General features: G+C 40.1%; 1 protein-coding gene across 4 annotated transcripts; it reads left to right on the plus strand.

Moving 5' to 3' along the window:
* Positions 1 to 1,479: 1,479 nt before the first annotated feature.
* CAV1 (caveolin 1) lies at positions 1,480 to 36,951 on the plus strand. Of its 4 annotated transcripts, none has more exons than XM_028525875.2 (3): positions 1,480 to 1,675; positions 3,045 to 3,209; positions 34,746 to 36,951. In XM_028525875.2, exons 2-3 carry the CDS (start codon positions 3,108 to 3,110, stop codon positions 35,085 to 35,087), a joined length of 444 nt encoding a protein of 147 aa, XP_028381676.1. In that variant the 5' UTR covers positions 1,480 to 1,675; positions 3,045 to 3,107; the 3' UTR covers positions 35,088 to 36,951. The 4 variants fall into 4 exon arrangements, with proteins under 4 accessions (XP_028381676.1, XP_028381674.1, XP_035866722.1 ...); XM_028525873.2 differs by having other exon boundaries at positions 1,481 to 1,665; XM_036010829.1 differs by lacking the exon at positions 1,480 to 1,675 and adding an exon at positions 2,131 to 2,368.
* The last annotated feature ends 35,138 nt before the right edge of the window (positions 36,952 to 72,089 follow it).

A 72,089-nucleotide genomic window follows, 5' to 3' on the forward strand; every position in this document is an offset into this window, starting at 1 on the left:
ATAAACTTTCCCAGCCAGGCCGCTTTCCTTCCTTTCAGTACTAGTTAAGCATTCACTCACAGGCCTCCCCAGAAAGGCCATTCCTCGCTGGAATGCAGGACATGCTCTCTCCCTGTTCCTGTTGACTTTTTTCAGTCAAGATTACTCATCACAGCTGAAGATTGAATAACAATAGATGGGAACTGGCTTTCCACATTTTTCCATAGAACTTAACCCCAACTGCCCTGCAGTCAACATTTATGAAAGAAGACTTAGATGGACAGCGATCTTTTAACAATCATTAGAGGTATGCTGGGCACTACCCAACACAACCCTTTTCTAGCATATTTTATTTGTTAACACATAATTTGTTCAAAGAATTTAGAAATGCAATTTGGCAGAAATAAAATTTAAAATATAACTTTTGGAAGATCTTTAGTATTCCAGTGATGATTAGCCAGCATAATTAAAGTTATGTCAATGTTTGTGACATTTTCCTTTTTGTACTTCTCTCCCCCCATAGATTGTCACTGTCTCTTCTAGACTGTCAGTGTTTTTAATGTAATATGTGCCCCTTTGGGTATATTACCAGCTTTTTTATTCCAAGTCATAATTTGACTTTTGATTGCATGTGGAAACTGAGAGAAAAAAAATCCTTTCCATTTTTAGATAGTAAATTTCCTTATAGCCTCAAAGTAAAAATGATTGATTATTTTTGTTTAATTCATCTTGTGCTACTTTATAATAAGGTACTTTGTAGGACAAAGAGAGAAGCCCCAAATTCAGAAGAGGTAACATATTTTAATTACTAATAATTATAAATAGTTTATAACTATGGTATAACCTGTTGGCATAATTTTCCGTGTTCGAGAAAAGATCAGTAATAAAATTATAGAAAAGTTTCATATTTCATTTCTCATTTCTAATTATTTGGGAGATATTTCTGGAGCGGTTAGGAAACATTAAATTACTCTGCATGCCTGCTTCTCCAAGTTTCCATACACAGAGTAGAGGTAAACCAGTGTCACACGCATCCACACAGATTCCTTCCTCGTGTTTAGATGAGAAGTGCAACTAAAGGTTCCGATCCGTTTTTTAATTCCTTCCTCTGTGAAACAGGGAGATAGTTGTGTCTTAGGCAGGGATGAAACGTGGGCAACTGGAAGGCAACGGCTTAGAACAGGGCCCTGGAGTCTTTCTAGAGCTCGGGCGCCCTTACTGGGTCTCTATTTCTGCGGGAGCGTGGGATCACTCCACTCCCCACCCTTGCTGGGATGATGCACTGTGAAAACATTCGCTTTCCTCAGGACGCTTCTCAGTGGTTCCTTGTTGAGAAAATGTTGCCCCGGGTTTAAAATATCTGCCCAAGCAGCCCAGCGTGGGTGAAACGTCGTCTCACCGCTCTGTGCTCCCCGCGGGCGCTCCCCGCCCTCTGCTGCCAGAACTTTGGGGATGTGCCTAGACCCGGCACAGCGCACGTCCCGACCAACCCTGAGCAGAACAAACCCTTGGCAGGCGGCCAGGAGGCTCCCTCCCAGCCACCGCCTCCCGCCAGCGCCTTTCCCCCACTCCATACAATACAAGATCTTTCTTCTTCAGTTCCCTTAAATCACAGCCCAGGGAAATCTCAGAGCCTTCATCCAGCCACGCGCCAGCATGTCTGGGGGCAAATACGTAGACTCCGAGGTAGGCTTGGGTGAGTGCGCGCCGGCCTCCGGGGCGTGCAGGGAGTGCTACTTCTGCTATCTCCCACTCCAAATGTTCCAACTGCCTTCCTCGCCCCAGCCCTCTCTTAACTTCGGAGCACTCCTCTCCGGCTGGCACTGCTGAGGAATGGGCCGGGGCGGGGAGGTGAAGAGGATACACAAATATTTTTTTGTTGTTTTCCTATTGGGAAGGGACCCGGGAGGCCCAAAGCTAGAGCGACACAGAAAAGCTGGTCGGGGTTCTGGGTTAGGTCTCTCTGGCCGAGGACGCGGTTCTAGATGGGTCCACCAGGTCTTCCTTATTGCGGGACCCCCACAGTCCAGCCCATGCCAACTGGGAGGCGGGGAGCTGGAGGGCTGGGTGGGGGGTCGTTCACCCGCCGTCCAGAGGACCGTCCCAGTGACTCCCAGTCAGGCGCCTGGGCCGGCCGGACCGGGCGGCAGTGCGTGCCGTGTTTGCACTTTCCAGAGCTCTTAGCCCACCTCAAGAACCCTTCCTGCATCTCTGCGCCTGGCAGGGGTGTTTGTAGAGGGGCAGACCTCCCTCCCCCAACTACCACTACCCCTTCCAAACACCGTCCAGATCGAGTGAGGAGACCTCCTATTCCCCAACGCAGCCTCCTTCTGCCACAGGCCGGCAGTTGGGGAGTGACCTGAGGGTGGGTTGGGCAGTAGTTGTACAGGTGAGATATGCTAGGGAGTTAAGGGGATCAGACATAAGACTCCACCCAGAGATGGGGGCCTTCGAGACAGTAACCACTGTGGGGGGTGGGGAAGCTGTGGAAGAACAAAGAGGGCAGAGGGACGGTGGCAGGTGCCAGGGAAACGCGGCTGGGAAGCAACGAAATGGAGACATTACGTGAGTGGGAGGATTCAAGTTGAATCTTGAGGATGAACCTGGAAGGATTATGGAGAGAGGTGGGATAGGGGCGGGGGACGAGAAAATGGAGCAGGTGAAACACTCGGGGTGAGACAGGAGCTAGAGAAAAAAGTCAGAAGTCGGGTCCGCTAGCTGCCGGGGTTTCCACGGGGTACACGGAGCAAAGCGTGCGCAGGGCGGGGGCCGGGGCTGACCACACTGCGGGGTTTGCCCTGACCCCTGGCGGCTGGCTCTGGACACAGGCGCTCCCAGCCTGGTAAGGAGGGGTGTGGTGTCTTCTCCTCGATCCTCTTAAAAAGCTTGCCGCGCCAAGGAATTTACTGCGCTGGGAGACACTGCTGCTGAAGCGGTTAGTTCGATTTTGAGCTTGGAGGTTTACTCCGCCTCCAGACTGACTTTTGATCGTTTGTTTTTCTTTTTGAAAATTTCTTCTGACCTCTGGTGCCACTCTTCCTTTCCTGGCCATCCGCCCTCTGCAGGGACATCTCTATACAGTTCCCATCCGGGAACAGGGCAACATCTACAAGCCCAACAACAAGGCCATGGCAGACGAAATGAACGAGAAGCAAGTGTACGACGCGCATACCAAGGAGATTGATCTGGTCAACCGAGACCCCAAGCACCTCAACGACGACATAGTTAAGGTAAGGTAAGGCGGCCAACAAGGAAGGGATGTCCCGCAGAAGTGATGCTGTCAAGGCCAGGACAGCTCTCCTCTGGTGAAAAGCCTGTGCGTTTTTCTCTACCTTTGCCACACACACACACCATTTTCTGGGCTTGATGTGTGGGAACTCCCTGGGTCGTCAGAAATGTCTCAAATCTCCTCCCCACTTCTGCTGGTTAGTTCAGCTGGAATTTAGCTAACTTGAGTTATGTAGACATTCACATATCTGCACTCTTCTCCTAGCAAATGAACCTCCTGATCAGGCAACAGACAGACCCTCATTCCTTGGAAGGGTTATGCTACAGGTCACCCTCTCTCCATTCCCAGGTTGAACGTCTGGAGAAGGGTGGTGCCCACTGCCCAAAGAATTAAAGCAGTAAGGTTATTTTGTAAGGTCTGGTGCCAAAGATGAAACCTGAAATACAGAGTGGGCATGTTCCCCTCAGCTAAAATTAAGTGATTTCCCTAAAAATAATAGTGGGTAGAAATCCTTTCAACTAAAGACTAAGATTATACAAATATATATACATATATAATCATATATATTCATATATATGAACGGTATTTTAACTGGAAAAACATGGCACTCCTGCACAGCTAAACAAAATTACAAAATAAAAAATAATGTTCACCTCTTGGTTTCTCCCATAAACACCTCTAGTTTGATGTGGAAAGTTGCTTCTTTAGTGACTACCTGGGTCGGCTTTCCCTGAGCTAATGGGACATGCTGGTTGGAGTTCCTTTTTGTACTTTCAGGATGTACTTGGTGAGATTAAAAACAGGTTAATTGAACAAGTTATTGGCCAAAATTAGATCTGACTTGGTGGTCATATTTTTAATTTTATTATGTTTTTCAACTTCAACTAGTTTAGCAAATTATGTCAGAGGAATTTATTGTCTGAACTCACCTGGATTGTGAAGTCATAAATGTGAGTTATCCTTAGCAGAGGGTTTTCTTTGAGGGGCCAGGAGGGCCAAGTAAAGTACCTGGCCTGGAAGATAGAATGTGAAGGCCCAGTTCTGTACAATCCCAGAGCAGTCAATGGAGTGGATGAACAATTTCCACCCACCAGGCCTCCTATCCATGGATGGAAGGAGTTATAAATATTTAGAGACTGTTTACTTTTATAAATAATATATTCATAAGGAGAGCAATTTAATCTGTAACGAAGGAAAATGTAACTGTCAGGATTGACTCTCTTGGCTTGCTGGTGGAGGAAAAAGGAAAATTGGAGCATTAGCAGATTTTTTATTAGCCAGATTAAGGAATATTTAAAAACAGCAGCAATAACAAAAGTAGTTTATAAACTGAAAATCAGAATTGCTAAAAACTATTTACTAAAAACATTACCTTAAAAGGGGTAAGGGCATTTTTGTTTTTTTTTTTCCCTTCTGTAGCTTTGGCAAGAAGGAGAGGTGCCAGGAAAAGAGGCAGATTTCAGAAAGGGCTGGCTCTGCTGGAGCCTCCCTGTTGTTCCGCCAGTGTGAGTGGGGTTCCTGGAGCAGGCAAACCTCCCAGATGAGTCAGAGAGGCCTGTAGTGTGGATGTGGGTCTCCACACATAGCATGACTAAGTTGAGAAAGAAAGGCCCGCTGGGAAAAGAGACTCCAGCACAGATGGAAAAAAGGCATAATAGGCTTAGAGGAAATAGCAGTTTACAAAATAGAATTTCAAAGAGCAAGCGTGAGGATCCTCATATTAAAGAAATTAAAAGGAAGAATTAGTGCAATCTCCTGCTGGCCTAGAGAAAGCAAACCCCGCCCACTTGCTCGCAGAACCAGAAGCAAACCCCAGAGCCAGACAGAGAAATCCACCTTGAGAGGAATTTGGTAGGCCCACTTACTAACATGCCTCTCTCTGAGACTCAGAATTCCCTGCAGCAAGAAACCCAGAGTGCCCTCCGCCAGTAGGGTTGACAAAGGGAGTCTACACCCTACAGAGATTGCTAGTTTGTAAAAATCTTTTGAGACCAAACACAAACATAATGACAGAAACAATGATGATCCTGTCCATGTTACCAAGACAGTAAATAATGAACTTCCCTAAATTTTATTTTGACGTCATAGACTTCTTAAAATAATGAAAACATCCAAAGCATCGCAGTTAATGCATGGTAGCTTAAAACTTCACATGAATATAAAGAAGCAGCGATCAATTTAATCTACTATTAAAAGTACCAAATCAGGTAAGGAAATTTCTGTTCTAAAGCCAAATGGCTCTGTAAAAGTGGCTCTATCCAATTCTGTAGTCACTAGCCACTTTGAATTTAAAGTAAGTATGTAAAATAAAATGTAAAATTAGTTCCTTGGTCACATCAGCCACATTTAGAGTTCTCAGCACCTGCAGCTAGTGGGTACCATACTGGACAGCATAGATATGAAGTATTTCCACCATCAAGGAAATTGCTATTGGATAGCATCAGACTAGAGTGTTCCCTACATTTTACATGGACTCCTATACCAAGTTTAGAAAAATAACTCTAGATAGAGAAGAGATTAAACCTTGATACACAGTGTGAGGAACAGCATAGCATTATCTGCATAGTGTCCTTTCAGCTCCATAAAACAGCTATTTAGGGAAGGAAATAACTCAGAAACTGTTGTGCTATGAAAGAAAGGTGGAGTTTTATTACCCATTCCACTGGTGATAATGACATAAATTAGTCTATACCATTTAGTTCCACTGAATTTGTTTCCTATCTTACTAAAGGTTTGCTGCTCCATGTTATCAGATATCTGTATAGACATTTATCAAAAAATGGTGGGTTATGAATGCTTCTTAAAATTTCCTCTAATAAAATGCCCTCAACTTTAGATCCTTTTTTCTCCCTCCAAGATTTCTTCTTCTTACATTCATATTTTATTCATGTTTATTATGAATGTATTTAGAATTTCTAGATAAATAAAATGGCTTCAGATTTATGATTCTGATATCACATTAGCTATCAATCAATTCATTTATTAAATCCTTATCATATGCTAAACTAAAACCTTCGCTACATACTACAAAGGGTAATTCCTAAAATAAGTCCTAGAAATCACAATGATTAAAGTTATAAGACAAGAGGCATACAGATGAAAAGTTTAAAAAATACACAAACACACTATCATAAGAGTAAATCGTGGCCATAGGGGAATTAATAGTTTGTTGTTGTTTTTTCCAGGGTTTTGTTTTTTTTTTTTGCTTTGACTGCCAGGAAACATATAACTAGGTTTTAAGTTTCATTAATCTATGTTACTTATTCTCTTCCACATATGAATTTGAATTTTCACTTTCTTTTCCAACTGGCATGCTGTTTTATGTGGTTACTATCATAAGCCCTCTCATCATCATTTTGGAAATAGACCAAATATATACTATAAGAAATTATAAGTAAGAATATTGGATGTTGCATAATAAAAAGGTTTTATGAAAGTGAATAGTATTAATTATCTTGACCTTGGTAATCATTCTACACTGTAGCTATATACCAAATTATTACATGCTATACTTTAAATTTATATGATTATATTTGTCAGTTATTCCTCAATAAAGTTTTTAAGTGAATGGTATTGATATTAAGTTAGGGAGACCCCACTATGGATAGGATATTAGGGAGAAAGAGAGAGGATGCATTAGAAATAGCTTAATAAAGAAAAGCATGAAGAAGATGCAATCTGAGTGGGTCATAAAGGACAGATGGAACACAGATAGCTGAGAAAAGCACTGGAGGGCATTCTAACTGAGCAAAGCGTGGAAATGGGAATGTCCCCTTCAGGGCATGAGCCTGAAATGTCTAATAGCACATTTTGATTGGAATTAGAGTTCTTGTGACAGAGAGGTAGGTCATAAAAATGAAAAGACACATTGTGGCCACAAGGCAGACTCCTGAATCCAGTGCACATGATAAGTTTAGACTTCATCAGATCAGCAGTGAGAAACCAGGAAGACTTCAAGCTGAAGGTGGACATTTTGGAAGATGACTGGTTATGGTGCACAATGTAATAGAACGTAGCCAGTCTGGATGAGCTGAGAACAGTTACAACGTAATTGCATAAAATGAGGACAGTATATAGTGACATTGGGGATATAAAACAGCATAAGCACAAAATGACAAAATTTTAGAATTAGAAAGGCACATAATGATTATACCAGTCTAACTTCCAATTCCTCTCTTTTTTTAAGATTTTATTTATTTATTTTTAGAGAGGGAAGGGAGGGAGAAAGAGAGAGAGAGAGAAACATCAATGTGTGGTTGCTGAGGGCTGGGGCCTGCAACCCAGGTATGTGCCCTGACTGGGAATCGAACCTGTGACACTTTGGTTCACAGCCCGTGCTTAATCCACTGAGCTACACCAGCCAGGGCAATTCCTCTCTCTTAACATTAGAAGAAATGTAAGGGCTAAAGAAGTTTAAAAATTTTATCCATGCTTTCACATGTTACTGTTCAAAAAGATATTTTTAAATGTATCACAGTAGAAGAATAGACAAGACTGTGTGATTCTCATGGTTCAAAGTGGAGAAATGAGTTCAGGTGATTCTGATGTTAGCTCTGAGACAAATCAGACATCTGAGAGGAGAGCTTTGCTGGAAAATAAAAATATGCATTTGTAACAATATTTCCTAAAACTTGAAGATAACTATTCTTAAATATACACAAAATATTTCTGTGGTCAAGAAAAGGTAGCCAAATCTGTTTTGTTTTCAAATAACAGCCTCTGTGATCCTTTTCAACTGGAAAGCATTCTAGAGTGATTGATGATTAAAGTCAATATAATACTAATTTTTAAGTTTATTTGATATACCTATAATCAAAGCATAAGATTTAGAAGTTCAGATTGTCTCAAAGTACTCAGTGCCACGGGCCATGGTAATACTCTCTTCTTTTGGGACTGGTATTGGCTTTGCTTGTTTGTATAGTTAGGAGATAGCTTCTAAGATCATGCCTGGAATTTAGAATCCCCAGCTTATACAAGAGCATTACAGTCATCTTTGGAGGGAAATTATCCTCATGTCACTGAGCAAAGAAATATACTAAAAGATACTTTTCATTCTTAAGCATCTGAAACACTTTCAAGTTCAGTTATCAGTGATATACATTTTGAATGCTTACTGAAAGTCTTTTTTATGTCCTAGTTGTAGTAAAAAAATTGAAAAGTTAGCTCAATTTTGGTTCTGACAAGAATATTACATTAAGCCCTGGCTGGCGTAGCTCAGTGGATTGAGCGTGGGCTGGGAACCAAAGTGTCCCAGGTTCGATTCCCAGCCAGGGTACATTCCTGGGTTGCAGGCCATAACTCCCAGCAACCGAACATTGATCTCTCTCTCTCTCTCTCTCTCTCTCTCTCTCTCTCTCTCTCTCTCCCTCTCCTTCCCTTCCCTCCCTAAAAATAAATAAATAAAATCTTTAAAAAAAAAAAAGAATATTACATTATTTAAGACAAGATACACCACATATCCTTGAATTGTGAAAAAGTTCATGATGTGGGTAATTCTCCCAATTAACAGCAGCATTGGCTACATTTTAAAGGGGCTTAAAGTAAGAACAGCTGCAGTAGTAAGCAATGTCTCGAAGTCCAGTAATTTCAGAAACCACCTGCTTATGCATCCTGCCCACTGAATTCCATAAAAATAATAGACACTTTCATATTCCAAGTGAAACTGCCTTTTATTTATTTAATTTTATCATTATGATTTTTATTCTCACCTGAGGACATTTTTTATTGCTTTTAGAGAGAGAGGCAGGGAGAGAGAGAGAAACATTGATGCAAAAGGGAAGCATTGATTTGTTGGCACCCTGACCTGGAATCAAACCCAGACCTTTTCAGTTACAGGATGACCCTCCAACCAACTGAACCACACCGGCGAGGGCCCAAATGAAATTGTTTTTTAGTTTGCCCTAGTTTTGCTGGGATGAAATGGTCAAAGAGAACTGGTCTCTAGGAGAACATGGCTTTGGTTACCTGTGGGGCCCTAGACCCTTTCATGATTAGATCAGCTGGGTGTGCAGTGGGAAGAGGGCATGGCTGCTATCTTCATACAAAGATGGGTTATGCCAAGAAACACACTCTTTCTTCTTCCACAGTCTCAACCTTGTATATATTTTATTTTCATCACTGTACACAAATGTCCTGGAGAAAAATTTGCATACTTTACTTTTTTTTACAAAAAGAAAGTTTCTAAAAAATAAGCTCTCAGGCCCTAGAAATATCCCTAACACACAGGTACTCAGAGGCACCTTGATAGAGTGAAAAAAGTATTGTGCCCAGATAAGAAAAGATATTTTTGCGACCTTTGCAACTTTTTTCTCTAAAATTTGAATGTGATGATTCTTAAATATGTAGGCACAATTTGTTTTTATTTAACAGTCAAGAAAATGCGTGCATATAAGTAAACAGATCAGTTGGCTTCAACATAAGGGTCTAATGCTTTTGTGATCTCTTTCAACTAGAAAACTTGTAGTACATTCAGTGTGGGACTGAACACCAAAGAAGGAAGGGTAAAGGGTGTTAGGGCAATAGATTTCTTTTCTTTAGTAGTTCTAGAGAGTTTGGCATATAAACAGGAAGTAAACTTGTTTGGATAATAAAAGCTAATAAACACCAGCCCTAAAACTATTTTGGGCAAGCTATTTTATGTTTCTATGCTTCAATTTTTCCAACTATAAAGAAAAGAATGAGAGTCATCCTCATATTATAATGTTCTCCCCACCCCAAAGCCATTCACCTTTTAATAAATCATTATTATACATCTACTGTTACATGTCAGGGGCTTCAATAAGGAACAAGATAAATAGGAGCACTGGCCAGATATGTGTCTTTAGGAATATGTACTTACTCTGCCATGAAATGATGGCAATAAGAGACATCCTGTCAAGTTTCAGTAAAGAAAACCAGATATATTTTATATCTGAAACATCAACATGTTCCCGTGAGAGGAAGGAAATATGTACTTTGTGCAGGTGTAAACCGTTCTACCACTTAATTCCAGGGTTTATGGCTATCTTTTTGCCTCTCTTCATGCAGTTTCCTTTGTAAACTGTGCCAAAATTTCTTTACCAAATTTTGCTGTTTGTTAACACCTTATAATCTTCTGGGTTTAGTTTTTAAAAATGTTAAAAAAATCTCTAATTAGTTCAAAAAATCTCTAATGCCTTGAATTGTTCCTGAGCCAGTAAACACAGCTTGAGAAAAATAAGAAACATGTTTTTTAAATAATTTGCCCATGTTTTGGTTCTATAAAAATTTAAATTAAACTATGCAGAATATTTCAGTTCTCTAATATTCTCTCTTCCCATGTTGGTTTTCAAGATCTAATATTCTTATTGAAAATTTGACATTTTTAGCCTCTTTAAAACCTCATAGCCTCTTTACAAATCCAGGCTTGGCTGGGCATCAGAATCACCAGAAGGATTTTTTAACAGATACCTGGGCAGATTACAGGTCTATCAAATTAACAGTTCTAAGGATGGAGCCTATAGAGCTGCGTTTTTCAAAGCCCCCTAGATGATTACATTTGTGAAGTCAGGTTTAGAAGTAATTGTACCCAAGGTTGGCTTAAAGATATACATCCTGGATGGTTCCACCCAAAGATAACAGATGAGTCATGCTGTGTAGCTCCAGATGTTCTTCCTGCCAGAAGAATACTTGAGGGTCGGCCAGTTTAAACCATGCCAGAGTAGTTTGAAATGCCATAGAGATTCCCAAACTGACCATGCTCAATGATATTTCATCCCTTGAGGACAAATGGACTTACAGCCAACTGCAAAGTCATATGTCCTAAGTTGTCCAGTATAGACTGTATAGACCAGTTGACACTGACCTGCCTGAGTAACTATTAACAGTGCCTCCTTTTATGCTCAGAAATACCCCCATTTGTAAGAAAAGTTACATGGTCACAAATAGATCGGCAATAACTGTTATGCCTGGAATGCACTGGAAGTCCCTACATACACTATTTTTTAGCCAAATAGACATTTCCACATTCCAGACACATTGTACTTTACTTTCCTCTACACAGTTCAGTGTCACCTCTCTCTTGCCCTTCATCACAGCCATCAAGCTGCACTAAAACTTGGAAGAGGACCTCTTAACTGCCAGTCTGCTCCACCCCCAGAACCCAGTTTCATTCCCTGCAGCACAGGGTTAATAAAACTTACATCCTTCCATCACACCTTTTGTCAACCACTCAACCAAAGATTAAAATATGTAAACTGTTTTTCAATTAGTTCAGGAAATGGGAAAAAAATGGCATGCTTTCACATGAACCATTGTTTAGGGTGGAGGAAGTGTTTTTTAATTTTGTCTTAGAGGAAATCTGCATGATCCATGTACTGTGCAACTACCTAGGGAATTAACTGGTAGAACAGATTTACACCTGCACAAAATACATATTTCCTGACTCTCACAGGAACACGTTGATGTTTCAGATATGGAATACATCATGTTTTCTTTATTGAAACTTGACAAGATGTCTCTTATTGGTCATCATTTCATGGCAGAGGAAGTACATATTCCTAAAGACACAAACAAGCTTCCCCTTAGCCATTGTGAGCTGTTTAGGTAATTTAAAGCCAGGCACTTTTACTTTTGTGGAGGCAAAATACATTTTGATGGCGTATATATGTGCTTAATCTCATAGTAATTTAACAGTAAAGTTTACAAGAGGTGCATTGAATACATAAACCTTCCCTGAGCCCAGCAAGGACATTAAAGTACAAGTGGGTATTAATAGAAGCTATGTAAAAAGACAAATTGCATCTAGCAATTGCACTGAGTATGTTGCAAATTTCAAATACATTTTCTCATTTACAATGATTAACTGGACAAGGTGGTGATTTCTGAATGCAAGTCTTGAGAAAGTAGGAGATTGGGAGGAAAAGAAGCAAAGGTAAAGAAAAACTCACAAGGCTTCTTCTTCCCTGCCCTGTGACCTGCTCCGTGCTGAACTGGACTTGCACATGTGAACTCCAGGGTCCAACATCCATTGCTTTGCACAGTGCTGCCATGGTTAAGATGTGATCAGGCTCAGGCATTGATTGAGTATTAACTCACTGCTCCTTTCCCCCCAAAAGTTTATAGAGTTTATTGAGGAAGCACACATGTAAACACATCTGAGTGAGATTATGCAACTAAGGGATAGGCCAAAAATTGGGCACAAAGCAGAGGGTTCTCAGTGGTCTGCAATGCCAAACGCATGTTCAGCAGGCACTAGAGGCAGCAAAGGGATCTTTGTTTTGGTCCAGCAGAATGAACAGCAGGAGCAGAAAGGACCCGAGGCCTAAGGGTATTTGGCATGTTTTCCACACCCATGGCAGGTCAGTGAGGCCAGAACACGGGACATAAGCAGGAGCCAGATCATCAGGGCCTTTGTGTCCCACCAAGGCATTTGTCCCCTTGTAAACCAACAGCAACTCACAAAGGTCTTTTTAAACCAGGAGGGGACCTGATGAGACACAGCTTATACTAATTAAAAGCCCTAACTTCAGTGCAATGGAGCACAAACTAAATGGTGTTAAATGTGCATGCAGAAATGAAACAGGAGAGGGGATGCTACGTCCAGCACCTCCTACAGGCTAGCTCCATGGCACACATTACTTACTCCTCCAATGGTCCTTTAAGGAGGGTGCTGTTGGTATTATCCACAATCATATTCATTTTGCAGATAAGAAGACTCAGGCTAGCACTGGCTGGCATAGCTCAGTGGATTGAGCGCGGACTGGGAACCAAAGTGTCCCAGGTTCGATTCCCAGCCAGGGTACATTCCTGGGTTGCAGGCCATAACCCCCAGCAACCACACATTGATGTCTGTCTCTCTCTGTCTCTCTGTCTTTCTCTCTCTCTCCCTCCCTCCCTTCCCTCTCTAAAAATAAATAAATAAAATCTTTAAAAAAAAAAAAGAAGAAGACTCAGGCTTAGCCATTTTCTCAGGATTACATAGGTAGGAGGTGGTAGCGTCAGAGTTTGAATGCAGACAGTGAGACCCCAGGGCCCAGGTTCTTCAGCAGTGCATTCCAATGCCTCTCTGTAATAACTGGTCATGATCCACGCAGACAGTGGTGTCTCCATACTGTTGAGAAAGAAGATGGTGTTCTTACAGCGGGTGGGCAGCATTTGGCCAGAGGAATACCAGAAGTGATCTATTTTGGAAATGATAGGCCTACAGTTCTAAGTCAGGCTCTAGATCCTGTCAAATGGGTTGGGGAAGGGGTAAAGGGCCCATGTAAGGAGAAGGTAAAACCTCAAACCTCAAGAAATGTAGATGCTGGGTGAATTCCCAGCAAGGCAGGAAGGGTCAAGTCCCAAAAGCCAGAAGTGGGGTAAAAAGCAGAGTATGGCTTCAATGATTAGAAATGAAACATGCTCTCAGAACCAGACAAGCTGCAATACTAGCTTGTGTTGAATCACCTGCATCTTTAAAGCACCCCTTCTGGGGTGCCACTGATCCTGCCTGTGTGTAGGTGTGTCAGAGAATAAAGCAGGTCCTGACAAGCACTTGGTATTAACGGCTTCATTTAAGGTTCTCAATTTGCCTGTTGGATTTCTACAAACAACTGTGCCACTAAAGCAACATGTAAAAACAGGAAACAATTGAGAAAAACCTTGGTTTTATGCTAGTGGAAGAAATGCATATTTAATCCTGAAAGTAGTTTCTCTGAGACTTCCTCCCTAGTTATTAAATATTTGTTCTCAAAAACAAATGCCAGAAGTAAGGAACAGACTTAAAAAAATTTTTTACAAGGCATCATTAATCTCTTAGAGCAATTAAAATGTTCTCTCAACCATGGCTTTTCTATATCATTAGCAGTGATAATATAAAGCTGGAAATGGGCATACCAAAATATGTCAAGGAAATGGAAGTATATTCATTAGATTTCATCACCAATTATATTGGTTAGGTGAACAGAACATCAGAATTTTTAGTAGGGAAAGAAATTTTTCACCAAACTATTAGGGATAAGCCTCTTTACTATAAAGGTTAAAAATGAGAGTTATTCTCACATACCGTGCTTCCCAGAAGGCCATTCAACAAATACTTAGGAAGCACTCCACAGCCGGCAAGGGGCACGCCAGGAGTCCCGCTGCACAGAAGCCGGCCTGACAGAATCCCAGCCCCCCGTGAAGGCTCACTCAGAAATCTGGGCTTCCGTCAGCTTTCCCTGACCACCCTCATCAGAATTGGCCATCTCTTCTCTTGGCTTCCACCACATATTATTTTTATTTCTATTTTAGCATATATCAAAGCCTTCTAAGTATTCTGCTTCTCTTTCCCCAAGTCTCTCTCCCCACTTCTCTTCCCACTTCTTGCCTGAGTCCCTCAAAGCTACCCAGGGCCCAGCCCCCAGGCCCCTCTCTGAGTCTGCCATTAGAAACTGGATACCAAATTGAATCTTCTGACAGAATCTGAAATTCTTCTTTAAGTAACTGAAGGTCTTCTCTAAATGAAAAGACAATAAGACTTATTATTGAGTGTCTTCCTTTACCTTGTTTCTCTATAAAAGTCACATTTAAGATCTCATAAGAAAAAGTATATTTAGACTTCCGGCAAGATGGAGGCATAGGTGGATACACTGTACCTCCATGCACAACCAAGATTAGAATAACAACAATTTAGAGGCAGAATAACACTCAGAACTGACAGAGAATTTATCTGAATGGAAGTCGGACAGCCAAGAAGTTAAAGTAGACCCGTTCATCCAGACTGGTAGGAGGGGCGGAGAGGAGCAGCCAGGCACAGGTCTCAGCTCGGAGAAGAAAGAGAACTGGCCGCATAAGGCAACCAGGAGCGCGTAAGGCATCTGGGGCGCACAAGATTGCAACAGGTGGACACTGAGTATGCAAGCAGCAGCTGGCACACCCAGTGAGATGGCAATTGTGGATCAGGGCAGAGCACGCAACCCAGGACCCAGAGAAGGGACTGAGGTCCCAGGAGAACAGAGCTACTGCCATTATTCCCTCCCGCCCCTGTCCCCACCCCCGCCCCCACAGTCAACGTCACAGTCTAGCGACTGGGGTGCCCAGCCCCGGTGAACACCTAAGGCTCCGCCCCTCACTGTAACAGGAATGACCAGACCTCCCCCCTCCCCCCCCGCCAAAAAAAAAGAGAGAGAGAGACATGTCTCAAACAGAAAAACAGATCTATGCCCCAGGATTCATCCTTTTGAGCGACCAAGAGATAGCCAATCTATCAGATGCACAGTTCAAAACACTGGTGATCAGGAAGCTCAAAGAATTGGTTGATTTTGGGCGCAAATTAGATGAAAAAACATGGATTACCATAAAAGAGATGAAGGAAGATGCACAGAGAACCAATAGTGATGGGAAGGAAACTGGGACTCAAAACAATAGAGTTTTGAGGACCAGAAGGAAGAAAAAACAACCAAACAGGAAAGAATGGAGAAATAAGAATTCAAAAAAAAAAACAAGGAGAAGCTTAGGAACCTCCAGGACATCTTTAAACATTCCAACATCCGAATTATAGGGGTACCAGAAGGGGAAGAGGAAAAGCAACAGATTGAACACGTATTTGAACAAATAATAAAGGAGAACTTCCCCATTCTGGCAAAGGAAATAGACTTCCAGGAAATCCAGGAAGCTCAGAGAGCCCCAAAGAAGTTGGACCCAAGAAGAAACACACCAAGGCACATCATAATTACATTAGCCAAGGTAAAAATGAAGGAGAGAATCCTAGAAGCAGCAAGAGATAAGGGGACAGTCACCTACAAAGGAGTTCCCATCAGACTGTCAGCTGATTTCTCAAAAGAGACCTTACAGGCAAGAAGGGGCTGGAAAGAAATATTCCAAGTCATGAAAGACAAGGACCTATATCCCAGATTACTCTATCCAGCAAAGCTTTCATTTAGAATGGAAGGGCAGATAAAGTGCTTCTCAGATAAGGTCAAGTTGAAGGAGTTCATCATCACCAAGCCCTTATTTTATGAAATGTTAAAGGGACTCATCTAAGAAAAGAAGATAAAGAAAAAACATGTATAGTAAAAGGACAGCAAACTCACAATTATTAACAACCACACCTAAAGCAAAACCAAAGGAAACTTAGCAAACAACTAGAACAGGAACAGAACCACAGAAATGTAGATCACATGGAGGGTCAGGAACAGGGCAGTGGGAGGAGGAGAGAGGGAGAAAAGGTACAGAGAATAAGTAGCATAGATTGTAGGTTGAAAATAGATAGGGGGAGGGTAAGAATAGTACGGGAAATGTAGAAACTAAAGAACTTACAAGTATGACACATGGACATGACTAAAGGGGGGGATATGGGTGGGAGAGGGTGTACAGGGTGGAGGGGAGTGAAGGGGGGAAAATGGAACAACTGTAATAGCATAATCAATAAAATATATTAAATAAAAGAAGTATATTCAAATAATTAATTCAAAAACATTCACCCTATTTACTAACTAAAGAAAGAACATGTTTTAATATGTGCATATATTTATTAATATTTTGGTTTTAATCTCCATTTTGAGAAGGACACAAATACTTGTCTCTTGTGTCATCCCAGGGCCTAGAGGATAAGGCTAATTTCTTAAGTATCTTGGAGCTATGGCAGGCAAATTCCCAGGATGCCAAGAGATGCCATGTGGCTGCTTAGTATTGCCTTTTGGGGCCAAACGTTTGAAAGTTGAGAGTTGGTTCTCAGGCCACATAAGAATTCCCCTGCCAGGAGAGATATAGAATGACTCCCTGTTGGACCCCTCCCCATGTGCCCCCAGACAATGGCAAACATCAGAGGAATATCTAGGTCAGGAGAAAAAGAAATCCCTGAAAAAGAAATCCGAAATCTTCCAGGCCTGAAGGGGACAGCGGATTTGAGAACCAGGATCTCTTCTTCCTTCTTTTTGGCTCTGCTACTTCTAGACATTAAGTACCCAGAGCTCTGAGATTTTGTTAGTTGGGAAGTGCTGACTAATCCACTATTCCAACAAAATAGAAGTTTCTTTGTGTGTCAGAGGTGGTCTCTCATACATTTCAAAAAATCCCTTCTACAGAAAAAAAAACAGTCACAATACTTGATTAAGTGCCTCATAAAGGGGTCAGACATTCATTATTGATGTCTGTGCCAAGTGAAGCAACCTTTACCTCCTTTTTCATGCATTGTTCCTTCTCTTATCTCCTATGATAGAAGTTGGATTTATGGTAATATGTATAAAAGTAAGCCTTGTCAATTTTATCCCAAATAATTTACCTATAAATAAGCTACGTATAGCCAATCAGGATCAGGGCTCTGTTAAGAATAAGTAGAACTAAGAGACAGTCATCAAAGAGAGTGATCTTGTGCAGTGTAAATTTAAGTTTGACTGGCATTGAAGATACAGCTGGGATCTCAGTCTTTGACATTTGATATATTATCAGTGATTGAAATGAATGAGTTAAGAGGACTCTCAACTTACAAATGACACCAATTACAATTATCTTGTTAGCATCTGTGGTAAAAATAATGTCCACGTGATTTTGACAGATTGCAAATAGCCCATAAAATAAGATAAAAAACAATAGTAAATAAAATACTGTTTTATGAGCAGAAATAAAACATAGAAATAGGAAATAGGAAATAAATAATAAATGCATGAAAACTAAGAAAATACCAGGGGAAGGTTGTCATTTCTGTGGGAGTTTGTGATGTGGAAAACCAAGCTGCCTGGTGAGCACAATGGACATGGAAGCCCCTGGTAATAATCCCACAGCTTCCAAGACACCAAGATCTCGAGGGTGAAAATCACTATTGTAAACTCATCCTTAAATGAATTCATCACACTCAATACTTCTTGAGCAATAGGGGATCCAAACTAATTAAGTCTGTCAATTGTCCTGACCATTAAACATCTCAATAATGTAATGATATTTTAAAGGAAGCATATTGAATGGAATCAAAAGGACAGTGTGATTAAAAGAAATGTCATATACAAGATTCTCAATTTGCTATTGGTCAGACATTAAAAAATGGGTTCCTGTTTTGATCATATGAGGGAGGTAGATAGAGATGCTGGAAAGAGCCAAAGGACTGAGACAAGGGATGAAGAGACACCCCATGTGCAGTTGGAGAGAGACTGTTCTGCCTGGATGATTGTTAGAAGAGTTGGAAGGGAACATGGAATGACAACTGCTATGGTTATTGCCAGATTATTATGAGGCTTACGAGAAAAATACTGCTCAGATATAATTGCCATTCCGATAAGGGAAACAGAGGAAGGGATGTATGCTTAGTTTGTTTTGTTTTGTTATTAACTGTGAAATTACATAGGAGAAGAAATTCCAGTTAATGAGTGGTTAATCTCAGGACTGTGCCACATGAAGTTTTTTTGTAATAGTTGTGTGTTAAATCCCTTACTTGTCTGTGTAACTTCTCCATTCCTTCTCCCTCTACAGTTATAATTTGGTATATAACAACATGACACACAGCCTCCTAATTAAGCATAGGAACATATATGAATACTTTTCTCTATTCCTGCAAGATACCTGGCTTGTTTGGGAGCAAAGAAGAATTTATGCGGCAGCTCAACAGTGGTTGAGAATGCAAGTGGTAAACATCTGAAAGTAGAACACTGCAAAATGCATGCATTGTATGTACCAAAATGTCAGTATGAAACATTATTTTTATGGCAAGCCTGCCCATCCACTCCCTCCTACACATTGCATATTCACACAATTAAACCCCTATTGTAATTTAAACTAACGAAAGAGTGAGGTTTCTACAAAGGGTGGCTGTTTTGTGCCATTACAAAAAATACTTTCTGGAACTCTGATGTAGCAACAGCATAAGGTAGACTCTATATGTGAGATAAATCCCATGTCACTATGTAATCCAGTCCTGTTGTTTTTCCCTTTTCTTTTCTCATTCTTGCTATTCCCTGAGCAGAAGTTCAGCTGGTTAGAGTGTCAGAATGTCGTGAACACCCTGCTTTTCCTACTTCGGTTCATGGTGCAGGCATACTAGAAGTGGAGCTAACAACATTCCCCTGTTTTTTCCTTAATGGTACATCAAAATTCCTGTGTTGCCAGTGGTTAAATGAAGTGTCACTGGACCCAGGGACAAGCAGGTGTTCTTCATTTCTCAGGTGCCAGGCACACAGAAGAGACCCCAAGCCACTGAGAAGTGCTTTACTAATGCCAGTCACTCCTCAGAGCAGATGGGGAAACTAGGCTTCAGAGAAAGACTCGGAGACTGAAGGTTACTTTGGGCCTTGGAAAAGTCACTGTACCCTCTAGACAGTGATTTCTTCATCTAGAGTAACCTAGAAGTTGAACTTAGAGATTTCTAAATCAACTTCATTTCTAAAATCTTTGATTCTGATCTACAAGTATTCATAAAACAATGGAAGTCTGTAAAAGACCTTCTTCCTAGACTTTACCAATTGGCATTCTCATCCTTAATATTCAGGCTGTTGGACTTAATCAAATCATCTTCGAAATACTGAATTAGCAATGGATAGCATGCTGGCTGCAAATATACCACAAATAAACAATTGGTACCAAAGAATATCAAGAGCTGGAGTTCTTTTCCTCTCTGATCAGGGCTCAGAACCCTGCAGTCTTCCATTTCATTGTCCTTAACCTCCAAATTGGCTGTTTGTGTTCAAGATGTATCAGAAAATCAGTTCCAAAGTTGGTTACAAGCTTTCAGTATTTTTTTTTTGTAACCAGGCAATTCCTCTTACTTCATGTATCAGAGAAGTGTATAATTACTTGCAACTTTAGTCATAGCAATGGTCTTAAAAAGGACTAGGTAAACAGGAAATGCTCAGGAGTTTCTGAATGCTAAGGGTTGTCAAATTCACCTAGTTTCTGAAGTTCTTTTAACAGACCACCTGTGAGCAATAGGATCACATGACTAAGAAATACAGGGCAGAAACACTATTATTTTGAGATAGATTTTCCCATTATCCAGCTCTACAGAGTTTGTTTTTCTCTGACCCATGTAAAGTTAAGCATTGAGGGGCCTGTATGATTTGGATCCCATTACATAGCACCCCAGCTGTGTGATTCTGAAGGTAAACGTAAAGTTGTTTGAATTCCAGACCACCTGAACATCCTTAGGGAACTCATCAGCTCCCTAAGCAAAGCAATGTCAAAATCTGTAGGTTCAAATCCAATTTCACAATAAGCAAAAATGGAATTAATCAGTCTTCCCTGTCATTAGCCACTTTTTGTCCACTCTTTTACCAAAATTATTGTGACTGGCTTAAAATAAATGAATGCAACAAATTCAGGCAATTACTAAGCCTTTAGCTAAATAATAACATATTCAGATTTTTTTTTCTTAAAGGAGATTTTATTAGCTTGGTGTTCTTGTAAACAGGACAGAGAAATATAGTAAATGGTAGCATTCAGGAATCCATTCATTTATTCAACAAATATTAATTTAGTACCTACTACATTCCAGGGAGCAGTCTAGTAGCAGAAAAGAATCACACACACACACACACACAATCACAACATTAAATATGTGTGTGATGGGCTGGATGAAAAAGAAGTTCAGGTGAGAAAAGGGGTAGAGGCCAGAAAAAAGTCTTTGAAGAAAGAATATTTAGGTTAAAACATTACAAAAAACTCCAAGTTAGACAAGTAAAGAATGATAGAAGGAGTGATCTCAGTAAAACGAACAGCAAGTAGAAGGTTCTGAAGCGGGACAGGTCTTGGCCCATTGTCCTGGGAGAAGGTATTCGAGATTCCAGTCTAAATTTAAGAGGTTAGTGATTTGGGAAGGTGCAAATAAGCGACTTATTCTATTTCCTTAAAAGTAAGGGAGTGAACCATGGAAGGACATCGCCCCTATGTCATAATGATTCCTAAGTGACCTTCGGCAGCCACAGGCTGTCTGTATTTTATTTGCACTGTCCCTTTTTCAGTGACACGCAGCCATCTCATCAACCCTGTCCTGGCTCTGAGTTTTCATTTCACTTATTCCATCCCCAAAAAGTAGATGCTTCATAAATAATGAATGAACAAATGAACTGACAAGGCCAAATACTAAAGAAAGAAAATAAAATAAAATAATGTAATAAACAAGCAAGCATTCTAGGATACAAATATTTCTAAATTTCAGCTTCTGTCTCATTATATCATATTCTGCTTGTGTAGACCAGGGGTTTTCAACTGGGGATAATCCACCCCCCGATCCCTCCTAGGGAACATTTGGCAATATCTGGAGGAAATCTAGTGGGTACTACTGGCGTCTAGTGAATAGACGACAGGGCTGCTACAGTGCACAGGACAGCAACCCCCAATGACAAAGTGCCAATAGTGCCCCAAAAAGAAACCCTGCAGTAGAGCTTGGGGGCCGTGTCTCAAGAGCCATATAATTATCTGTGATTATCTCTGCTTGGACCTTTCAAGAGCATTGGTATAGATCCTCTTCCTCACTTGCCAAGCAACTTTCAAACCTTCAGAGATTTATTTCATTCATTTTCTGTTTAATAAACAGACTCAAAGCACTGAAGGGAAAAATAATCCAATAGTGAGGTAAGACGAAAGCTACTAGCAACCCTACTTTGACTTAACTGGATGGTGGGAAACCACCTCTGTCATCAGGAACTGAACTGTAGAAACTAAAAACAAGTTAATAGTGTTTAAAAAGCTATGGTTAAAACAAATGTTTATGAGGACCAATTGGTAGCCTGAAAATGGTGAAGACCATTCCATTTCTTATGTCTTTGATAGAATGGGAAGTGCTTTTATTTTCTTTAGTGCAATAATCATCCATATTTGTCCCGTGACACACCCAGAAGTTTAAAGAATAATAAACTCCCAAGTGTAAACAGAATTTTGTGAGCAAGTGAGGCCTCTAGATGAATCCTTATAGGTGCACGTTTGGATAAAATAAGATTCCCATGCATTAAACAATACAGGACTTTTCTATTTGGGAAGAGAATTTCAACACTTTGAAGGGCTATCATTATTTCTCCTCAAGGATGGCAACAGAAGCACCCCCAAAGTATTGTTCCTCCCTGTTCAAGTTCAGTGCTCCTATCACTAGCCCTCGTGTGGCCTATTTTTGCACTGTTCACAGTTCCATGTCAATTGTTCGGTGACACTCAACAAGTGTCTCCAAAGTGATATCAGAAGCCTGAAGATTAAAAAGGGATCTAAAGATATGCAGCCCGCTTTGTACTGAGCCATCCACTTTTTGTGATAATGAAACTTAGGTGCTTTTTCTGATAATAAAAATGTGAGGCCATGTGGACAGGATGGTTCCAGGTCCCTGAAGAAGGCTCGTGGCAAGCTGGTCTCAAGTGTACCAAATGTGGTATTTATTCCCGCCTAGGATCTCCATAAGAAAAGTTGGGCAGCCTGCTCAAGGAATAGGAACCCTGATACCACTGTCATTGGGGATAATTTTTAGCAATTTCAAAGGGATGTATATGTATTCACTTCCTAGTATGCCTTAAAAAGGAACAAACTGTGTGGCTTAAAACAACAGAAATGTATAGCCTCACAGTTCTGGACGCCAAAAGTCCAAAATCAATGCGTGAGCAGCGGCGCCATATTCCCTCTGTAACATATAGAGGAATCCGTCCATTTTTTCCCTAGTTGCTGGTGGTTTGCTGGCAATCTTTGGCATTCTTTGGCATTCCTTGGCTTGCGGCTGCATAACTCCAGTTATATCCCTTTCTCCCTTTGTGTCTTCATTGCCATCTCCCTATAAGGACTCCAGCCACATTGGGTGGTAGGCCCACCCTACTCCGGTATGACCTCATTCTAATTACATCTGCAAGTCCTGTCACATTCTGAGGTGCTGGGGATTAGTCCTGTAACGTATCTTTTTGAGGAGAATACAATTCAATGCGTAATAGGATGTAAACTAAGAATGTATATATTTGTTATCAAAATAGAAAAATTTAGCTTAAATTTTCAAGGTATAATACAAACCCTAGGGTAATTCATTCTCCTTTCTAAAAACAAAAGATGGAGAAAACTAGAAGTTACCCTTGTACAAAAGGAAAGTAAAAATCAAGCAGAAAAGGGAATTCACCCAAAGTAAATAAAATCCCATCTAGTTGGTGTTGGAGCCACTCTCTGACATACACAGGCAGTCAGCCAGTGGGGGCATCTTCTCCCCCAGGGCATATTTGGTCGCTTTGTGCCTCATGTTCGTAATAAACTCCAGAAGGCTGACGCACTTGCTAGAGGTGATCTAAACCTTGCTCACTTAAAGGCAGAATGAAAAATAAGCATCCTCAATGAAACAATTTCAGGAATGCCAGGAGGTTCTCCTTTTCCAAAATATCTCTTCTGTCCTCCCAATGCTTGTTACTGTGATCTCTGACATGTTCCCACTTCTGGTCCGGGTATCTGGGCCAAAGCTCATGATGTAGCCCTGACCACTGCCCCAGGCAATGTCATAAACATTTTGCTTAAGTTATTTAATACACAGAACAATCCTATTCAGTAGATACTATTATACATGTATTTTTCAGATGAGAAGCTCAGGCAGAGAGGATGAGTAGCATATGTGATATAACACAACAGAGCGGGGATTCAAACCCAGCCCTCATGCTATCAACCAGGTATTCATACTGTTTCACAAAAGTAGTAAACAACACAGTGATTAACCTACTATCATGCCCATCAGGTCCCCTCATCTAGCAGAGAATGAAGCCAAGGCAGCTTTGGTTTCTCAAAGTGTCCTCCTTAGACCACCAGAATGAAAATAGGGGGACAGAGTGCAAATTCCTGGACCCTACTCTTAGAACACTATACAGAATCCTAGGAATCTTCATTTTAACAAACATCCCCAGAAAATGCTTGAGTACTTAAATGTTTCAAAACCACTGGCCAGAAACGAATAAGGAGAAGATACCATGTTGCGATAAATCAGGAAAAGCCAGGGAGAGATGAGAAGGCAGTGGGGACTGTGGTCAGTGAAACAAAGCAAGGGCCCTGGCCAGAGAGAAGTTCGGTTGCTGCGGAGTGAGAACAATACTGCTGGGGAGTGAGAACAATACTGAACATTTGACAGCAGAGAAAGGCCAGCAGCGTCCCCTTACTTGGATTGTACACCCTTTCCTGGTAGAAATGGTTATTTGCCAAGGTAGGGAAGGTATTTTCTATTAGTTTGGATGAAAGTTTGGGTGCAGGCAAGGGAAAGCATGCGGGTTCAGAAATCCCTACATGACTTCGAATGATCAGGGTTGCGTAAACAGAATGAGGTGTGGAGTTGAAAAGGGCTGTGTGATGGCAGGAAAACTAATTGAAGAACCAAGAGACCTAAGTTCTGGTTTGGTCCAGTCACTGATTACAATCTCCCTCAAGCTGTTTCCTAGTCTGTAAAATGGAGGAAATAACACCTGCCTTCTAGGTCCTTCATGTACAGGATATGATGTGAACTCATGAAGGCATATGGTGCCTATAATATAAATTGTTATTCTGAGAACTCTGTAAAAGTCTGCCTAAGAATCTATCTGCCCACTGATGCCTGGAATCCATTAATGACACATAAAGGACAATTGACAATGATGTTCTGCTTTGCTCTGCACATCTACATGTACCCCTGCCAAAAAAAGAAAACATAGTTACCCAAATTCATTCTGAAGTAAAAATTACTTCAGGCCTCCTTTTCTGAACTGGGGACACACAGAGAAACACACAAGAAAACAGGAGACAAGTGTAACCAAAGAACAATTTACTCCCCTCACCATATCCCCTCCCCATTGGGGTGCCCTGCCAATGAGCCTGGGAACCCCTGCAGGGATGAGCCTGGCTGTTCCTCTGGCTCCTCTACTTCACCCCAGCTTCCTCTTTGAGGTCCTACCTCACCATACTCCAGTGTGTCCCCTATTTTGGGGACAGGTCTACACAACTGTAATTATTCAGATCAATGGAGCAAAACCCAACCAAGCAAAAACATGCTTTAATAAATATTTTCTAAATATTTTTTTTCTGAAAAATGAAATCTTCTGATTTGAATTTCCCCCTCTTTGGTAGGCTTTCCATGTTGTCCAGGTCACCTCAGTGATGACCAACTCTTTACCTCGCTTTGGTCAGAATGGTATTATAGAGCTACGGTGAATAAGAAGATCGTTTTGGATAAAATGGGATATCAAAATTTAATTAATTAAAATACACTTGTGATACCAGGCAAAGAATTCATAGGAGACAATATGCTACTTAGTGCAATGTTATGTATTCCCACACCTTTTTCAAAAGACACTTATAGCTCCTTTAAAATATTACACATATTAAGGAAATATTTATTTGCTGATTAATAAGTGCATAGTACTACTTATTGTGGAGGATACCAAGATGGGAGCAACAAGCACAAACCTGCCTTAAGTTCTGGTTCGGTCCAGTTGTTTATTAGTTAAGTGAATATTTCCTTAGTGGGAAAAATAAAAGACTATTTCCTACTCTTATTATGAAGATAAACTAGAACCTCACAAGTTTGTGAGCAAAAGCAGATGAATGGGCACTATAAATGTAAAATATCATTATTCCAAGGCCTCTGTAATGTCTGGGAAGCAACAAGAGGGAGGTCAGCCCCAATGGAAAGACTCACAGGCTCCAGCTGGCAGCCCAGGCCAGGGACTGCAGATCCCCCTGCACCCTGCCTCCTGCACCCAAACCTCTGGTCTTACTCACAGAGCTAAGTAAACACCCACATTCTACCTTCTCCAGCTTGAAACCCTGATTAGCAATGCAGCCTTCTCCCTCCGTCCTCAAAAGATAATCATGTGCTCTTGTGCAAGGTAAACTGCCTAGTATCTGCCACTCCAAGGCAGCCTAAGAACATGTCAGTGTTCCCTCCCAGGCTTACATGTTTGCTAAGGCTGCATGTGGATCCTCTGGGAATCCAAGTAATTGCAGGCATTAGCAACACAATCCAGGCTGCCTGTTTTCAGTCAGGGTTGTAAGAACACTGCAGCCTTTTCCCTAATAAACACATGGGTATTTGCCCTTGCCCCTGACAAAACACATAGGCATTAGAGAAAAGTTCCTGTGTTCTGGTAACATTTAATTGTGCTAGTTCTCAACCTTCTCTACACCCACACACTCATGCACATTTATTCCATTGACTTCAAAGGCTGCTCAACATGTTGGAAATGTGTGTGAGAACAGTGAAGGGAGTTTGAAATGTCCAATCCCTTTTTCTGAATGTCTGGGCTTGGTACACAAATCAGGATTACAGAAGTGCTTATTGATTTTTTAAAACATGCATTTGTTTATATTTGTTTAGAATCATGAAAATAAACCCGGATCTCTATGCCAGTTTGTATGCTTTTCATAATAAATAACCGTCATTCGCCCTTCTCCAATAATACATATTTATAGGCTTAAATTGGGAAAAGCTTTTCAAAAAGCATTTCCACTCTTTATTCACCAACTCCCAGATGTCATCCAGCATATGAGGAGCTCACGAAAAGGAGCAGGAAGCCAACCCGGGCTTCCAGGGAGCAAGGGGGAACAACAGCATAGACCAAAGCAATGGTCGTTAAATTGAAAGGAGCATGGCATGCTCTTGACTTTTGTATTAAAAGAAGGAGAAATTTTGTTAAACATAAGATTCCCCAGGTACTACCCCAGATCTGAATCTGAAACGGGGCCTAAGCATCTGCATTTTTAATAAGCATCCACACTCACCCCACAGTTGATCCTTTGCCATGCTGCCCCTGCTGAGAACCCCTGGAAAATGGGGACTCCTGTGATAGTGCATTACAATCAGGAGTAAAGCAATTTTCAAGCAGTGTGCTGCAAGAATTTTTAAAACATGCAACCCTTGACTATTTAATCAGGGGCATTGACCTCTTTTCCCTTAGATTGTCAGCTAAAAAAAAATGACAATGACCAACACAACTATAGCTGTTTGGTGTGAATGAATCAAAATTATACCTATTTTTGGTCAGATCATATATTCTTGATGTGCCACAGAATTTTAGTAATTAGTTTATTTGTGTCATGAGATTTTTAAAAATGTTGAAAATCACTGATTTAGTACTGTTGAAAGTTAGTTCAATGACTAACGTGAATGTCATAACTTTCAGGTTAGTCTTTGAAATCAGGTGTCAAAATGAACAGATGTACACTTTCTTTTTTTGATTATTTACTTTTTAATTTTGTTTAGTTTTTTATATTTTAAGTACATTTTATTGATTATGCTATTATAGTTTTCCCAGTTTTATTCCTTTGTCCCCCCTCTGCCCTGTACCCCTCACCTCTCCAGTATTCCTGCTCCCTTAGTTCATGTTCATGGGTTGTACTCACAAATTCTTTGACTTCTGTTTCCTATATCATTTTTAACCACTCCCCATCTCTTTTATGCCTACCAATTATGCTTCTTATTCCTGTACCTTTCCTCCTTCTTCTTCCCCTCCCCTTCCCCACTGAAAACCCTTCATGTGATGTCCATTTCTCTGATTCTGTTCCTGTTCTAGTTGTTTGCTTAGTTTTTGTTTTTGTTCATTTTTTTAGGTTCAGTTGCTGATAGTTGTGAGTTTGTTGTCATTTTACCGTTCATAATCTTTGATCTTCAATTTCTTAGATAAGTCCCTTTAACTTTTCATATAATAAGGGCTTGGTGATGATGAACTCCTTGAACTTGACCTTATCTGGGAAGCACTTCATTTGTCCATCCATTCTAAATGAAAGCTTTGCTGGATAGATTAATATTGGATGTAGGTCCTTGCCTTTCATGACTTCAAATACTTCTTTTCAACCCCTTCTGCCTGTAGGGTTTCTTTTGAGAAATCAGTTGATAGCCTTATGGGTACTCCTTTGTAGGTAACAGTCTCTCCTTATCTTTAATCTTGGGTAACTTAATGATGTGCCTTGGTGTTTTCCTCTTTGGGTCCAACTTCTTCGGGACTCTCTGGGCTTCCTGGATTTCGTGGAAGTCTATTTCCTTCACCAGATTGGGAAAGTTTTCCTTCATTATTTGTTCAAGAAGTTTTCCATTTCTTGCTCTTGTTTTTCTTCTCCTTCTGGCACCCCTATAATTTGGATATTGGAACATTTAAAGTTGTCCCAGAGGTTCCTAAGCCTCTCTTCATCTTTCTGAATTCTTGTTTCTTCAGTTGGATGTTTATCTTTTCCTTTTGTTCCAAATTATTGATTTGAGTCCTGGTTTCCTTTCCTTCACTGTTGGTTCCCTGTATATTTTGCTTTATTTCACTTTAGGTATGCATTTGTTCTTTCATTTTGTGACCCAGCTCAAACAGTTCTGTGAGCATCTCGATTACCAGGATTTTGAACTGTCCATCAGATAGATTAGCTATCTCTCTTTTGCTTAACTCTTTCACTAGAATTTTGCTCTGTCCTTTCATTTCGACCATATTTCTTTGTCTCAGCACAGTGGTCTGGTTGGTCCGGTTGGCTGTTTCTTTAATTCCTTGGTTGTCAGAGTTACATGCAGTTTGATTTTCTGGCACTTTCTGGTTGTTTATTGTTTTTAGACTGGTTGTTATCCTCATTTTGGTTGTGCAAGGAAGCGAAGGGTTTCTACCTATGCCTCCATCTTGGCTGGAACTCAGATGTACAGTTTCTGTGCCAACCAACAGAAAATAGTTACTACACCACTTAGGAATGCTTTCTGCAATAGGCAACTAAAAATCTAAATAGCTCTGGCTGAAAAATGAGTGTGTATATGTCACATCAGGAAAAGTCCCGAGATGAACAGCTATTGGCATTGTTTTTACAGCTTGATAATGGCAAAAGTAGCACCTTTTATTCTTTTGACCTTTTAATAATGCATGTTACCTCATGGTCACATTATGATTTCTTTATATTAAGGCTACATACCATATTCTAAGCAGAATGAAAGAGGCAAAGAGCCCCACTATATGTTTCTGTCTCTTTGCAGAAGGAAGATAAAATTTTCTTTGAGGTCCTGCCCAACAGATTTCCACTTAGATCTCATTGGCCAAAATTGGGTCACATGCCTACCATAAATCAATCATTCACCAAGGAGACTAACATTACCATGGCAATATAAATCAGGTATGACTTATCTCTGAGATCAAAGAATTGTTGCTGTTACCTGATAATGAAGATTCTGTTGGCAGAGAAGTAGAACTGTAGATGTCGGACAGAAAACACACAAGTCTTCTGTAAACATCTTATGTGTTGTTATTTATGTTTCCTATATATACAACACAATCACAGTTTCTACTAAGAGTTTAAAAGATAATTTCCCATAGAAACATAATATGCAAGCATCATTGCTTATGAAATCCTAGATGTACTTAAAGTTTCCTTCCTGAAAATTTCTTATTCAGAAATAAAATATTCAGATTTTGAGACACAAAATGACCCCATGCATTTTTTTAATCTTGTGTACATATAAAGTGTTTTTTAAACATTGCCATCAGATATATTTAACAAGATGAAATCTTCTGAGGCTTACTGTGTTAGCCCAGTCTTGTCAAAACATAACAAGACAGATAGTTTTTCCTGACGTCTGCTGCAAGATTGTTAACTTACGTTTCTGAAACTGTAGCATCATAGGTCATTGTTGCACAAAGGTATTTAATGCCATTTATTAAAATCTAGTAATATAAACTGTTAACTTCTTGTAAAACATCTATTAAGACACAGACATACTACTAAAGCACATTTATGCCTTTGATCTTGAGATCTACATAATGATTCTTGCCAGAAGTACAACTTGTACCACAGACTACGGAACAGAAAATCAGTTCTTGGAGCAGTAGCTCAACTTCATCTGAGGGATCCTATTCTAAGAAACTAAATAACACATGCACTTCTTACGTTTTTGTTTGTTTGTTTTTGTTTTTAAAGCAAATCTCAATTTCCTGTTCTGCTCCAAATATATGTGACCAGGTAAAGTTCTGCTCCAGGTCAGACCTGCCCTCCTGTAAGGTATAAGAGGAGTGAGTCCCTGAGCAAATAGAACTTCAGAGTGATAGTTTTGATGAGGAGTAAATCAGACCAATGATGCATGGAAACCACGAGCACATTGGGGATTGTCAGAGAGAGACACCACCATTCTCTCAACAATAGACCTGCAGGACCTCTTGAGAGCAAGATGATGTTCACAGATGCAAGCAAGCCTAGATGCCTTTTGCATTGGCTATGGAATGTAGCAGCCAGACTCACTGAAGATATGTGGTGGTAGCTGAAGTAGTAATGGAAGAGCCCAGGACAGTTTCTAAGCCTGAATTCCAATCCTGAGTCTGCCCTTAAATGGGAAGGTAACCTTGATGCAGCCATATGACAACTTTGGCCACCAATTTTTCTATCTCAAAATGAGACTCCATTTCAGCTTGAAATGTCTATGAATCTGCTGAAGCAATTATACTTTGATTGATGTGGAATTTTGAACTTCCTTAAATGGAATGACTGATTACTAGCAGAACTTTTAGGGTTCAGTGCCTTATCAATATATGTAAAAAGGTACAATGAAGATATTTTAGTTTAAAATTTTCCTCCAGTTTTCTTCACCTGGGATAGATGTACAGAAATGTCTGTGCTCATGTTGTGAAAAGGACATTCTCCCAAACTCACACAAAGATACCTTACAAGTCAATGTCTCTTAGGAGGTAATTAGAGACTTACAGGAAACCTAGAGATATGAATGGGGTAGGCAGAGAAGGGACATCAGGAGAGAGATGTAAGTTCCTGGGGAAATTGTGTGAAGCACAGGGCTGGATCTATGCCTGGGAATCAGGAAGTTAGAGTTCTAATTTCAGCTTTTCCACTGATTCACTTGGGACCTTGAGAATGTCTGGCTCATTTTAATTGTTTTGTGCCTCAGTTTCCTTATCTGCCAATTAGAGTGAGAGTCCTTGGCTAGGTGCCCAGGATTGCAAGAACATACTGTGCAGGGCCATGAAAATACAACCAGTCCCCAAAATGGAAAACATCCTAGTTACTAGAGTTCCTAACTTAAAATGGAAATGTTAACAAAACTAATTCCTTTAATAATCAAAATGTGAATGTGTTAGGAAGCATATCTATCTGGGTGAAAATTAAGCAAATAAAACTATTATAAGGATGTGTCACCCCAGGAATACATAAGCAAAAAGAGATCAGACCTGAAGAGGGATACGTTCCAGGTTTGCTACTTGGCATTTATGTGACCTTGAATAATTTCTTAGCCTCCCACTGTATCCTCATCTGTAAAATGGGAATAATGGCATTCATCTCAGAGGGTTGTGGTAAAGACAATTATAAATGGAAGTTAGTTCTTTTGAGCCACTGGTGGGGTTTGAATTCACAGCCACTGTGTACTTTGCAGTTGATGGTTTCTTTTGTTACAATTTGTCACCCAGACAATTTTAGTCACCCAGAGCAAGGAATTTTTAACACTATCATCTATTGAGCATTTATGATATAGTAGTGCTCTATTCCCATGCTAAGGGCTTTACTTAAATTATCTCATGTCCTCCTCTCAGAAACCTATTACTATTCCTGACACAAAAATGGAGGTAGAGAAAAACCAAGCTTTATTTCTGGCTTCATTGTCTTTCCTTATCCTGCCTTGCTTTCTTTTTCTCATCTACATCTAATTGGCTGTTAGTATTCTCTTAAGGCACCTTAATTTTTCAAGACTAAAGCAGCAACTGACTGAATATGTTTATTTAACATGTTATTTTTGTCATGTTGCTGTCCAACCCTAGAGACCTGCTCTAAATTCCCTTGGATATTTGAGAATAAATCATGCTCACTGGCAGGCTCTGGAAAGAATTGAAAAAAGCCATCCTGAAATTTTCTAAGCAACTTAAAGCTTTAGAAATTCCATTATGGTCATTACTAAAAAGCATTTACATTTATGCATAGAAAAATAAAGTTATTATCAAGAAATCTTATACACAGGCATATGTTCAGAAATCTTCACTAATAATCAATTGTATATATGATGTATACAATTGCCTGTCCTCAGATACCGCACTATGGAATTCTTTCAGTTACCAGAAAGGTTAAATTTAGCAAGTTCTTTGTTACTAATTGTGTAATTAATAATTGTGAAATACTAAAATTTGCCTCAGAGAAGCTTTTAAAATATTTTTTAAAGCAAGGTGATATTGAAGAAAGAATTGATGCCTTTGAGGCCAGATTCAAAACTCAAATCCCTCTTATTTAACTGCATAATTTAACATTTTGAACCTCACATTTTTCTATAAAATGGAATGATTACCCACTTTCTGTGAGTTAAATGAGAATAGTGTCTGATCATAACAGCCAATTGACAAATGTTAGTACCTCTCTCTCCCCACGGAAAAGAACCTCGAGGCAGGTGTGCTTCAAGTCTGTTCTGTAAAGAGATAGGAAATCTCTGCTGCAGTAAAGTCCTTCCCAAACTCCACTGGCAACAGACTCTTTATTTTCAAATAAAAGTAATGTACTTTTGTACATTGTATACTCAAAACACATATACCCATTTCAGGGCATTTATGGGCCACCATTGCCCCCATCCTTTGACCCAAAGTGTGAATGCCTGCTTTAGTGTATTAATTTTGACTTCACCAAATCCCCTTACAAAACAAAATTATATTAAAAATAAAATTATCTGGGTATCTTGTAGTTGAATGAAGGAAAACTGCAGGCCTTTATTTTTTATAGTTTTGGGAAAATGCAGTGTTAGAACAAAACCCCATAGTAGATAACTAAGCAAATTGTACAGAAACTTCACTAAAGGGTTGATCTGACTTGCTACATATTTCGTACAACTTTTAAAAAACAAAAGTTAATGTTAACTTCTGAGTCTAGATCTAAATGAGCAGAGAAAAATTAGAATGACAATAAATCTGTAAGTTCATTTACATAATTGGGGACATACCATTTTTACATATTACTTTATTAGGACATTGAACAATAGATTGAGAAATAGGATATTATAGAAAATATACTCTAACTATTGATAAGTATCATGCACTTTTTCCAAAAGATGTTTTATTGCATTGACTGCAGGATGGCTTCTTGGCACGGAGAGCCTCCATGGAATCACCAAGTTTTTATTCCCTAATCCTAAACTTGGCTGTAATGTTGCTGCTAGCAGTCATCAACTTGTTTGGGGATCTACTTTTGATCTGTTCACATATCTGTCCACACCAAGCAGTTGAGCTGGCTCTGTCCCACTCTTTTGGGAGTAATTTTTTTAATCCTATGCTTCAGTTTTTGTCTATGTAAATCCTTCCAGAAGGATAAAATCTTCTGAGAATTAATTGTTTAGGTGAGCATGTACTATGAGAGAGAATGCTATTGAGGAAAGGGTCAAATTTGCATTCTGGCCCTACCTTTGTAAAATGACGACCTACACTCCCAGATTGGTTTGTAACCCCAGGTGGCATGGAAACAATGGATGAAGTAGCACTTGGTAACTACTAAGTGCTATGTGACTGCAAACTCATTCGATTACTACCTAGTGGTCACCCTAAAGGACTACTAGAGGATTCATTTAGGGAGGATGACTGATATTTGCATCTATCCTTATTAAAAACTTTACTGTTTGTTTAATTAAAAAATGAAGTTCTCTCTTAACATTTTAAACTGCCTTCCTTCCTAACTTTCCTCTTGCTGTTAATGTCACCCCTATTCTCCCTAGAAAGCAAATTAAAAACTCAAAACTCATTTTAGGTTTTCTCTTTGCCAACCTTGAAGTAACCAAGCTCTATGGATTCTTTCTTTAACATCCCTAAAATTTATTCTTCTTTTCTACATCACTACTATTTCAGTTGTGACCCTCTCATTTCAAACTTGGGACATAGCAACAATCTCTCTGCCTTGAGTCTCTTTTTCCTTTTCCCCAAACCTCCACACAGCTGTGTCAAATTCATCTTGATAAATGACTTGCACTCATTGTGGCTGCAGGCTGCATTCTCCTGCTTCAACATCTTTAATAGACTCCCCCCCACACCCCCTCACACCCTACCCCCCACCCCCACACACTGTATGTAAAAAATATTGAGTCTAGCCTCAACCTGCCATTTCAGCCATGGCCACACAGGTCTATCTTCCCGTGGCACTTACTGTGTTATCCTTCCTTATTCCTGGAGCCTTGCTCACACCAGTTCCAAGGTCCCTTCTTTCCTCTCCAAATCATACCCCATTTCCTATGCTTTGCTCAAGACCCACCACCCCACAGCTCACAATGATCTAATTTACTGAAGAAATTCTAACAGTGGGATGTTCAAAGAGTCAGTAATCAATTAACTAACTATGCCTTAATATTGTGTGTGTAGTTGTCTCAGAGTGCAATTAACTTAGATCATGTCATTTACTGAGCACCTATGATACTTATCCATGTTGCCAGGTTTTATTTGAAGGTAGGAATTTTACCATATCCATTTGGTTTCCCCTAGAGCATGGTTCTCAACCTTTCACATGATCAAGAAACAACTGGAAAACATGTTAACAGTTCTGGTTTCCAGCCCCAGAGATGCAGTAAGATCTGGGTGGGGCCCAAATATCTGTCTTCCTAAGAAGTTCAAAGTGATGGTGATGCTACTGGGTGCCTTCAAACATCTCGTATTATGCATAAAACTCTCTTAAATATTTACGGATACTCAGTAGTGGTTTTTTTCTCCTTTCTTCTATTTCAAGCTCATATTTTGTTATTTCTTCCTTTTAGATTGATTTTGAAGATGTGATTGCAGAACCAGAAGGGGCACACAGTTTCGACGGCATCTGGAAGGCCAGCTTCACTACCTTCACTGTGACGAAATATTGGTTTTACCGCCTGCTCTCTGCCCTCTTTGGAATACCAATGGCACTTATCTGGGGCATTTACTTTGCTATTGTTTCTTTCCTGCACATCTGGGTAGTTGTACCATACATTAAGAGTTTCCTGATTGAGATTCAGTGCATCAGCCGTGTCTATTCCATCTGTGTCCACACCTTCTGTGACCCACTCTTTGAGGCTTTTGGCAAAATATTCAGCAATATCCGCATCAACATGCAAAAAGAAATATAAATAACTTTTTAAGGATAGAAGTATACCTGATTCTTTTTCTCCTTTTAATTTTCTTGGTGCCAATTTCAAGTTTTAAGTTGTTAGTATAGCAAAAATATATGAATGAATTTTTCTGACTGATAACCACAAAATCATTCTTTCAGTTTTTGTAACTATTATTTGTCTCTTCTGAGCTATTCATCTATTGTATTTGGTGATCAGAATTTTTTAAACCCATTTAAAATGTTTTCCTTATATTTTTATTTGCCTGTGGGTCATAGTGTTATTGGCTGAGATAGGAACCTGTTGCTGAAAGATAATTTGAGAGAAACATGAAGAACCAATGACCTCAACTGCCTATTCTAAAATGATCATTTTATGGTAAGGGAAGAATGCCAGGCTATGGCCACTGATTGTACAGGTATGTGGCTGGTTCTAAACAAATTCTTCCCTCACCATCTAAAGTGTTAGTGGATTGCTGCCATTCATTTTAATGATCCAGTGGGATCTAGTGATCTTCATCAAATTAGAAAATGTACTCTGCATTCACACACTCTAATGCCTTACCTTTCTTTAAATTTTAACCTGTGATATTTTCTGTGCTTGAATATTTTGTTACATAGAAAATGACACTTAAGTGCCTTCCTGTTTTTCATCTTTTCCTTCTCAAATAGGGTCGGTCAAACTAGCCAACTTTAATTAGGTAAGCAACTTCCGTGGAAACCAAAATTAGAAAATTTATTACATTGTTCTCCACACTTATGTCTGACTCTGAGAAGTCAGATGAAGTTCATGTATGCACTTGATCATGCACCATCTTTATCCATATTGAGTATGGTCCACATCAGCTCCATAAAATGGATTAAGGTAGACAAATGAGACTAAGTCCTCTCTGGGCTGGCACAAATAAAAACCAACTTTCCCTGCCTCTCATCAGCTGAATGAGGTCAGCATGTCTATTCAGCTTCATTTGTTTTTGAGAATAATCAGACTTTCCTGACTCCAAACTAATCCATCACTGGGGTGTTTCAGTGGCTGAACATTGTGTTCTCTTTTCAGCTGATCAGTGGGCCTCCTGAGGAGGGCTCATAAAATGGAGGCCATTGTGTGAAACTGTCAGAGTTGTTGCAAGTGTTACCCCTTCAAAGTAAAGCACTTGCAACCATCTATTATGCTGTGACACATGGCCCCTACTCCTGCCAGGAGCTTTGGAGCTAATCCAAGCATCACTTTGCTCAGAGAGAAGATGGGGGAGGATACAGTAATTAAAGACTGTAGTAGTTTTGCTGGAATAAAGTCAAATTCTTCTAAACTCAAACTGAGGAATGTTACCTGTAACCTGAGTCATACAGAAAGCTGCCTGGTGCCTCCAAAGGCTTTTTTATTCCTCCTGCTCATATTAAGATTCTGTCCTTGCGGAATTTACTTTTAACCTTCAGTTATGCTTTTACTTTTTGTTTCATACACCTGTTGGAACTCTGTTTTACTTTTTCTTTTTGCCTCTTACAGTTTTCCTGAGATTTTATTTACCTAGTTGTTACCTACTTTGAACTTTTGCATTTAAAACAGACACTGGCAAGGACATAGTTTTACTTTTAATCTGTGTACGTACTACATGTACTATACTGCATACTTGTTAAGTGTAAAGATATTTTTATCTTTATATGGGGAAAATCACTTGGGAAATTGCTTTATGATTCAATCTGTAAACTGTGTATCCCAAGACATGTCTGTTCTACACATAATCTCAGTCCCTTGTGCAAATTATGTGCTGGTCCAAAGGCTGCTGAAATTTTATATGCCTACTGATATATTTTACACTTTTTTATCTTGCATGTCCTGTAAAGCTTATAAGTCTACACAATAAAAATGTTTAACAGTTCTACAGTCAGCTTTATTATTTTTCCCCAAAACAGATGTATATGTGTCAGTGCCTGTGTGTGTAGTGTCATGCACATAGTGAGTGTGCACATCTGTAGGGTGATTGTGGGGGGGTAGTAGACTTCCACTTTTCAAATATTACCGTTGTAACATTGTAATCATTCCCGTGTAAGTGGGATCTTTCTTCAAAGGCCATTGCCATTCATGAGTTATTTTAGATAAAAGTTATCATTCATAAGCAAGATTTAAGTTTGCACAATGCTTTGTGTCATCTAATGTGAGCCCCTAACAACTTTGTGTGATGGATATTCATAGTCTCCTTCAGTAAATGACACGTAAGACATTTTGCCATGTCGTAACTGGAATTTTTTAAACAGCACATTTAGGAAACAATTATTTTTGGCCTTGGGTAAGTTTAAAATCAGAGCTTTTTATCAGTCAGTGTTCTCCAGAGAAATAGAACCAATAAAAAATATATATGAAATTTACATGAATATAGAAAGAATAATATATATTTACTTTTCTCCAATTTTTCTCCAATAGTTACATAATAGTAGTTAAAACTTATAATAATCTCTGCTTACCAAGCATTATTCTATATAACTTAATATATTTGTTCATCTCATCCTCCCAATAACCCTATGTGGTATGTGCTATCATTATCATCTCAACTGTGCCGATTAGGAAATTTAGGCACAGAGAAGTAAAATAACTTGCCCAAGGTCACACAGATAGCAGTTGACATGGAGACGGGCTCAGAGTCTGGGATCTGAACTGTTGCAATAAACCACAATTACTGGAACAACCAGAAGCCAAGTTGTGTCTCTACTGAAAACAAGTAATGCAGATTAAAACATTTTCCTTCTAAAATCTAAAATTAAATTACTCTCATGGACTTACCCAAATTGAAGCTAATCAACAAAACAAACAGATGAGCCAAAGAGAACCAGAGACATGGAAATAAAGAAAAAAATTACAGTGACCAGAGGAGTGGGGGAGAGGTATAATGGGGAAAGAGGGGGAAGGGGAAAGTATAAAACATATATAGAGGACTCATGGGCATGGACAATAGGGTAGGGATTGACTGTGGGAGCAGGGTGGGGGTGCAGGGCAGGGGAGAGCAATGGGAAAAAGGTGGGACAACTGTAGTTGAACAAAAATTAAAAAATAATAATAAAAATAAATATTTAAATATAAGCATAATTTTTTACAACATAAAAAGTGTTTTGTAATAGTGTATACTCTATCATATTATAGTTTAATGACTTTCAAGAGACTAAAATGACCAAGCGACAAGTTGATGTACAGACTCCTGGACAAAAACTTCAATGATGGAAAGAAACAAACTTTTTGAAATAATAAGATGACAGGATGGTGGTGGAATTGGTAGATATTACACCCACCTCCACTCAGGACAAAACTAGAATTAAACAACTAAAATTAGAATTAGACAACAACTAAAATATAGAGCAAGCAACCTGAATAACAAACTGAAGACTAGCTGAAGAGAAGTCTTATAAACAAGGATTTACAGAAGCAACCAGACATCCCAGAAGAATGTGTCAGCTGAAGGAAGGTGCCCCCTGAGAAGTGTATGGTTTCAACCTCAAGCCAGGCTCCCCAGTCCAGAGCATTAAAGCCAAGAAGAGGTGCCCACATAACATATGGCTGTGAAAATCAGCCGGGATTCTGTCTACCAGGGACAGCAGACAGGAGTTGGCTGGAGACTCAGGCATCTTCTTAAAGGGCCAATACACAAAATCTCATTCACAACCACTATCCCTGGGCTCCAGCAGATGAGGGACAGAGCAGTCTAGTCACATGAGGACAGTCTGGGGTCTGTGGCTCTGGAAGGAGAGCTAAAGGGAGAGCTGCCATGATCCCTTTGCCAAGTCACTGTCACACTGCAGATGCCACCATTATTTGACAGAGCACTCCCCTCCATAAGGCATTAGCCTGGGGGGAAGCAATAGCCCCACCCTCTGGACTCCTTCACCCCCCCACTCTGAGGTGCCTGTGCCCTGCTGAAAATTCAGCTGCCTGGGCCAAAAGCCTAGTATGAATCAGGGATGTCAGTGACTAGGTTATGTGGCTTTGGGGTGGGAGGCATTTCCATTTCCCCAATTTCCCATGAACCTGACTGGTGCCTCCCCCTAACAGGAGATCTGCTAGCTCTACTCTCCAGGCTCCATTCTTTGGCTCCAGTCTGCCACAGTCTGGGCAGAATCCAGATCAGACTGAGTTATGTGGCTCCGGGGCAGGGGGCCACTCCATCCAAATTCCCTCAGCTCTGACTAAAAAGTCCCCCCACGGGAGATCCACTAGCACCATTTTCCTGACTCCTTGGTGACTCCACTCTGCTGAGATCAGGCTCCTGGCATAATCTGTAACAGACTAAATTGTGTGGCTCTAGGACAAGGGCCTTTATCAGGTGCAAAGGCTGTGTGAAGGCAGAACAAGGTGCAGAGTCCTGCCTTCACACAGCCATATCTTGGTCTGTTTGGACCTGATAAATTTTGCTGGTCTCACCTTGATGAGTCTCTAAGACCTCACCCCACCACAAAGGTATGACAACACCCAGCAGGTGGCATGTAGACTTGGTAACCCCTGGGACATTTACTGAGTGGTTTCAGATCCAGCACTGGCACCAAGTTTGAACCTGTACCAAGCTGCTGAACACCACTCACCCCTACCTGGTGACTCACTAAGAACCTACTTCATGCAACTTGAGTACCATGAGAGGCTCTTTCAGTGACTGAACTTAACAGGCAGCAAGTAGGTTGAGGCAAGCCAGTGCGTATCTTGGGGTGACTTAGGTGATTTGCTGGCCTGTGCTCAAGCCCAGAACTGGTAAAAACTAGTCCTGGTGCACAGCTTGGTCCTCACCACACACACCCAGGCCCAGCAGAAGAAATCTCAAACCATAGATGACTTTGTAACTCCAAACAGGTTGCCCAGGACCATTCACAGGCAATGTCTGACTTTGGCTGGTACCAGAGTCCCTCCCAAATGGCTCCAGAAACAACACATCCAATAACCAGCTCCATGCAACATAAGAGCAGTATCTAATAAACCCCACAAGCAATATATCCAAAAGGACATCTCTGTAAGCACCAGACCATACTGAGGAAAATTCCACTTCATGTGGTCAGTACCTGCATAGCAGCTTATATACCATGGTTGGGGTTGATCCTCACAGTTGGCCAACCTGAGGGTGACCCTCAAGCATGAATGGGCCAATAGCAATCAAGAGTCCATTACAAAGGGAAGGCCCACATAACCACACAAGAAACATTCTTAGAGCGCCCAGCTCAGGTAATTAAGGAAACTGTGCCATGGGATCCTTAGAACAGTTACTAAATAAGGCTACTCTACAAAGACTGGGAGTCATTACAGATAGACTTAAAACATAGAAACAACACAAGGAGACAGCTAAAATTAGTAAACAAAGAAACATCTCTCAAATGAAAGAACAAAATAAATCTCCAGAATAAGAGTTAAATAAAATTAAGGCAATCATTTTATCAGATATAGAGTCCAAAAAAATGATTATAAGAATGCTCAAGGAATTTCATGAGAACCATAACAGCATGAAAAAAGACATAGAAACCATAAAAAAGAGTCATAAATGAAGAATACAATATCTGAAATGAAGAATACACTGGAAGAAATAAATCAGGGGTGTCAAACTCATTTTCACCAGGGGCCACATCAGGCTTGAGGCTGCCTCTAATCAAATATATAGGGTGGTTGAATTAAGAAGAAAACATGACCCATATATATGTATCCTACAAGAGAACCACTTCAGATCAAAAGACACACAGATGACAGATAGTCAGTGGGGGCATGTTTAGGAAGTGGAGGGACTGAGCAAAAAGGAAAAAGGACTCATGGACATGGATAACAGTGTGGTGATTGCTGGGGAAAGGAGGGTAAAAAATGACTAAATGGTAATGGAAAAATGTAATAAAGGTTTTAAAAATAAATTTTAAAAACACAGAGACTGAAAGTTCAGGGATGGAAAAAGATATTTCACTGGAATGGACCTAAGTGTCCATCGATAGACAGATAAAGAGGTGATACATATATGCAATAGAATATTACTCAGCCATAAAAAAAATTGTCAAAGGACCCAAATAAACACTTCTCCAAAGAGGACATATACCAGTAGACATATGAAAATATGCACAATGTCACTAATCATCAGAGAAATGCAAATTAAAACCACAATGAGATATTACCTCATACCTGTCAGAATGGCTATCATCAATAAACCCACAAACAACAAGTTCTGGCAAGGATGTGGAGAAAGGGGAACCCTAGTGCACTATTGGTGGGAATGCAGACTGGTGCAGCCACTGTGGAAAGCAGTACGGAGATACCTCAAAAAATAAAAACCATCCATGTGTCCTTTATTATGGAGAGAACTGTACTTGAGCAACAATAAGAAAATGTGGAAAAAAAGAAACTAATATAATATTGTATGTCAACTGTAATTGAAAAATAAAAAATATTTTAAAAAGTAAAAAAATAAAAGGACTGGATTTGAAAAAAAAATAAAAACTGGAACTGCATTATGACCCAGTGGTTCCACTTCTGGGAGTACTCATACATTGGAAGAAACCCAAAATAGTAATTCAAAAGAACAAAAGCACCCCTATGTTCATTACAGTGTTATCTACAATTGCCAGAATACAGAAGCAGCTCAAGTGTCTGTCAGTAGATGAGTGGATGAAACAACTATGGGGCATTTACCCAATGGAATACTACAATACTTGGCCATAAAAAAAAGAAAATTTTACCCCTTACAATAGTATGGATGGACCTGGAGAACACTTTGCTAAGTGAAATTAGACAATCTGAGAAAGACAAATACCATATGATTTCACCTATGTATAATCTTATGAACAAACAAGCAAAATAGAGACAGATTCATAGAGAGCAGACTAACAGCTCTTGGGGCACATTAGAGGGTGGAGAGATTAAGCAAAAAGGAAAAAGGACACAAGGACATGGGAAACTGTGGTGATTGTGGGGGGAAGGAGGGCACGAGGGGGGAAATGGTAATGAAAAATTATAATAAAAAAATTAAAAAATAAAAAAGAAGCCCATTGCTGTGGGGACTGTTGCTGGCTGAGGGTGGATTGCTGTATGAGTTGGGTAAGCCCAGGGGCTCAGGAGCTGCCAGCTGAGATGGAGAGATATTTTAGAAAGAGCCAATGATTGTTTCTATATAAAAATACTATTAACATGTATGTATTGAGAAAAGCCTCAAAATATTTGTTTTGACTGCTTTTAGAATCTCTGCTGTTAATCAAAAATTAACTCTTAACTAGAGAAGAGTTTGAGAAACAACTTTCTGAACCTCCCTATTTATCTGGTGGCTTTTAGAAAAACATAATTTGAAGGATAAAAATGTGACTCCTAATTTTTCTTTTAAGGTCAATCACTTTAATTTACTTTTCATAAAACAAATATGAAATTCTAAAAGAATTGTTAGATGGTGAAATGAATGGATAAATGGATTGATGGTCACACCATCCTAGAAACTATGAAGGTATGAGGAGGCAAATTTCTGCTTTACCACTAATAGTGTCATGAAGAAAGTCACCTAACCCATTCCGAAATACATCACAGCATTATCAAGAACATACTTGCCATTTCTTCCCACTTCACTTTATTTTTTCATGGCTTCTCCACTGCATCAAAACTTTTCAAATGGGGTATTGTACCCATTTGAACATTTTGATACGTCAAAACATGAGTTTCCCAGTGAAAACTTAGCAAGGACCACCATGGATATTTGATAGACATATTTTTCTTACTTGGATGATAGCAAACACATGGTGATACAGTTATTAAGGGGAAAAATGATTTTCCAGCAACTGCTGATTTCACCAGTTTTACTATGTGATGAGTCATTCAAACTTTTAGAGTTAGAAAGTTCCAAGTAAGGAAGAAAGAGTCATAGGAGACTGTTCTGCGTGGCATGGGCCCAGCTCCCATTTAGAGATGCACAGGACCCACGCCCATGGATAGGTTCTCCCATAGGGAATCAGGCCTGCAATGTGCCTAGGCTGCTTTGAGTCTTGCTCTTGCTAAAAAAACTGCCTCACCCTGAATTGAGGACATTTACTACAAAGTAACTTCCTAAAATCCATGCTAAACCTTCCAAGGATGAGTGTAACCGGTTCAACCACTTTTGTCTTTTCATTTGCAAATATTCCTCTTCTGTGATGTGATTAGTGGCATTGGCTCCTTTGTTTTCTGTAAAAGGTAACCACCTAAAGCGATCCTGTGCATAGTAAATGAGGACCATCAGGTAATGTGCTGAGAAACCCAATAAAGTCTGGTGGCAGCAAGGGCCAAGGATTTTGCTCCCCTTGAGAGAAAAGCCATGCAGTCCCTTTTCCTCCACCAGACTCCGTAGTCTGTACAAACGTCTCATTTCATCTATAATGATGTGGACACTGCGGGCCAGTGTCTGCATCAGAGTTTTTTATTTTGATGAGAGAGGAGTGGGGAAAGTTAGAACTGGCAAAGTGAACAAAGTCAACTGGAATTAGGATTTGACGCTATAGAAATTTGTTTGTAAAACAAAAAAAAAAGTACAACTACCTAGTACTTTAACAGAACAACTGACAAAACATTTAAAGAATGGTATAAAGGATGGGGCATTTGCAACAGTCATTTCAAAAAGCAGGCAACAGCTACCAGTCTGAGCTACTCTGTGAATGGATAACAAAGAAACCTAGTCCTCTCCTTCATTTTTATAAATATGATAATAACTCTCCCAGGCACTAGTCAAAGCCCTTTTTGAAAGGCTGTTTCTTAAATCCCTCATCACATTGCACAAGCTCTTAGAAAAGGTGAGATTTTGTTACCTGCCAACTCTAAAACAGAAAGTTCTGTCAACTGCCTAACACAAGTCAGTGCTCTGTGAAATGCATAGCACAATGTCCACATTGATGGATATAATTTGGCTTGACACTGGCTTTGCATTTCCATCGTGATTTTGTCCTGTGTTTCATTGCCTTTCATACTGCTCTGAAAATAAAAATAACTTTCATTTATTGAGCACATACCATATGCCAAGCAGTGTGCTAAGTATCTTACAAATAATACCCCTAACAACAGTGTCTTATGTGTAATTATCTCAATTGAGTGAACACCATTGTTCTGTTTTTGATATCAGAAAATAGAAGCTTAGAGGGATTAAGTAGCTTACTTAAGGTTACCCAGCAAGTTTAACACCCATGACTATTAGCTCCCAAGCTCTTGTCTATGAAGAAACTCACTACGTTCTAGAGAGAAATTGTAAATGTGGAACACCATTTGGCAGTATTATAATACCATTGTGTGTCATCAAGGACAAAAAAAGAACAGTAAATGATAAAAAGCTAGGTGGATAATGTATTTCCTAGTCCAAAATTGTGTTCACAGAATTGTTCATTGTATTACTTCAAGGGATTTTATGGGACAACTGTTTGGTGCAGTAGGGAATAGAAAGGTAAGACAAAAGTGGTTAAGAAGAAGGTCTTTGTCTTTAAGAAGCTCAGTGAAGCATCAATGAAGCCAACTCCAAGATGGAGCTAATACTTTGCTATTTTTCTGCTGAGAAAATAGCTTTTGGTCAAATAAAAGCTATAAAGAATAAATTTTATGGTTTAATATGTTCGCTTTAAAACTATGTTCTATAGTCACCAAAAGTATTAACTAGCTCCCCTTATAAAACAGAGATGAGCTAGGCATAGAGATGAGAAAAATAGCATCTAGCGCTTTCCTTCAAACAAACAAGCCACATTTTAAATTTCTTTTTATATTAATTTTCAGCATAATATTTTGTTTGACTAAGTGGTTCTATCACTAAGAAAATTTAAAAAAAACATTGATTGAATTGGTAAAATCAATATATGTTTTATACCAACTTAGATCTTAAATGAAATGCCTGTGCTTGTTTTTGTGATTGTCACTCAAATATGTTCCAATGATGTTTTTGAACATGCAAGCTCATCTGAGGAGATGATCAAACTCAGAAAATATATAACAAATCCATAAAAGTATCAATTGAAATATATACTAGCTTTGCAAACTCACACTTCAGTTCTGACAGAAATAAGTAATTTGAGTGGGATGAGTAGAAAAGAATTAGTAGTGTCATTTTTATTTCTGAGGAGGAAATGATTTAACAGTGAGGTTTTGGCATTAGGAAAAATATCTGGGATGATGTCAAATATTGCTCAGGCAATTTACAAATAGAATATAATTCTTCTGTAGCTACACTGGGCTACAACAATTTCTTTAAATCTTCTTTTACTCTCAGTCTTTAATAACAATAATAAATACAAATAATAAGCCATCCAGTAGCAAAAAAATTTTTGAACTTAGAAGAAAGAATCGGTAATTAAATCCTCAGCCAAATTCAGAACAATCTGTGTGACCTTGGATAAGTCTCATAACTAACTACATTCTCTTAAACTTGCAGCTATAATGCCTCCTACCCCATTAGATTGCAGTTCAAATGAAAATGTGGAAATGCCTAAAACAGAACCAGAACTCATGGGAAGTAAAAAGTTATAGACAACCCCACACTCCATCTCCTAGTGCCTCTGAGTCACTTACCTGCTTTTCATAACACATCCAAGCCATGCTCTCATCTATCTCCATAGACCACATTTCTATTTGTGCTCATCAGTATGGATTAAGTCAAAATGCTGAAAACCTACCTGACCTTTTGTTTCAAGGACCCATCATTGTCTGGATTCCATTTCTGTGTTTCTACAATATGTTCATAGACTCATGGGGGACAACTGATTGGCTCAGAGTAGATTATAGATGAGCTCCTTTGTGCTCTGTCCTGGTCCAATAAGTGGCAACTATGACAGCAGAGTACCCATTTCAAAGGCTGCCCATTCAAGGGAAGAAAGGGGAAGCTAACTAGAAATAGAGATTTAACATGTCTAGAATTACAATGTAAGTATCCATAAAACTCTGACTTTCCAAACTCTTCCACATCTGTGCCCTGAGAATAGGAAGAGAGGTGTCTTCAGAACCCTATTTCACAGCTGGGAAGAACAAAACACCAAGGACAAGTGATTTACCTGAGGTCAGTTAATGAGGGACTGGAGGAGCAAAAAATAATCCAGACTTTCTGAGAAGTTAGGCTGCCTTGTCTCTCTTTAACAATTAAGGTCACAAAGATTTTAAAACTTATAGCAAGTACAATAAATGCTGCCTCAGTGTCAAGTGTAGAGACAGAAACACAGGGACAGACAAAAGAAAGAAATATCCAGGGTTGCTAAATGAGAGAATAAACCAGCTTGAAATACTCATAGACTTCTCTGCTTCAACAGCATCGTGCTTTTAATCCTGGGCAACTTCCTCTCTGTAGAGTAACATTAATGTCAGTAAGGAAAGAACCTGAGGGTTAAATACTTGTCACCAACCATAGATGGCAATGGAGAATTCTCCCCATTCTCAATAATTCAGGCAATGAATAGATGTCACTTCCATACAAGTCTCAGAAAACAGTTAATATTCAGCTACTACCCACAAATTAAATGAGAAGTTACCTTAGTGTAAAAAACAAGACTATTTCATTATTTGTGCAACTTAAATGTGACATGATAAAAGGAGAAACACAAAACAGTTGCTGCCAGAAATTTCAATAAAAGATTACTGCTAGCCTTTCTTAGAACTGTGGGGCCATTATTAAACATAAACTTCTCCTGCTCCTGATACATAGAGCAGGGGAAGGGCTGGGAGGGAGATTATCTCAGCTTGAAGAAGCAGAGTGCAAAGAGAAGTGTCTTTGGTATAAAGTCCAATCACCTGCCTTATGAGTAATGTTGCCAAGTGAATCTGGGATTGCCTCGGTTCCCAAGCTATGTTCCAGGCTCATTTGTAAAATAGAGCAAATGCAGCCAGTGTTTCAATAATGTCAGTGCAAAATTATAATAATTGCTTATTACATAATGCAGTTATGAAAGTATTTTCTCTGTTATTCAAGAAACAAGGTATATGCAGGATAAAGAATATAGAAGAAATGTGCTTAATCATTTTTCTCTTGTCACTTTCACAGGCAGAGAAATTTGCTCTGGTCCTCCAGAACTTGCATTTTATTCATGTCTACGCTGAACTGTAAGCTACTGAGGTGCAGAGACCAGTCTTTAGCCATGTGTATGTATGTCCACAGAGTTCATCATAGGGACTGGCACAATAAATATCTGCTACACTGAACTGATACTCTGTCATAAAATTCACAGTGATGAATTTTAAGTTCTGTTATAGGCATGTAATAATTTTAGGTTCTTAAAATGGAGAGACCAGGTATGATACCTTTAGGTCTTTATAACTATGGAGCACTGCTGTCCAATAGAACTTTCTGTGATTATAGAAATGCTCTATTTCCATTACCATAAATGGAAAACTTTTAAAGAAACTTTCTTCATTTAAGAATCTATGTCTTCTCTGTTCAGTTGTAGCCAGTAGCCATATGTGGCTATTGAGCATTTAAAATATGTGACTATGAACTGAATTTTTATACTGTGTTTAATTTCACTTAATTAAAATTTAAGTCTCCACTTGTGGCTCATGGCTACTTTGTTTGACAGAGCAGCATGTAAGTCTAGGATGATGCTTGGCACACAGCAATTGCTATTTGAATGTTTCTGAATGAATGAATGGTTGCATATATCTAATCCTCCCATAAACCTAACATTCCCCTTAGATAGCTTTCAGCTGCAGAGTGCCAGGAGCATTCAATACCTACTCACTTACTTGGCTCAGTTGGGGTTCAATATGTGGTCAAAAGGAAGACAAAATTTGGTCATTCACTGGATATTGTGAGGAAAGTCTTTTGTGGCTAATTTGAAAGACGTACTTCAAAGTAACTGAATTGCATAAGATTAAGAATGTCATCTATAAACTGTATTTTCACTCCTAGTTTTACAGCTTAGTGTAGAGTGGTCAAGTAGAAAAACAATTGTAGGGTAAATGGAGGCAGTCTGGCTTCCTCACTCAGGTGTCTGGGTAACTAAGGGAAGCAGTTTCCCATAACCTTGAATGGACCTGATAAGTAGTGTTCTCATAGCCTTGAGATTGAGTCCAATAAACTGTTTGCATTGCCTTGAGTGAGCTCACATGCGCAGAATCATGCCATGTTAAATAAGTTTTTGGCTTTTTGCCGGCTTTGTTTGTCTCTAGTACTTAAGCAGGTAGGGACTCCCCACTGAGTGCCACGACATGTGCCACACAAGGGGACAGGTGACATGCAGTATGCCATGTAGAGACATGTAGGGGGACACACAGCTTACAACGTGTGTGAATCGCCCACCCTTGAACAAAGGCATGTCAAGCATCCCCATGGCTCCATGAATATTATTCCATCTGCCTAAATACTGTGAACCTGTCAGGCCTTGAATGTTCACAATACAACAATCCACTTGGGTTCTGGTCCCACTGAACTGTCTACTGGCTGATAGACTTTGGAGTGTAATTAACATGAGAAGTGCTTGACTTTTCCTAGCTTCAAAATGGGGAAATTCTCTCTACTGTACTTCCTTCCCAGGATACGGTTAATAGCAAATAGGATCATGTGCATGAAAATATATAATATTCCTGGCTGGCATAGCTCAGTGGATTGAGCATGGGCTGCAAACCAAAGCATCGCAGGTTCAATTCCCAGTCAGGGCCCATGCATGTGTTGCAGGCCACAGCCCCCAGCAACTGCACATTAATGTTTCTCTCTCTCTTTCTCCCTCCCTTCCCTCTCTAAAAATAAAAATAAATTTAAAAATCTTTTTTTTAAAGATTTTATTTATTTATTTTTAGGGAGGGAAGGGAGGGAGAGAGAGAGAGAGAGAGAGAGAGAGAAACATCAATGTGCGGTTGCTGGGGGTTATGGCCTGCAACCCAGGAATGTACCCTGGCTGGGAATCGAACCTGGGACACTTTGGTTCCCAGCCCGCGCTCAATCCACTGAGCTATGCCAGCCAGGGTAAAAAATCTTAAAAAAAGAAAAATATATAATGCTAAGTAAATATAGATTGTTAAAATACTACTCATTTTGAATTAAATAAAATTTAAGAATAGAAAATTTATTACTATTATCATAGTAATAATGTTTATGTTAATAGCAAATAATTGAGTGTGTAATTACCTTGCACAGAAAAGACACACCTGCCCCTCAAAAAGGTCAAATTACTGTCTTCCACTTCAAGATGATTTCCTTTTCTTTTCCTCTGCCATTTTGTATCTCATAAAGTCACATCTTATTTGCTGGATAGCTCCAAGTGACAATTCTGGGGCTATTCCTCTCACCCATCTATCTATTGACATTGTTGAATATGACCATCAGCACTATAAGGTTGCATTATAGAATTTGTGTTTGTAGGAAAAAAGCTAGCATTGGCATATTATTTTCCCAGCTACTTTTCCAAGGAGGAGATTTCATATTGTATTTCTAAAGGCCCCTTGAGCAGTGATTATATGGGCTCCTCTCAGAAGTAAAAGAAATAGAAAAAATCAAGATCAGAAGACAATTTGGGGGATATCCTCTAAGAGTGGGGAGACAGAAGTGGTGTTTTAGCTCCATAAGTACTGGGAGCCTCTGCTCTGATGCCTTGTGGTACCCCCAAATGTGACAGAACAACAAAAGGAGAGAATCACCTTTCTAAGGAGGCTGGGCCTTGAGCACTGGGTGCTTGTCCTTGGCAATAACCCCAGTTCCCTAGGAGAGCCTCCATCCTTGAGGAATAGTATAGTTCTGAACGCTGACTAGCCAGCTGTGTTTTTTAGGGACCAAATAGCACAAGATACCCTCCGTGCATTTACATGGCACCAATAAGAACTCCGTCATGACAGTTTGACCTTTCCACCAGTCAGGCTGAATGGGGGCTTGGGACATATCAAATTTAGAGAAAGGAAAGAAGTGTAATATTACTCATATCCTGTGTTTTGAAGAAAAATCATATGGCTACCCACTTTATGACTATGCTTTAAAGCGGGCTGCCTTCCACTCCACATTTTTTGCAGAAGACGTAGTAAGGTGGTTGTTTGACTCACCCTTTGTCACAGCCTCCAGCTCCATAACTGTGAAGGCTGAGTTGGAGACAAGACCAGCTGCACCCACTAGGGTATGTTCAAAAAACAGTGTTTCTCTATAAACCTCCAACAATTTCCTATGATTGAGTGCACCTAGAGAACTGACTTAAACTCAGAATTTGGTTGCTCATGAGTTTTAGGCAATTCTGGCAGACACTGGTCAACTCCAGTCACTGTGAGTAGGTGGGAATTATAACTCCCTTCCCCCACAATCTCATTACTGAATGATGTATTATATTGAAAGCACATTTCAGACCAAATAAACCATGTGTTCAAATATTCATTACAAGCAAGCCCAGAAACAACTGGATCACCTAAGACAATAGGGGCAATGAAGTCCCAGGCAGTGATATAGTCATATTTCTTACCAACTATAATGCCAAAAATATCTTAAGCCATTTCTATAATTTATGTAGAAACACATTTTCGTTAGGTCTCAAATAAAAGAAAGTTCTAATGTGAACTTGCCATGTCCCTATAGATACTAGTGAGGCAGGAAGATTGGAAGTGAATTCCATCATGGCCCTAAAATATCTACCTAGGAAAATGATTTTTAAAGTGTCAGATGAACCCCTCATGCAACCCAGGCTATTTTCTGGAAAAGTAGAGTCTTAGTTTGCACTCTCCCTGAAAGTGCAAGGATTCATATGAAAATAGTTGATTTGAGAAGAGCAGAGAACATCAGTTGTGAATGAAGAAAGTAATACAGGGAAGGGAAGGCAGCTGTAAGAGTGGTCCTGGAGTAAGCTACCACAGTCAACTTGTGAGTATGGGAAAACTCGGGGAAATGGTGGACAACATATGCAGAGGAATTATCCTACTCAAGGGGCAAGAGAGCAAGCAGGAAGGCATTTATATCCCAGTCCCAAGTTGGCTGAGACCTGCTGCTGGGGCAGAGAGTGGAGGTGGCAGGTCCTAATTCCTGGCACTTCTAGCCTGTCCTGCTCCTGGGCAGAGTGACACAGAGGTTTCTACTCCTCCCACTACTACCACCAAAAAAACACACTAAAAGTTCCAAGGCTTATGGGTAGAACACTACTGACAACATCTGCTTAGGTAGCCTGATTCTACAGAGACTCGACTAAAAGCCTATGGCATCTTCTCCATCCTTGTCCACTCATACTCACATTGAAGATAGTACCAGTCCTAAGCTGAGCACCCTGGTGCAACAGAGAGTGGAAAACAGTATCAGTAATGTCAAGTATGTTTTGCTAGTGTTTGGAAGTATGTGAATGATTGGTGAAACATTTAGGGTGGCCCTAAAATTCCCACTATTTTGTGGTAAGAGGAACAAAACCTACATAGACCTCAGAGGAAAGCCCTAATTTTGGCAGATTTTAAACTACTTAAGCTAGTTTCTCTGGCTCTGAACTATGAGCTGCATAGTCCAGCTTTGCCTGCTATAAACATGTCCCTGAAAGATTTAGTACACAGGCTGGAACTCTGGGCCATGAGTTCCTGTGTGGTTTCTGAAGTAGCCCACTCTTCTGGCTTCAGTGTCCTCAGCCAGCTATTGGAAAAGCAAGGGCCAACTGTGGTCTTCAGCCTCTTAGACCATCTCTCACACTTATGCCCCAGGACTGGTGCCTGAGTTGTATCAGTCCTGCTCCCTGGGCCCCTGCCACCATGAAGGGAGAGGAATTTGCTAAAGTTCCGTAATCAGTAAGATCCACTGAGCAGAGATGGACAGATCCAAGGCATCTCCATATTCTGTGTAGGAAATGCTCAACCTCAGGGAGGTGTTACTTATAGGTGTGAAGCAATTCCAGAGGGTTACAAGGGACCACACTTTCTCATCAATCATACAACTGCAGAATCACATGGGTGACTCCAGCTCTGCCAAGTTGCCTGGGCAGATTAAATGAAAGTAGTTACTAAGATATGTTTAGATTTGTAATGAAATAAATCTTGGAGATTCAACCACAATGTCTACTAAATTCAAGGGAAGAAAGAAATGCACATATATAACTATGCATTCCCCAGTCCATTTGAAGAAACTTGAGATCTTTACTCAGCTCCAAGGTTCATTCTACTGAGTCTGGCAGAATACCAAAGAGCCTCCTACACTGGTGATATGGTCTAGAATTAGACTTTCCACATCATGTCCAGAACATTTGTCTTAGACCCTGAGCACCTACCTGGAGCCCAGGCTACAACTTCTCCTAATTTGTTGTATTGGCCAAGAAATCATGACTTAGTTTCTACCTTGGATGTTCTGAGATCACTTTGGTTTCTCCAGAGACTGAGACCTGTTTGGGCTCAGATCATTTGGCTGTGATTTTCTACTCTGTAATCCTGCCTGGTTTTTCTAAGTCATCTTTTTCCATACACAGGGCACTGAACCCTATTCTCCACTGGCCTCTTCAAACTAAACAGAAGCTCTTAGAAGCAGATATAATTCATTACCTTACTGCAAGACTGGCATCTGTACTGCACCCACCAGATACCTAGCATCAACACCAGCCACACTGGAAAGGGGACTCTGGCCACTGCAGGAGAAACTGATTAGTCTATGCACTAAACTCTTTTATCTTTCCTCCTGGACACACAATTAGACTACATTTCCCAGCTTTTCTTGCATGGCCGTGTGACTCAGATCTGGCACTGGAGTTTGGGCAGAAATTATGTGCTTTATTCCCAGGTCTGAGCCAGAATGACCTCCCACATGTTCCTCCATCCATTGGCTGGATGTCTAGCCCAAAGGCCTTTATGAAAGTCTTGTGCTGAAATGGCAGAGCATCTCTTAGCCTGTATCATCCAAAGACTGTGCAAAGTGCCATGCCCATCCCACTCTCCAACACTAATGAGCACGTACATCAGTAAAAGCTGAGCTATTAAGATTTCAGGCATTATCTGTTACAGCAACTGCGCTTCATTAGCCAGGGTAGCCACCCATGACAAAGACTAGGTTGCTGCCGAGTTGGTCCCCACCCCACCCCCCGCTGTCTTCAGTCTGTTTCCCTCTCCCTGGCCATTGTGGAGGTCCCAGCATTCTTTATTGCCCAAGGAGTAAGCCTTACATACATATAGGGTATGTCAAGAAAATGTTTCTCAAGGGAAAAACTTAGACTTTTCCATGTTTCATAATCAGAATTTTTCATGGTCATGGTGAATCAGAGGCAAATGAAAGATTCCTGATCTTCCTTGCTGGGGCATCTCTCTTCTGCAAAATGGGGTCTAAACTCTGTGCTTAGGGAATTGGGGCATGTATTACAAGGAGGGTCATGAAACATGAAAGGGTCCTACCTTCCAATGTAGGATTTGATTTGATTTGGTCTCAAAGAATTTTGAGATTCTTCATCTTTGTACCTCAGTGTCATCTTTCATGCTAGCAAAATTCTCTGAGACCAAATCAAATGGACCCTATATTTCCAGGGTCCTTCCTACCTTCCAATGTAGACCATTGAGAAGATGTTAAGCCCACCAACCTATGACAAGTAAGAAAATTTAAAATCAGCTGGGCAATAATTTTTCAGTTTAAATATAGTACTCTTTACACATCCTGTCAAATGACTTTATCTCATCAATATTCTCATGTCATTAGAAATGCACATTCTCATTGTTTAATCTGTAAACTACATTGTCCAACTCATTTGTGCAAAAAAGCAAATTGAAAAATTCTACCCTATGGTGTGACCACACTTTGCAGCTAAGTGCTGCCCTTACAAATGCATAGCAAATTAGTTCATTTTTTAATCTTTTTTATTTTTTAATTTTTTATTGTTGTTCAAGTACAGTTGTCTGCATCTACCCCCCACCATTCCCCCTCAAACCCCAGCCATCTTCACCTCCCTCCCCTGATTCCACCTCCCTTGGTTTTGTCCATGAGTCCTTTATAGTTGTTCCTGAAAACCCTTCTCTCTTTTGCCCCCATTATCCCCTCCCACCTCCCCTCTGGTTACTGTCAGATTGTTGTTAATTTCAATGTCTCTGGTTATATTTTGCTTGCTTATTTGTTTTGTTGATTAGTTTAAAAACTGAGGAGATGCCCCAGCCAGGTAGCTCAGTTGGTTGGAGCATTGACCAGTGCACTAAAAGGTTGTGGGTTTGATTTCCCATCAGGGAACATACCTAGGTTACAGGTTCCATCCCTCATTGGCAACCGATTGATGTTTCTCTTTCTTATCAATATTTCTTTTTCTTTATTTCTCTCCCTCTCCCCACCTCTCTTTCTGTAAAATCAATAAACATATCATTGGGTGAAGATTAAAAAAACTTAAGAGAAAAACCTGGAAGAAAACATATCTTAACAGAATGTCTTGAGGTTCCCTACTCTGTGCCTGGTCTCCATGTCAGCTTATTTCCTCCAGTGAAGTATTCATGTAGCACCCACTGTATCATGTGCCCTCACAGAATTTAGAAACAGCTTCATCAGCTCTCCCTTGAGGAGAAAGATTCCTCAGAGTAGTGCAAAAGGCTCAAGGCAAAAAAGGGGAGGAGGCTCATGACATGTAGCAGGCCTCTGTCTGCAGAGAAATGGCTGGGCCTGGAAGTGCCTTGCAAGGCCTATATTTAGTTCATTCTGTGACATCTTTGCACCTCAGTGTCATCTTTCATGCTAGCAAAATTCTTTGAGACCAAATCAAATGTTTTTCTCATTGTAGTAGGGCTTTGACTCACTAGTTTAAAAAAATTTTTTTGAGAACAATAAGACCCAAGGGGACAAGAAAATTTTGAAAAATAATAATAATAGAAGAAAGAGTCAAGCATTCTTATAGCCTGAATAAAAATACATTGGTCCTGGAAAAGTTTTCCAGGAGGCCTCCACTAAGCCTTTTGTTGTTGTTGTTGTTGTTGTTGTTGTTGTTGTTTTGTTAGAGCACAAATCCAAATTGCACCAAACACTAGTTTATAATTTCCATTGTGTTCTGAAAAAACCAAGCCTGTTTTCATAACGAATGTTTACAAAACTAAAATATCATCACCAACTACAGACCAGCACTGTCTTACTGCCTTTGAGGGCCTGACTTCAAATTGCAAAGGTACCACATTCAAGTGGTAGGCTGTTTTGGTTTGGTCTTCACTTTCAAAATAGGTTAGAGACAAATTGAATATTTTTGAACCAATTATATTCTAAGTCTATGAGTAACTTCATACAGGGGTTGGCAAGCTTTTCTCTGAACCAGATAGTAAATAATTTTAGGCTTTGCAGAACATATGGTATTTGTCACAACTAGTCAACTTTGTCATTCCACTCACTGGCTGTGTTCCAACAACTCTATTTACTAGAAAAAAGAGGGAGACTGGTTGGATTTGGCCTGTGGCCATAGTTTGCTGACCCCTGACTTAGTGGTCAGAGCCAGTGAAGATGAGGCCAGGCTCACAGATACTACCCGGGGCTTCACCCTGTGCTGTGGCCAGAAATGTCCCATACCTCAACTCAGTAGTTTGTTTCAAAAACCCTGTCTTGGCCAAGCAACACCAATGGAGAGAGGGTGAATCTCTCCCTGTGTTTCTGTCAGCACCACAAGATCGCTAACTCAGACTCTGTTTCTGTTAGAAAACAGAAAATTACTCGGAATCTAAAAATGTCTGCATTTTTTTTAAGTTTGAACCTGAAGAAAGAATAAAGTTTCTGGAAACTCTTGCGTCCACCAACAAGAATTGGACTCTTAGCTGACTATATCTGATGATGGGCCTTTGTAAGACCTGGCTTTCATGGTTATAGATGGACCATGCTTTGGAGCCATTATATAAAATTTGGTTTCCATAAAATACTGACACCCGGAGCTGTGTAAGCAGCATTTGTGGACTTGGGGTCTGTGTAAACTTGATTGGTTCTTGCCTAAGAATCAGTATTAATGAATGATTGAGTGGTTCACTCAAAGAGTAGATATTTCTGATTTCATAGTAGCTGGTTGAGTTTCTTCAGGAAAATAACAAAATGAGTTACCTACCTGATAACTGTATGCAATCTTATAAATAATGTATTTAGACCTGTATCTAATACATTTTTCCAAGGAGACAGTAAACTCTTCCAACACAAAATCCTAAAATCTAGGTCTTGGTCTGTCTCTTTTCATAGGGCAAAAAGCATGGAGTTGGGTGGAAAAAAAGAAGAATGTTTTTTTTTAAGTCATCAAGATAACTCTTATAAGATAGGAATTCTGGGAGAGTCCAGGACCTGATTTTGATTCAGCCCAGATGTGAAGGGCAGGTACATAGCTGGCATGGCAGGCCTCATAAGTAAGAAGGGCATGACATCAAGGGAAGATGTCAAGAGACAATAAACAGGTCAGTGACATTTCTAAACATGTCTGATCTACCTATCATCAGTAGCCAAAAGAAGAAAGTAAGAGCATGAGGCTGTTACAGAATGAACCTGCAGTGGTGTGGGGTGGGGAGGGGCCAAGATACTGTTACCAAAACAAGCCCCCACCCCTGGAGTCTTTCTGGGCAGGTTCATTGTTGCCCACTGACAGATGTTAGAAATTATGGCTCTCAGTGCCAGAATTTGGTGGAAAGGGAAGGAGCTCTTTATTCAAAAGTTATACAGGTTTTGAGTAAAGGTAAAATGTTGCCATTAAAATCTCAAAGTCCCTTAAAACACCCATAAACACACACACAGCCCTGCTTTCCCCCCTTTGCCCAACCAGGCCAGTCAGGGGTACCTATCTCAGGAAAAAGAAATAGAAGTCTGTTAGTTGGCTAGACTACTTGTTCCTCCCAGTAGTCGTTTACAGCTGGGCAAGTCTCCCTCAGTCTCTAGCATCATCAGCTGTGTCACCGCTGCAATCTCCAGTTCTTAATCCAAAATCATGTGGTACATTCTCATGGCCACCAGCAAGAGTCCTTTCACCCCTTTTCTTCCCACATGGACTTGCACTGTCCTCTCTCATTGTCCTGTCCTGTCTCCCTGCATTCTTTCAAACTGCTAAAAGACAGCTGTGCATGGTCGAGACAACTTGCTTTCCTGCTTCCTAAGCCACGTGGTCAAGAGAGCCCCCTCTCCACTCCCAAAACCGTGTGGTTAAGCCCCAGCATGGTTAAACCCCAGCTCGCCTGCTGAGCCTGGGTTTAAATCCTGGCACAAATCTTCCTCTGTAACCCCATTTCCTATTCCTCCCACGATCAGTCACATCTGCCATCACTCCCATATTCTCTGCCTTTCTTTGCTGCCATAGTTAGTCCAGGCAGGAGTGGCCCCGTGGAATGGAGAGAACCATTTCCAAGCTCTCACACAGGAACTGTAACCAAGGGAGCTGCCTCCTAGTTCATGGGTCAAAGTCACTCCCATCTCCCTAGCTAGACTTGTTGATATGCAAAATAACCATTTTTGTATATCAGGTTTGAAGCTATTCTGCTATTACTGGTATGCAAAATAACTCTTAATGGCCCTGCTCCATGGGTCCCATCCCCCAACCAGACTTGTGGGGGTGGGGATATCCTATATTCTGGGACACTCCACATTCTGGACCCCATTACAGGTCCCCCATTTGGGGGGCCCTGGCTGCACACCATTACAAGGCTATGTTCGTGGCAATCACTTGAGCACCTTTTGCCAACTCTTCATCCTTGCTCTCAGTCCAACTTCCCCAGCTCTGCCCATCTTCTGAACTTTCACCTTCAAGAAAATTGGGCTTTAGGGCAATGGTTCTAAACCCAGGGTGAGACTTCTGATCGAGATGGCAGAGCAGATAAATACTGTGTTCCCCTCCACCCATGAGCACATCAAAGTTACAACTAAATTATAGAACAATCACCCTTGAGAACCACCCAAAGACTACCCGAAAAGAATTCCTATAACTAAGGTTATAAAGAAGAAGCCATGACAAGATTGATAGGAGGGATGAAGATGTGACACAGGTTTGCACCACACATACTTGTGGTAGTTAAGAACTGGGAGGGATATCTGGGCAGCAGAATTCCCCCCTAAGTGGAGAGGGGTACCAGACCCACACCAGGCTTCCCAGCCCAGAGCACAGGTGCTGGGAAATGACTCCCCTCAACATCTGACTGTGAAAATCCATAGAGACTCAATCCAGGTGAGATGCAAAGCTGCTGTTGATCTAGGCATCCTGTCAAAGGGCCTGAGCATAGACTTACTCACTCACAAACACTTGCCCTAAGCTTCAGAGAAGAAACAGCAGCTGAAAAAGCACCAGGAACATATGGGGGAGAAACTGAATTATCTGGCTTCAGGGAAAGGCAGTTCTCTGGGGGACTAAAGTACTGGCAGGTACCATTGTTCTTTTGTTGAGCCCTCCCCCAACACACAGCCCACAAGTTCAGGCAGACACGAAGTCTGAATCTCAACTAACCTGGCTAACATAGATTGCCCCACCCTGGTGATTCCCTGAGACCCTGTCCCACCCAATTCACATGCCCAGCCCAAACCTCTTTCACAGGCTAGTCCACACAAGCAGCCAGCCAGGGCCTGCACTGTGAACTTTCCTACCCCTAAGAAGGAGTCTCTGGTCTCAGCATGTCCTGTACCTCTTGCTAAGTGGCCCCAAGCCTAGCTAACAGTAAAACCACTGCCAGGCACCCCCAAGCCCAGCACAGGCTGCTAACAACTGTAAATCACTTTGTAGCTCCTACCATGTGGCCCTGTGTGACCTGCACTGGAGCCCCTCCCAAGAAGTCCCAGAACCAAAATACCTGGTAGCCTGCTTCACACCACACCAGAGCCACACCCAATTAGCATCACAAATAATACACCTAAAGAGTGAACGTGATAGGCACTACAGCCTATTAAAGTGAATCCTGCTCCCTGATGTCAGCTCCTGCACAACAGCTTATGTGCTATAATCATGGCCAGTCCTCACAGCCAGTCAGCCTGAAGGTCAATCCCACCCACTGATGTGCCCACAGCTATAAAGGCTCAGCTACAACAGGAGGGCAAACACAAACCATATAATGGATATACCGGGAACACCTAGATAAGGTGACCAAAAAGACTGTGTCACTGGGCCCCACAGGACACCTGCTACATAAAGCCTCGTTACCAATAGTAAGAGATGTAGCAGCTCTACCTAACACAGACACAAATGCAAGGAGGCCACCAAATGAGGAGACAATGAAACAAGTCCCAAATGAAAGAAGAAAACAGAAGTCCAGAAAAAGAAATACACAAAATAAAGCCAAGCATTCTACCAGATACAGGGTTCAAAACACTGGTTATAAGGATGTTCAATGAAATTAGGAGAAGAATGGATGATCTTCAGTAAGATCAACAAAGAAATAGGAAACCTAAAAAAGGAGATAAAAAGACATAAAAAAAGAACCAGCCAGAAATGAAGAATACAATCACTGACATAAAGAATACATTAGATGGAATCAACAGCAGGTTAGATGAAGCAGAGGATCAAATCAGTAATTTGGAAGACAAGATAGTGGAAAACAATCAGAACAGCAAAAAGAAAAAAGAGTCTAAAAATGAGAATAATCTGGTACATTTACACAATGTAATACTATTCAGCAGAAAGAAAGAAGGAACCCCTACTTTTCACAATATCATGGATGGAACTGGAGAGTATTATGCTAAGTGAAATAAGCCAGGCAGTGAAAGACAAATACCACATGATCTCACCTATAACAAGAACCTAATGAATAAAACAAACAGATGAGCAAAATAGAACCAGAGGCATGGAAACAAGGAACAGACTGACACGGACCAAAGGGGAGTGGGGAAGGGGATAAGAGAGGAAAGAAGGGGAAGGACTTAGTTAAAGGACAAGTATAAATGACCCATGGACATGGACAATAGGGTGGGGATTGACTGTGGGAGAGGGTGAGGGACAGTGGAGAGCAATGGGGGGAAATTGGGATAACTGTAATGGAACAGCAATAATAAATAAAATAAATAAATAAATAAAACAAAAATGAGAATACTTTAAAAGAAACCTTTGGGAAAACATCAAGCATAACAAGGAAATTCTCAAATTGCTGAAAAATAAAGGCCTATAACCAGGATTACTCTACCCAGCAAAGCTACCTTTTAGAATCAAAGGAGAGATAAAGATCTTCCCAGACAAGAAAAATATGAAAGAGTTCATCAGCATCAAGCAGTATTACAAGAAATTTTAAAGGGACTTCTTTGAGAATAAAAAGGAAAAAAAATATGTGAAAATATTGCAAAGAAAAAATTCTCACTGACAAGGCAAACATATAATAAAAGCAGTGGCTCGCCAACACTAAAGCTAGTAAAATGGTTAAAAGGCAAAAGTAGGAAGATCATGTAGGTATAGTAAATTAAGTGATATACACAAACACACATGCAAAATGTAAACAATAATGACAAAAACTTAAATGTAGAGGGGGTGAATAAAAATAATAATGGTTTTAGAATGTGTTCAAACTCAAGGGACCATCAACTTAAAATACACTACTATAAACATAGCTTTATTTTATATATATATATATATATATATATACATAAAAATAATATATGTGTAAATTTATATATAAAATATATAAATATAAATAAATATATATTATATATAAATATATATGTAGTATGTGATATAAATGTGTATATATCTTTGTCACACTAACCACAAAAATGTACAAGAGATACGCAAGAAATAAAGAGAAAGCAATCCAAATACAACACTACAGGAAGTCATCAACATATAAAAGAGCAAGAAAATAAGAAAGGAACAATGAAGAACTACATAATCAGAAAGCAATAAAATGGCAATAACTATATACCTATCAATAATTACTTTCAATGTAAATGGATTAAATGTTCCAATGGTGGTACATATATACATTGAAATATTATATTACTTGGTCATAAAAATGAATGAAATCTTACCATTCGAGACAGCATAGATGGGCCTAGAGAGTATTATGCTAAGTGAAACAAGTCAGAGAAAGAAAAATACGATGATTTCACTTATTTGTGGAATCCAAAAAGCAAAATAAACAAACAAACAAAACACAAACTTATAAATACAGGATGAGAAGATGGCGTCAGGGTAGGAGGGAGCTGATTTCACTTCCCTCTACACATGGGAGAAAAACCTAGCTGATCTACAAAGTAAAAGAGCAAACAGCCAACAGTACCTCAGCACATATGAAAATAAGAGACCAAAAATTGTAGCAGACACTGAAAAACCAGATGGTAAGGAGAGTGCTTCAGGACAATAAGGTCCCAGGGACCAGCACAGGGTCCAGGGCAGCTGCAGCCCCAGGCCCAGCACTCGCCAGGTCTGCCATCTAGTCCTTGGGAGAGAGGTGGGGCAACAGCTCCCTCCCTGGCCAAACAAGTTCTGAGCAGCACCAGGAGAGACTTGGTTGCTTGAAGTCGCAGAGAGGGGAATAAGGTCTAAGTGGCAAAGACACAGGGGCTGCGAGCACTCGCAGAGTCTGTGGTTGTCAGCAGAGTTGAGTTTCCCAGTGACAGGCCCTGACTCCGATAGTCACTGGTCTGGCTGGAGAATTGGGCTGTGGGAGTGGCCAGGCCATTGTATGGAGCTGCAGACTTGAGTAGGAGGAATTTCTCAGAAAAAGTGAAAAGAGAAACACTATTTGGGGAATTCTCCTGCAGCAATTGCTCCAGCCTCCCCGCCACCCAGCCAGGCAGTGATCCTGAGATTGCTTGGAAGGTTGTGTGGAAGACCCTGTGCACCCTCATAGCCCTGGGAAGGGTGTGCACCCGCGGGACTGAGGCAGCCTGGCCAAGCGCCGCCTGCACCCCAGCCCACAGTGGTAACCCTGGGGAAAGGCCTGGATCTCACATCCAAGGTGCCAGGGAGAGGCACCAGGATAGCTCTGGGGAGAGTGCACAAGGCTGACCGAGTGCAGATCTGGAAGGAAGAAAAGGCATACCAATCACCCCTCAGCTTACTGCAGTGAGCAAGACCAGAAAAACCGGTTTGGCCACTTTGAAACCAAGAAGCTTTTTTATTTTATTCTATTTTTATTTTTTTAACAATATTTTTTAATTTTTATTATTTTTTCATCTTTCAGTTCCTTTTTCCTGTCTTTCCTTCTTTCTTGTTTTATTCCTTTCTTTCCAATTTTATCTCTTCTTCTTTCCTTCTTCTGCCTTTTTTTTAACACCTACAAGTGAGACAAAAAATAAAAAACCTGGAACTGTAAAAAGACCAGAGTTGGGCCCAAAGAGGGGTCATCACAACAGTTGAGACAGTGAGACAAATTTCACTTTGCTATTACAGACAACCTGCAAGTTATTGCATATTTGTATTATTAGTATTTTTTTTCATTATTCTTACATCTTATATTTTAATAGTGTTTTTGTATTCCTCTTCTTTCGGTATAGTCTGCTTTGCTTGGCTGGTTATATTGTATCAGTTGACAGTTTTCCCCTGATCTCTCTTTCATAGTGCATTGCTAATTTACTGTCCTTAACGTCCCTTGTGTCCCATTAGCACACTACTCAAGGTCCTATACTCCCTATTCTTGTTATCCAGATCACATAGATTCTATCATATGATAGTTGCTCTAATATTATTATAAATAATAGCTGTTCCATACAATTGTAAATACTTGACAACACCCCTCACAGATCTTAGCCCACTTCAGTTTCCTGAACTCTATTACTGTAGTGGTTAACTGCATTCTCTCACACAGTATACCTATTTACTATCCTTTACTCTCACCTTACCTCAAAATCTGACCTCCCACAAGCTCACTGCTTTCTAGATCCAACTCACAATCCTTCCCTCCCCAACAAGAGTCTTATCTTCTTTCCATCCTTTCTAAAAAGTGGCTAGTTGGGTGGAAGATCATGGTTAATACTATACATAGCCAAAGGATCTCCTATCCCTTCTCTACCATCTGCTACTGTAAATATCATAAAACATCTCTTGCTGTCTTAAACCGTTTTGTTTCCCCCCTCCAACTGATCACAAAAAAGAGTAGGTGGAAGTGGTGAACACCAGGATACCCACTGGAAAAGGAAACCCAACAACAAAGGAACCACCAACAGATAACAACTGAAGAAGGTGAAGAAGGGAGGGAAAACCACACAAGCCTCAATCCAGGACCTATCTGGAAATACAACTAAATAGTGGAGAAAATACCCAGTACAAACAACTGAACAAGAGCAAGAGAGAATCCTCAAAATCCTGTACACACCAAAGAACCAGCTTCCACACAACCTGCCCTCACCTGCACAACAAAATACAAGAGGTGGTGGACAGAGTGACCCTCAGTTAACCAGGTGGTGGGAAGGATCCACCAAAGAAAGACCCAACAACGATCAAAACACAAAGACAAATACAGAGCCAACTTAAATGACAGCCCAAGACCAGTGAGCCTGGGAGATCAAGGAGACTGCACCACTGAAACTCACAGGTATTCTACCACAGTAGTTCACACCATAAACCCAGGGAGCCACAACAAACAAATTTAAGAAGCTGAGCCTAACAAGAAGAGTCTCACATACAATGGAAAGACAAAGAAACAATCCCCAAGTGAAAAAAAAGGAGGAAGCCTCAGAAAGAATAGTAAATGAAAGCAACTCAGCTATCAGATACTGAGTTCAAAGCAATGGTTATCAAGAAGATCAATGAGCTCACAATGAACTACCAGAAACTACAGGGAAACTACAATGAACTCACAAAAAACTATATCAACATGAAAAGGGAAATAGAAACTGTCAACAATGGCCAAGAGGAAATGAAGAATACAATTTCTGAACAGAAGAACGCAGTAGAAGGAATCAAAAGCAGGCTCGATGAAGCAGAGGATCAGATCAACAAGATGGAGGACAAAGTTTTAAAAAAAAACAAAGAGAAAGAAAGAAAAGGAAAAGAGGCTCAGAAACAATGAAGAGGGGTTAGGGAAATGCAGGACAACATGAAATGTAATAATATCATTATAATAGGGATACCAGAAGGAGAAGAAGAGCAAGTGATAGAAAACCTGTTTGAAAAAGTAATGATGGAAAACTTCCCTAATTTGATGAGACAAAAAGTCACACAAATCCAGGAAACACAGAGAGTCCCAATCAAGAGGAACCCAAAGAGGCCCATTTCAAGACATATCAATTAAAATGGCGAAATACCAAAACAAAGAGAGAATCTTAAAAGTAACAAGAAAGAAAAAGGAGGTAACATACAAGGGAGCTCCAATAAGGTTAGTAGCTGACTTCTCAATGGAAATGCTCGAAGCCAGAAGACAATGACAAGAAATATTCCAAGTAATGAGAACCAGAGGCCTGCAACCAAGGCTACTTTACTCAGCAAGGCTCTCAATAAAGACAGAAGACCAAATAAGGAGCTTCCCAGACAAAAGAAGTCTAAAAGAATACACCTCCGCCAAACCAGCTCTGCAGGAGATGCTAAAGGGACTGCTTTAAAGAAAGGAAGAAAAAGAGAGAGAGAGAGAAAGACAAGTAACAAAATGGTAATAAATAAGTATCTATCAATAATAACCTGAAACGTAAATGGATTAATGCTCCAATCAAAAGACATAGAAGAGCTGAATTAATAAGAAAGCATGACCCACTCATATGCTGCCTACAAGAGACCCACCTGAGAACAAAAGACCTACACAGACTAAAAGTAAAGGACTGGAAACAAATATTCCAAGCATATGGATGGGAAAAAAAAAACAGTTGGGGCAGCAATACTCATATCAGACAAAATAGACTTCCAAAAAAGGGCCATAAAGAGATACCCAGATGGTCACTACATAATACTCAAGGGAAGAATCCACCAAGAAGACATAAATATTATAAATATATATGCACCCAACATAGGAATACGCAAATACATAAAGAAAATCCTAGAGGACTTCAAGAAAGATATTGACAACACAATTATAGTAGGGGATTTCAACATCCCAGTGTCAAAAATGGACAGATCTTCCAAACAAAATATCAACAAAGATATTGTGGCATAGAACAATGCCCTAGATGAAATGGACTTAACTGATATATATAGAATGTTTCATCCCAAAGAAGCAAAATATATGTTCTTTTCAAATGCACACAGAACATTTTCAAAAATAGACCACATGATAGGACACAAAACAAGCCTCAAAAATTTAAGGAAATTGAAATCATACCAAGCATTTTCTCCCACCACAGGTGACTGAAACTAGAAACCAACCCCAAGGGAAAAAAACCAAAACACTCAAAATTATGGAGATTGAATAGCATGCTATTAAACAATCAATGGGTCAAGAATGAAATTAGGGAAGAAATCAAAAAGTATCTGGAAACAAACAAAAATGAACTCACAAGAACCCAAAACTTATGGGACACAGAAAAGGCAGTCCTGAGAGGGAAGTTCATAGCTATACAGGCCTACCTAAAAAAAGATAGAAACATTTCAAACAAACAACCTAATCCTATGCTTACAACAACTCAAGGAACAACAAAGACAGCCCAGAGCAAGTAGAAGGAAGGAAATAACCAAGATCAGAGCAGAATTAAATGCATAGACACTAAAAGCACAGTTCTAAGGATCAGTGAATCCAGGATTTGGTTCTTTGAAAAAATAAACACAATTGAGAAGCTTTTAAGCAGGTTCATCAAGAAAAAAGAGAGAGGATCCAAATAAACACAATCAGAAATGAAAGAGGGGAGATTATGACTGACACCCCAGAAATACAAAGGATTGTAAGAAATTACTATGGAGAACTGTACCCCAAGAAATTTGAAAACCTAGGTGAAATGGGGAAATTTCTAGAAAAATATAATCTTCCAAAACTCAATGAAAAAGCAGAAAGCCTGAACAGACCAATAACAGCTGATGAAATTGAAGTGGTAATCAAAAAACTTCCAACACACAAAAGCCCTGGGTCAGATGGTTTCACAGGAGAATTCTACAAGGCATTTAAGGAAGATATAACCCCGTCCTTCACAGACTATTCCAAAAAATCCAAAATGATGGAAGACTCCCAAACTCTTTTTATGATGCCAGTATTATCCTAATCTCAAAAAACAGATTAAGACACAACAAAGAAAAAACTTCAGACCAATATCACTGATGAACATAGATGCTAGAATCCTCAACAAAATATTGACAAACCACATCCAACCATATATTAAAAAGATCATACACCATGACCAAGTGGGATTCGTTCCAGGGGTGCAAGGATGGTTCAATATTCACAAATCAGTAAATGTAATGCATCACATAAACAAAAGCAAACAAAAAAATCACATGATCATATCAACAGATGCAGAAAAAGCATTTGATATGGTACAGCACCTGTTTATGATAAAAACACTCAGCAAAGTGGGAATAGAGGGAGCATTCTTCAACATAATAAAGGCCATATATGAAAGACCTACAGCCAACATCATACTCAATGGGCAAAAACTAAAATCTTTTCCACTAAGATCAGGAACAAGACAAGGTTGTCCACTTTCACCACTTCTATTCAATATAGTATTGGAAGTTTTAGCCACAGTGATCAGACAAGAAAAGGAAATAAAAGACATTCAAATCAGAAAGGAGGAAACAAAACTGTCATTGTTTGCAGATGACATGATAGTGTACATAGAAAATCCTATAGACTCTACCCAAAAACTGCTTGACCTAATAAATAAATTTGGCAAAATAGCGGAATACAAAGTCAATATCCAAAAATCAAAGGCACTTTCGTATACCAACAATGAAATAGCAGAAGCAGAAATCGAGAAAAAAAAATCCCATTTGAAATAGCAAGAAGAAAAATACCTAGGAATAAACCTAACCAAGGAGGTAAAAGACCTGTATGCAGAAAACTACTCAACACTGAAGAAAGAAATCAAGGAAGACACAAACAAATGGAAACATACACCATGTTCATGGATCAGAAGAATTAACATCATCAAAATGTCTATACTACCCAAAGCAATTTACATATTCAATATAATACCTATTAAAGTACCAATGGTATATCTCACAGACATAGAACAAACACTTCAAAAATTTATATGGAACCATAAGTGACCCCAAATAGCTGCTGCAATTTTGAGAAAGAAGAACAAAGTAGAAGGGATCACAATACCTGATACCAAACTGTATTACAAGGCCACTGCAATCAAAACAGCCTTGTACTGGCATAAAGACAGGCACATGGACCAATGGAACAGAACAGAGAGCCCAGAAATAAACCCAAGTCTCTATGGTCAATTAATATTCAACAAAGGAGTAGCAACATAAAATGGAGTAACAATAGCCTCTTCAATGAATGGTGTTGGGAGAACTGGACAGCTATGTGCAAAAAATGAAACTCGAGCATCAACTTACATCATACACAAAAATAAATTCAAGGTGGATAAAATATTTAAATATAAGCCATGACACTATTAAAGTCCTAGAGGAGAACATAGACAGGAAAATCTCAGATATTTCACACAGCAATACTTTTACTGATATGTCCCCCAGAGCAAGGGACATAAAGGAAAGTATAAACAAATGGGATCTCCTCAAAATAAAAAGCTTCTGCAGAGCTAAAGAAAACAATATTAAAATAAAAAGAGAACCAACTGTATGGGAAAACATATTTGCCAATGATACCTCAGACAAGGGTTTGATCTACAAAATATATAAAGAACTTACACAACTCCACTCTAAGAAGACAAGCAACCCAATTAAGAAATGGGCAAAGGACTTGAACAAACACTTCTCCAAGGACATACAGAGGATCCAGAGACACATGAAACGCTGTTCAATATCGCTAGCAATCAGAGAGATGCAAATTAAAACCACAATGAGATACCACTTCACACCAGTCAGAATGGCCATCATAAACAAAGCAACAAACAAAAAGTGTTGGAGAGGTTGTGGAGAAAAGGGGACTCTAGTGCACTGTTGGTGGGACTGTAGATTGGTACAACCACTATGGAAAGCAGTATGGAACTTCCTAAGAAAACTAAAAATGGATCTGCCTTTTGACCCTGCAATTCCACTGCTGGGACTATATCCTAAGAAGACTAAAACACCAATACAAAAGAACCTTTGCACCCGATGTTCATAGCAGCACAATTTACAATAGCTAGGTGCTGGAAGCAACCTAGATGCCCATCAGTAAATGAATGGATCAAAAAACTATGCAGTAGTTTTTTGCTACTAGTAGCAAAAACTAGTAGTTTTTTGGAATTTTATGCAGTACAAAGAAAAAAGGAGCTCCTACCCTTTGTGACAGCATGGATGGAGCTGGAAAGCATTATGCTAAGCGAAATAAGCCAGGCAGTGAAAGACAAATAAATACCATATGATCTCACCTTTAACAGGAACCTAAACAACAAAACAAACAAACAGGCAAAATATAACCAAAGACACTGAAATAGAGAACAGGCTGACAGTGACCAGAGGGGGGAGGGGAGGGAATTTCAAGGGAAAAGGGGAAGGTTTTGCAGGAACAAGTATAAAAGACAAGTGGACAAAAACTAGGGGGTAGTGGAAATGGTAGGGAGGTGGAGAGGGCTGGGGGGGTGGGCTGGGATGTGAGTAAAAGACAGAAAACTGTACTTGAACAACAATTAAAATAAAAATTAAAAAAACATATAAATACAGAGAACAAACTGGTGGTTGCCAGAGGGGCGAGGGTCAGGAGGGATGGGTAGAAAAGGTGAAGGGATTAAGATGTACAAATTGGCAATTGCAAAACAGTCATGGGAATATAAAGGACAGCTTAAGGAATATGGTCAATATTACAATATTTCATAGTAACTATGCATGGTGTCTGGGTGCAAGACTTATTAGAAGATTCACTTCATAAGTTATATAAATGTCTAACCACTATGCTGCACACCTGGAAGTAATATAATATTGATGTCAACTGTGCCTGAAAAACAAACAAGCAAGCCCTGGGTACACATTAGCACTACCTGGAGAATAAAAATCTCAATGCTCAGGCCACATCCCGGACCAACTAAATGCAGATTTCTAGGTATGAAACCAGGTTTACAGTCTGTTTTAAGGCTTCCCGGGCTACTGGTTTAAAATCAGATGACCTGGATTCAAAAACAATGACCTATTCTGAGTCTCAGTGTCCTCATTTATAAAAGGGTGGTCATCATAGTATCTAATTTAGAAAATTATAAGGATTAAATGAGTTAATTTCTGTCCAAATCTCAGCACAGCTCTTAAACATTATTTCTTAGCATCAAGTTTTCTCTTCTTTACCTCCCAGTTTTGAACTTTAGAACCTTCCAAATACAGTTTTTCCTCACGTTCTGTGTCCTCCTTTATCAAGTTGCTTTATCAAGTTGCTCCAGGCACTGCCTCTGACTCCGGCTGTTGCAGCCAGGCTCATCCCTGCTTCCACCAAGGGCCAAGGGACAGGCATCGGAGGGTCCAATACTGAAGGATATGCTTACAAACGGAGGATAGTTACAGGTAGAATGACCAACTGTCCCAGGTTGCTCTGGACTGAGGAGTTTCCCAGGACATAAGAATTTCAGTGCTAAAACCAGGACAATCCTTAGCACCCCTGGACACTTGATCACCCTGGTTGAAGCATCCAGGACCTCAATGAAGGCAGCAGTTATTTTTAAGCTTTGAGAACTGGGCCCTATATGATGTGCAAGGCAGGGGCCCAGTCCTAGAGACATTAGGCAAATGCCTTTTAGGAGATGCCAGCACTCAGGTAATAAAACTGGAATTCAAGAAAGCAGTATTATAAGGTCAAGTCCCAACTATAGCATAGGTAGCATGAATGTTGAGTTGAAATGCTTAAATCCTTAAAATCTAAACAAGGATGAACTATACATGGAAATCAGCCCCAAGGAGAAGAAATGCAGATGCCAGCTGACGCATTTCTCCTGCATGATCTACTCTCGACTTCGTTTTTTTCTTTTAAACTTTTTTTGTCCCCCAACTTGAGGACATTTTTTAAACTGCCTTTAGAGAGAGAGGAAGGGAGAGAGAGAAACATCTGGGATAGAGAAGCATCAGCTGGTTGCCTCCTGTGGGTCAGGTCTCATATCTCCAGACAGTGGTCAGGGTGGCGGGCATTCGCATGCATCCACACAGGATGAAGGATCAAACTCGCAACGTAGGCATATGCCCTGACCAGAATGTAACCTACAATCCTTCAGTTACGGGATGATATTCCAAACAACTGAGCCACACTAGCCAGGGCTTAACACTTTTTAATTGTGCAAATACACAATATAAAAATGACCTTCTTAACCAGTTTTAAATGTATGGTTCAGTAGTGTTAAGTATCTTCACATTGTTGTGTAACCAATCTCCAGAACGTTCTGACCTTGTAAAACTGAAATCCTAGACCAGCAACTTGCAACAAGTGTGCTGCAACCATTTTTAAAACATGCAATACCTGACTATTTAGTCAGAGGCACTGACCTGTTTCCCTTCAATTGTCAAATAAAAAAAGACAGCAACCAACATAACAATAGCTATCCAGTGTGATTACATCAAAATTATACCTATTTTTTGTCAGATTGGAAAATAAGTATCTTTGTGTGCCACAGAATTTTAGTAATTAGTTTATGTGTGCAATGAGATGAAAAAGTTTGGAAATTGCTGCTGTAGACTCATTAAATAGCAAATCCTCATTTCCCCCACTGCCTGCCCAGGCAATTGCCATTCCATTTTCTTCTTTTTATGAGTTTGACTATTTTAGATACCTCATGTAAGTGGAATCATACAGTATTTGTCTTTTTGTGCCTAGCTTATTTTAGGTAGTATAATGTTTTCATGGTCCATCCATGTAGTAGCATGTGTCAGGATTCCTTTTTTTTTTTTAAGGCTGAATAATATCCTATTGTGTTATATATACCATATGTTGTTTGTCCATTCAAGTGTTAAAAACATTTGGGTTGCTTCCACTTTTCAGCTATTGTGAATAATACCACTGTTACAGAACAAAAAGGGGGGCCTGGGATGATATACTATTACCAAAAGGAACACCCCCCCCAGGTTCATTATGTCCGCTGCCAGAGGAAAGATGTCTTTCAATGCCAGAGATTTGTGAAAAGGAAAGGAAATGTTTATTTAATACTGTACAGACTTAAAGTAGTGACCTAATGTCTTCATCTAAATCCCAAAGTCCCTTAAAACACCTACAAACACACACAGTCCTTCCTTCCCCCTTTGCTCAGTCTGGGGTACTGTATCTCAGGAAAAGAAATACAAGTCTGTGGCTCAGGCAGTCCCCAGTTCTTCTCAGTAATCCATCTGGGCTAGTAGGCCTCCTCGGTTCCCGGCACCATCAGCTGTGTTGCCGGGATCTCTGCTAAAGCCGGGTGGTAGTTCCCCCTACTAAAGTTGTGTGGGTCCCCACTCTGGCAAAGCTGTGTGGCTCTCCTTTCTATTACCTCAGTTGCATGGTTCTCTCTCCACAATGGCTGCAAGGGGGGTGGGGGTGTTGCCACGCTGCCAAAGCCGAGTGGCAGTTCTCTGCTAAAGCAGCATAGTGATTCTCTCTCACAGGGCTGAGGGAGTCCCCACTCTGCTAAAGACCGAGTGGTTCTCTCACATGTCCACAGATGTGTGGTCCTCTCTGCACAATGGCTGAGGGAGTCTTCACTCTGCCAAAGCCGTGTGGTTCTCTCCCCGAGGGCTGCTGTGTCTGGGTTCAAATCCCTGTGCCAATCTTCCTCTGCAGCTCCATTTCCAATTCCTCCCACAATTGGCTACACTTGCCAGCACTCTCATATCCTTCCAGTTTTACTGGACTGCCATCATGAATCTGGGTAGGCATGGCCCCATGTCATGGAGCCAATCTTCTTCAAGCTCCCATGCAGGTGCTGTAACTCGGGGGACCTGCCCCCAGTTACATCTTGGTGGGGAAGTCACTTCCATTCCCCTGGCTCAGAGCATGGCCACAGCTATTTAACATATCTAAGTGACCAGCCAAAGGCTATAGATATGTTAAATGACCATCCTAGAGGTTAGCTGCAAAGCTGTTGCTATGCAAAACAGCTCTCAATGGCCCAGCTCCATTTGTCCCTTCCCCCAACTCACACCTTGGGGCAGGGGTGGTGAGGACATCCTAATATTTCCTGGACACACTGAATTCTGGACCCCATTCCACATCCCTATTTGGGGACCCCTCCTGACTGCATCCTGTTACAGAATCAAGGGTAAGTCTTCTCACATATCATTCGCTTGATTCCAAATGCTCTTCTCCCCCTCCTCTTTCCACCAGCCCTTCATC

This window comes from Phyllostomus discolor, chromosome 10, assembly GCF_004126475.2.
Source record: "Phyllostomus discolor isolate MPI-MPIP mPhyDis1 chromosome 10, mPhyDis1.pri.v3, whole genome shotgun sequence".
NCBI lineage: Eukaryota > Metazoa > Chordata > Mammalia > Chiroptera > Phyllostomidae > Phyllostomus > Phyllostomus discolor.

Bases quoted from the DNA above. Each gene is read 5' to 3' on its own strand.
- CAV1 (XM_028525873.2), top strand. From the start codon at position 1,636: ATGTCTGGGGGCAAATACGTAGACTCCGAG. The intron at 1,666-3,044 runs GTAGGCTTGGGT...CGCCCTCTGCAG, and splicing joins GCAAATACGTAGACTCCGAG to GGACATCTCTATACAGTTCC. The intron at 3,210-34,745 runs GTAAGGTAAGGC...TCTTCCTTTTAG, and splicing joins TCAACGACGACATAGTTAAG to ATTGATTTTGAAGATGTGAT.